We start from the raw sequence: 72,089 nt of genomic DNA, 5'->3' as shown, positions 1-72,089 counted from the left end.
TGATTCAACGTTCATTACTACTTGACCGGAACATGCACCTTACTCTGTAACTAACTTTCCTTATGTACATGTCATAGCTTATTTCAAACTAGATAAAACACACTAAGAACTTGTGAGGAGGATTGATACTACATATGGGACAACTAAAAACTAGGAAGACAATTTGTGCAATTAAGTTTATTAAGCGTATTTAATGGTTTCTAAAAAACACAAAATTGGATACCCTGATCATCCATACGTTCTACTCCTGCACACCTTGACGAAGTCCAACGTTAAGAACAAACTCCTTGCAAGATTTATATTTAATATTATGTTTTTATCACACTTGTCTTACAATATATATGATTGTTGCTTTCTTACACTACTTTAATTGTAACAAAAACTGCCAAAACATGTCATGCCTAACCTGATAGATGAAGTAGGTTTTGTCGGGTTAATTCTGCATGTCTTCTGTAGATGATCACATAATCATCAATGGCGGGCCACAAGTACTCAATAAGACCAATTTCAATTACAAACTACAAATACCTCAATTACGAATCCTCAAATCCATACAAGTACATGCAACATGAACCTAATCTTGAACGGAGCTCGCCCAGCTCTGCCGTGTCCAAGTACGGTAGTTGTGTGCGTCCCTCACAGTGTTGGTGTGGTCGCCGTCGAGGTAGAGTAGGACATGGAACACACACGGGCTCACGGGACTCGAGGCACCGCCGTCTCCAATGCTCTACTTTTTCTCGTTGGAGCCGGTGACCTGCACGTCATCGGTCGATGTGAGGTTAACAATGGATCCATCATGGTTGGAGCCCGACACACGTCCACCATGATGTGGTTGTGGCGCGAGAGGATAGAGGCCACCCGTACCGGCGCCGGGGAGTGTGATTCCGCCTCGCTGACGTCTACTGCGAGGGTTGCCGCGGCCTCCCACCCCCCCTCTTCCTTGCACGACGGGCATGCCAAGCCATAGCCTTAGCGAATGAATCATGGAGGGCATCTGATTCGGCGTGCCAACGAAGGTGCTTCATGTTCGCCACATCGTTTGGACGCTAGACGGACCACATCGCCCGTCCTCCTCATGGTCCGGTTTCCCGCCAGACTCCTCGAGGGCGCCGCGGAGCGCAATGCGGACGGCCACCTCCTCCTCCGGCCAGGGATGAGGTCCTAGTTACTAGATCAGGTAACAGAGAACTCGGATCCACTGCTTGTGATGCCGAAGAGGCCCAGAGATCGCCAAAAGAGAGTTTGAGGACAGAGCAAAGTGGAATGGAGTGATTAGGGTTTGGTCCAGGATGTGACTGGGGACAAATATATATGAGGTCGGGGTGAGCCAGATGGGTTGGATCCGATGTGACAGTCGTGCTCGGGCCTCCTCATATTTACCCCAGATTTAAGCTGCATATGAGGGCCGCCGGTCCGTCCGGGAATTTAGAGCCAATATGAGCCCGTCAGGGTCATAACTTTTTCACCGGGCTGTATGCCAGGGCATATAGGAAATCGTTCAAGGAGTCGAGCTATAAATATTTTTTATAAAATTAGAGAAAGCAGCAACACGGCAGGGCGCGCGTGTCCAGCTATCGTTATCGGCAAAGGAGCGAGATTAGGATTCCGGAGTGCTGAAACGATTAACAATTCAGCTCGTGGCTCATGTGTGCATGCATGTGCCTTAGCTAAGCCAAGAAGGGCATGAACTTTAATTATCATACGTGATCGTTGCCACACACGTCCACATCTGCGTTCACAAATAGCAAGTAAGCTACTTTAACTTTATTAACTAGCACCTACTAGAGTTCCCGGACGAGGATTTACGGCACGCAAGTGCGGGACACTCAGGTCTCTGGTGCCATTTTTTTCTTCCAATTTTTAAAGTTCCATATTTTTTAAATGAAAATTTTAAATTAAATTTTGTTTTCATATTCATGTTTCTCGTGACCAGTGCTTTCAAATAAGATTTATTTTAGATACATTTTGATGACTTTTGAAAAAATGTTAAGTTCTAATATATGAAACTTAGTATGAGCGATCGATAAAAATCATTTTGTGTGTATGATCGACACAAAAAGTTACTTCAAATTAAACCTCTGAAACTTGTTGAAACTAAGCATTTTTTATGCAAAAACGGGAAGTTTCATCGCTGAAACTTAAAGCTTTTTGAGAGATTTTTGTTTTTACTATGCCCTCGTGCGGGATTCAACTAGTTCGTGAATCACGAGGCAAATCGAGCAAACAACATGGCCTGGCAGGTGACTGGCCCCGCACTAACATGCCCCTGCGAATTTCTGACTAGTTCCGACCATCTCTTTGGGTAGTCAGGTTAGAAATTTTCTTGCCGTGTCGTGCGCGACAACAAGATTTGATGTCAGTTGCTCTACATCTATTCAAGGGTTCAGTGTCGATGATTATGACTTCGAGTTTAGAGCATTGGTCCTTTGGGATATGTGCACAAAGACTTCTCGGCAGTCATTGACAAGGTCTAGCCGGCTTCGGTAGGTGAGCTGCGACATCGGCACGTCGGCAGCTTATTCTGACGGCGGTAGTGGTTGTTCAATAGTCTAGAGACCTCGATGTGGTGCTTTGTAAACTTATAGTATATCCGGATCTTTTTGAGAAACAAAAACATTTTCTTGTGATAAAAAAAGTATCAAGAATCTCTTGGGAACGAGTAGGAGCATGCAAGAAGTTGCTAGCGTGCTGCACACAAGCATGCATGTACCACGGCTTTGCGGCGGTGCGGAAGGGTCTAACAGGCTTGTTGAAACTCGTCATGAAACAAGAGTCAACATACCACCCGGTCGAGCTAAAGCCGTCGGGAAGTGCCTGCTTGACGTCGACGTAAACACTAGACTTGGACCCGATCTCGTCAAGGGCCGCGCAGTCGTCCAGCCGCCCGCCGATCAATGGATGACTGCTGTAGGGAAAACTTTTTCCACCTTATCTCCTCGCTTTCCCAGAGTAGTGTGTCTGGCGTGTGTGTGCAGTACAGACCTAGGTGGAAAGAAGAAAAAACACGATCCTATGATAGACACAACCCGAAGGCATTATATTGTAAGATCGAAAAAAGGCATCGAACTCCACTTAGCTGGCGCAACATAAATATATACAGTGAACACGCCAGCTTGCACAACATGAGTATATGTAGCGAGGGGACTTTATTTTTTTGTGAGAACCAGGCTTCAATTTTGGTCGGTAGACCCACACCATGAGGTCTTTACCACGGTGCTAGACACAGGTTCTCAGTACAGACCTAGATACATGCAATAATGATGACGGTTGAGGGGCCGCATAGCACGCAAAGCTCTTTTGCAGCAATGTATATCGATTTATTTATTTGTGCAGGACAACAATATTAATGTAGTCGATTACTCCACGGTGTTTTGATTGCTGAGGAGCATCAAGGGCAAAAAGTGCCAGAGGAACAGGGGGTGCAGAAAAGGAGGAAACAGAAAAACTGGGGCCCTGTGCAAGCTGCCAGAAAAAGTGCCAGGGTGGTTGGAAAACAAAACACCATCGAAAAAGCCCAGATGCTGAAAATGAAGCAAAATCTTGAGATCCCTGCAATGAGAGGTATTGCTTCAAAAAATCCTTTCTATGTTCTCCCTGTTGATGAATTAGTAGATATGTCTAGTAATGTTGGCATTAGAATTGGTGAAAAAATGTCTTTAAATGCTAGTAGTAGTTTGAGTGAGTCTACTATGAGTTCTGGTAGTCTTGGTCAGAATAATAGTATAGGCAATGGCCCCACTGAAGATGACGGGATTATGTGGACTCCAGTTAGACATAAATGGGCAAGCACCCCAGAGAGAAGTGTCAATGAGATACATCTTCTGGAATGCTAGGGGCATTATGGCTCCTGGGAGAAAGAAGTATATTGAAGATCTGATTCTTCCTCTAAACCCTGTTTATGTTGGTTTTCAAGAAACTAAACAAAGTAGTTTTACTAGGAATTATCTCAAGAACCTGTTGGGTAATAAGAATTTTGAGTGGAATCTTCTACCCTCTAATGGCTCTACTGGAGGCATTTTAGTAGGGATAGATTTAGATTACTTTGATGTAATTAGTTGGGATATCAAGCAATTTTCTATTAGTGTTCTAGTTAAGGAGAAAAGTAAAGGTTTGATATCTAGAATCACCACAGCCTATGGGCCTGCCTATGAAGAGGACAAGGCTGCTTTTCTCTCTGAGTTACATAGTTTGTTTCTAGATTGGGAAGGTGCTGCCATTATTGGTGGTGACTTTAACCTAGTTAGGTACACAGAAGACAAAAATAATGGCAATATCAATTTTAGATGGGCTGATAAGTTCAATGTGTGGGTGGATATGTGGTCTCTGCTGGAGATCAACATGTCTGGTAGATTATACACTTTGGGTAATAACCAGGAGAATTTGATTATGTCTAAGATTGATAGAATCTTTTGCACCACTGAGTTTGATGCTGCATATCCTCTGGATAGTGCTAGAGTTTTACCTAGGGTGGGTAGTGATCACACCCCTGTAGTTTGGGAGTCTGGGGTCAATTTGATTCCCAAAAAAAGTAGTTTCAAGTTTGAGAAACGGTGGTTGACTAGGCCTGACTTTAAAGATATAGTAGAAAAAGCTTGGGCCAGTAGGTGTAATAGTAATAACCCTATAGATATTTGGCAACATAAGGTTAGAACCTTTAGGAAACTAGCAAAAGGGTGGAGTAGGAATATAGAAGCGGCCCTGAGAAAAGATAAAAAAGAACTTATGGAGGAATATGATTCTCTAGACATCAAGGCTGAATCTGGTGTAGTTATTGAGGAGGATAAGGAGAGAATGTGTTGCATCCTGAAGGAGTTGCAACATGTGTGGGAGGTAGAGGAGATCAAGGCTAGACAAAGGTCTAGGGATAGAGACATCCTAGAGGGAGATAGGAATACTGCTTATTTTCAAGCAGTAGCCAATCAGAGGAGGAGAAAGAAGATGATTCATGTTTTAGGAGGGGATGATGGCCCTGTTAGTGACAACGTAGGTATGAAGAAAATAGCTATTGATTACTATAAGAATTTGTTTGGTTGGGAGCCTAAACCTGACATACATCTGCAGGATGATTTTTTTAGTGATCAGGACAAGGTCTCTCCTGAGGAGAATGCTAGGTTAGAGGCCAAGTTCTCAGAAGATGAGATTAAGAATGCTGTGTTTGGCTCATATTCTGATGGAGCCCCTGGGCCTGATGGGCTCCCTTTTATGTTTTACCAAAACTTCTGGGAATTGGTGAAAGGTGATCTAATTGAGATGTTTAATGCTTGGTTTGAAGGTAATCTGGACCTTTTTAGACTTAATTTTGCCATGATTACCTTGATTCCTAAGGAAAATGAGGCTAGGACTATGAGCAAATTTAGGCCTATTAGTCTCCTCAATTGTGTGTTCAAATTTTTTACTAAGGTTCTCACTAATAGGCTTGCTGTAGTTATTGGGAGACTAATTTCTGACTTCCAATCTGCCTTTATAAGGGGGAGATATATCTTAGAGAGTGTGGTGTCTGCCCATGAAGTTGTGCATGCAGTGCACTCTACTGGTAGAGAAGGGTTAGTGTTTAAAATAGATTATGAGAAAGCCTATGATAAAGTAAACCTTGAATTCCTTTATGAGATGTTGGATCTGAGAGGGTTTGGGTCTAGATGGATTGGGTGGATTAAGAGAATCACCCAAAGAGGCTCTGTGGGAGTCAAATTAAATGGAGAGGAAAGTGAATTTTTCCTAACTGGCAAAGGTTTGAGAGAGGGAGACCCTGTTGCTCCTTTGCTTTTTAATTTGGTGGTAGATGTTTTCTCTAGGATGCTAGTTAAAGGATCTCACCCCGGGCTGATTAGAGGGCTCTGTCCTAAATTGGTGCCTGGAGGGGTTATGTGTTTGCAATATGCTGATGATATACCCTATTATTTTTGGAAAAAAGATAGTAGAGTGGCTTTGAACCTTAAATGGATTCTTACCTGTTTTGAACAGGTGTCTGGTATGAGGATCAACTATCATAAGAGTGCTTTAATCCCTATTAATGTTGCTCCTGAAGAGTTAGATGAGTTTGTAGATATTTTTCAATGTGTAGTGGGAGCTTTCCCAATTAAATATTTAGGTATTCCCTTGTATTTTGATAAATTGAGTAGGGAGGACCTGCAGTTCCTGATAGATAAGATCTTGGCCAGAATAGCTGGTTGGAGAGGGAAGTTGCTGTCCTACCTAGGGAAAATTATTCTTATTAAAACATGTTTAGCCAGCATTCCTCTTTACTTGCTGTCTTTTTTTAAATTTCCAAAGTGGGCACTTAATTTGATTAATTCTCACATGGCTAATTGTTTGTGGAGTGACACTGATGGTGCTCACAAAATCCATTTAGCTAACTGGCCTTCCATTTGTATGAAGAAAGAGTTTGGAGGGATGGGGGTCCCAAACCTCCAGGATATGAACCTTTGCCTAATTGGTTCCTGGGTTAAGAGATACATAGCTGGAGAGGGATCTTTGTGGAGAAAGATTGTAGATAGTAAATATAATACTAAAAATCCTAATATTCTGTGCTGTAGGGACCCACATCCTTCCCGGTTCTGGAAGAGTTTTATGTGGGCCCTGCAGGCAGTGAAGATGGGATATAAATGGCAAATAGGTGATGGTAGATTGGTTAGATTATGGGAAGATACCCGGTATGGTAACACTCCCCTAGCCACACAGTACTGGGACCTATATGTTTTGGTTAATGAGAAGAATAAAACCATTGCAGATCTCTGGGATGGGCAGGAGCTCAAATGCACCTTTAGAAGGACCTTCTCGGATGAACTGATGTTACAATGGTTTGAATTGATTGAAATTCTTTCCCTGACTGACTTTACTCAGGGAACAGATTCTTTGATTTGGAAGTATGAGTCTAAAGGAGTTTATTCTTCTAAATCTCTATATGCTATTGTTAATTTCAGGGGGGTGCAGCCTATTTACCTCCTTGCTGTTTGGAGTGTGAAAGTACCACCTAGAGTTCAAGGTTTTTTGTGGCTTTTTTCTCAGAATAAAATCATGACTTGTGATAATCTAAGGAAAAGAGGCATAGCAAAACCACTAGAGTGTGTTTTTTGCAAAGAGATTGAGCCTGTCCATCATTTGCTCTTTGAATGTGTAGTAGCTAAGCTGGTCTGGACTGAGGTGGAATCTATCTTTAACATCTCGGTCATTGACTTTGTTTCTGTTGCGAAAAACTGGTTATGTGCCAAGAAATGCAAGCAACTGAATGTTGTGAGCTCCGCTGTCCTGTGGGGACTTTGGAATTTTAGGAATTCTGTAGTCTTTAATAGATGCTCTTGGATTTCTTTGAAACAGGTCTTGGGAAGAGTCTATCGTTATCTAAGGGACTGGACCAAGCTGTTCCAAGATCTCCAGGGAGGGAAAATGCAAGAGTTTCAGGAACTGATCTGGGAGCGACTGAGAAAACCATTGATGCTGGAGCCGGGCTGATCTATCGCAATTGGTTTGAAGATCAAAACGCTGGAGAGGGGCTCTGGAAGAATGTAGTGGGAAAGGCTGCTCATGGTGGGAGGACCACTCTGGAGTACCAACTACAGCACCCCGAGGAAGCTGACAGCATTCACGTGGTCAACATCGGGTGGGGGCCTCTGCCAGTTTAGTGCAGTTTGGCATATATGTTGTTGAGCTTGGTGCGTGTTAGCTTAAGGATGGTGACCTGAGTTTTGTAGTTCCAGGTGGCTAGTTACTTTGGTGGTTCTGTTGTTTCAAGTGTTGGCGTTGTGGGAGGAGGCATGATGCTTCTCCTCTCTGAGTCCGTTTTTTATTTTGTTCTTTTGAGTCCTGGATTTGTAAGACTTGCCATGTTGTGGTTTCTTTATATATGAAATGGAACCGGGGGATGATCCCCTGTTTATCGAAAAAAATACTGGCCTTATTTTCTCTTCTAAACAGGGATAAAATTGAGAAAGAAGAGTTTTACAATTTATGGTCATCACTTACACAAAAAGCCCCCTCTCGTGATATTAGAGCATCTCCAGCCGTTGGCCCCCAGGGGGCGCCTAAAATCGCCGCCTGGGGGTGAGCCAGCGCAAAAAATCGGCCTGGGAACGAGTTGGTCCCCAGCCGCCCGCCCTCAGGCCGCCCCAGGCGCGTTCAAAAAAGGCAAAAATATAGCAAATTTCGGCAAAGTTCGGTGAAGTTCGGCATATATTACATAATAGTCATGGATTTTTATTACATAATATATCTAATTAAAAAGAAATTGGCTGAACGCCGAGTAGTCGCCGTCATCGCCGCCATCGTCGCCGTCGTCGTCGGGCTTCTCCTCCTTGACGCGGCCGTCCCTGGTGGACCCCTGACCGGCGTTGCCAATGCTGGCTGGTGGCGACGGCGCGTTGTCGTCGTCGCTGTCCTCGATGACAATGACGCATCCTTCGTCGCGGCCCCGGCGGCGCTGCGCGAATCGCTGCAGGGCGGCGCACTGGCGCTCCCTCGCCATCTTCAGGGAGTCCGCGCGCGCCCATTCCAGGGCCGCTTCGTCATCGAGTTCGACGTCACCGCCGTGCTCGTCTTCACCGCGGGGAGGAGGCCCGACTCCGTCTTGGGCTTGACGAAGCGCGGAGGAGGAGCCGATGAGGAGGCGCGCCGGCCGCCCTCGTTGATGACGATTCCGGCGCTGCGAGTGCGCCGGCCGAGCGGCGTCTCCGCCGCGGGCTCGGCCTTGATGCCGAGCAATGTCGGAGAGCCGAAGGAGTGCGAATAAGAGCGTGATGAGGAGGAAGAAGAGGAGGCGCCGAACCTCCTGGGCAACCATTGCCCGTCACGTCGGCGGTGAGCCGTGGCCGTGGCGGCCGCCCTCTCCGGGGGGTACGCCAACGGCGGGTTGTTGCCGCCCTTGAGGTGCGTCAGCACGCCCTCGAGTGTGCGGCCGGGGACACCCCACCACAGGCGGCGCCCCTCGCTATTCTTCATGCCGCCGACGACCGCCGTGCCGTTGGTGGACGCCAGCCGCTGCTGCTGACGGTGTTGGAAGTTCGCCCCCCAAGCCGTGTGGTTTTCGGCGGCGTACTGGGGGAGGGAGAGCTGGGCGTCGGTGAGGGAGGCGCGCACGACCTCGACCTCGTTGGCGAAGTACCCGGGTTTGGCCATGACGTCGGGCAACGGGGGAATGGGCACTCCCCCGTTACTGAGCTTCCATCTCGTCGGTTCGACACGCATGTCCGGCGGCGCCGGGATGTTCGCCTGGAACAGGAGCCAAGACTCCTGTTCGCGGAGCGAGCGGCGGCCGAAGCCGTTGGCCGCCGCCTAATCTTCGGGGAAACGCTCGACCATCGGGAGAGGGAGGGAGAGCGAGGGCTCGACGGCGGTGCTCGGGAGAGAGGGGCTCGGCGGCGGCTCTCGGGAGAGGCAGAGCTCGGCGGCTAGGGCTAGGGCTGGTGTGGCCAGAGGCGAGGGAGGCCGCCGGCTTCATATAGCTGTGTCGCGCCCGTGTGTACGCGTGCAAGGGAGGGGAGGCGTCAGCGCGCCGTCCCGTGACGCGCCGCCCGTGAGGAATCAATGGTAAGGCTGACCGGCGGCAGCCTTGCCATTGATTCCCTGTGGGAAATCGAGGCGTGTTGGGAAGACGACGCGCCGTGTCGCTGACGCGGCGGGCCCGTGGCTCTTTCGCGCCAAAACCTCCCGCCCCAGCGTCCCCGAGCGCCCCCTAGAGCGCCGGATTTGGCCTGGGTCCGTCGGCGCTAATTTCAGCCCAGGCCGGCGAAAATCGGGCTCCTGGGGCGCGACTGAGCCAATTTTTCTGCGCCGGCGCGAAAAAATCATTTGGGAAGGCCTTTCTGGGGGCGCGGCTAGAGATGCTATTAGGGTGCTCAATTCTTTAGCCCAACACGTGTGGAAATGACCATCTCAAACTTTTTTCTTTGAAAATGATTTTTTTAGGGACAATTCCATTTCTCCCCCTAACTTGAACCCACACCTGGCATTTACCCCTAAATTTTGAGTATGCTCAAAAATACCCCTCCGCCGTTAGGTGGTGTTATAGAAATACCCCTGAGCGCCGTTTCTGTTAGGTCAAAGGGGTTTGACCATTTGCTTTGTCCAAAATGCCCCTGGATGGTACTAGTCCACATTTCGGTAAAGAAAAAAAAACTAAGTCAAAGTTGGACTAGTCAATAGAGACTGGTCAAATTTGGTTTTGGAGGCCCACATGTCATTCTCTCTTTAAAGTTTTTATAATTGTTTTATAGTTAGTAAAGGGCCCATGAGTCAGTGGAACACTTAACTGGAGGGTTAGCCTAAATCGCTTTTTAACGACAGCGGCTAAACACCGGCGCCCGGCGACGTACGGGAGGATGCCGGAGAGGTCTGTGGGCTTCAGAGCGGTCCTGCGAGGCTGCAGGCATGAAGACGAACTGGACTGAGTTGGTCGGAGACCGTGCGGTGGCTGTGAGGATGGGAAATAGTGAGCTCGAGCGGTGACGATGGGCGGCGCTCATGGGGAGGGGTTCTCGGTGATGCAGGGAAGCTCGAGGGCGCACCAGGATATTCGAGAGGTTGCCTTGGAGCTGAGTAACAAGGGGGAATCCTCCTAGATTCATGGCTAGAGGAGATCGGGCAGCGGCCGCAATCCACCAGAGTTGGGAAAGACGATGAGTGAGCCGTCGATTTCGGGTGCCTCGGTCTGATTTATCCTGCTAGAAAATAGATCGGGAAGTGCTCGATCTAATCAGCCGCAAACCACGCCTGCGAGCCTAAAGCTGGCCACCGTAGTCACATGTTGGCCGCCGCCGGAGGTGAGCGAGAGAGAGACATAGAGAGGTAAGAGAGAATACAGCTTTTTACTTTTTTGGTGGGTCCACCTGTAAGTGACAGAGGGGGTGAGGGAGAGAGTGAGAGAGTTTTTTCTTTTCTTTTCCCTAGGGCAGGTCCCACCTATAAGTGTCATATGCGTATAGGGGCAAAACTGGCCAGAAAATGTCCCGTAGCTAGTCAAACGCCCTTGACCACACGGAAATGGTACGGAAGGGTATATCTATAAGAAGCTTTGACGGAAGAGGGGCATTTTTGAGCATACTCAAAATTTAGGGGTAAATGCCAGGTGTGGGTTCAAGTTAGGGGAGAAACAGAATTGTCCCATTTTTTTAACACAGTACAGATGCAGACACTCATACACTTATTCCTATGAACATACACATATCATCTTGGGATTGCCGAAGTAACCACAGACGCCTCCGTATTCGACGGGAACGCCTCTTCCCACCGAACAATTGAAATAAATCCAAGAAAATGTGTGTATCAATGTCAAGTCTAGGACTTGAACCATGATGGATTGGGTCAACCACAAATAACCTAACCATCTAAGCTAGCCTCAGTTCGCTAGAAAAAGCCATTTTTATTACCTCATAATGTCAAGGGCACAAAACACAGTGACCATCGTACACTCAGTCTTGACAACAACTATATACCAGGCTAGGGCGAAACATACTGACAAATACGAGAGTAATTATATCAATTCACGGTGTTCTAGATATACTGTTATAATTAGATCTTCCAAAATAAATCTTAATAAATTATGCAAACTCTTCATACTTCAGTTATACACACACAAAATTCTCCATAAGTCAATTAATAAATTTAGCCAACTTCTTATTTCTGGTTAAATGAAAACAAAAAATTTCTGCATCTTAGAGCTTATCCCATCGCACTATCGATCACCACAAGCTAGCCTGGCCTGCTGATCGCTTTAGCCACAAACCAACGCATGGATGATGGATCATCCACGCAGACCGACAAGATAGTAGATGTAAGATCATGTTTTTTTTCTCCAGGTTTATGGACACCTTCGTCACGGCAATTCTTGTGATTGTGTCCACCAGAGATTCCTTGGTGCTATGGCCGTCATATATTGTACTACTCCACAACGGAGACACAGTGGAATTTGATTTTTTTTTTTTGCAAATTGGATTCAAATATAAATCCAGTCAATATAATATTTGGTGACATGCATTAACATTTTGCTAGTCAAATTTTGATAAAAAATATGATGGGGACTAAAAATCCTAGACGGAGAGGTAGTGACTAATACATCCAAACATGACACTTCAACATTTAATTATGCATGAAAAAGGGCACATCTCAACATGTAATCATGCATGTGAAAGTTTTTCCTTCTTTTATGCTACTTAAATCGTAGTTATAAAAACTTAATCCAGATCACACAAATGTATACATAAATTTTAGATTTTAATTATTTCCACACTTGGCACTATCTTTAAAATTTGAAATCATATTATTTATGTTGACATCATAGTGTAGAAGCTAGCTATATGAGATCAAATTTTGTAGACCTCAGCGGAGTCATTTGAATTTGCTTTCCGTGTTACATTCTTGTTGCAGGAAACATTTAGTTGAGTACTTGGATGACTTGAGCAATGCTTTGTGATAGAGAGATCAAAACACTGTAATTGCTATTGATCTACCTTAATTGTTTCAATTGCAGGATTTGCGAGAAGATAATAAATGCAAACTTTTTAAGACCTAAATTATTTTTGTTTGAAGTACAAGATCACAGTTCTTGAAATAGATGGATTATACAAGCCAGTTCAAATATCTCCAAAGATTTTTTTGCGGGGGAAAAGATCTTCAAAGTTTTTCAAGAAAACAAAGTATCTCCACCATTTCTCCATGTTGATATGTTTTTAAATCTTATTGATATACAACTTCAAGAATTTAATGACATGTTGGATGAGGCAAGATAGATTTATATTTATTAGCATGAAATCATTAGCCCCAACGATTGATTATTTCCTTCAAATGACAATTCAATTTCGATCTGTATTTATCAAGCGCCGACTTGGTGCGTCTTTTCAATCGACACAAACATTTGGTAGTGATAATATGCATAGAAAAGGTTCAAAAAAGTGAAAGGGGTTTCCATTGTGCTTGCTGAAACAACCTGTATTGGCCTTCTTTTTTTAACTCTGTACCCCTGGTATTTGAAATCTATGTCGCAAGCGTACATGGAATTGAACACAAGTAAGGTCAAATTTCAAACGGTACACACATGTAGTGTACTAAATGTAGTACATATAAGTAGTATAACAAGTACTACTCCCTCCATCCCATAATATAAGAGCTTATATTATGGGATGGAGGGAGTAGTACATGCCTCCCATTAAAGCGGAGGGAACATGTATATTGACCATACAAATTACAAGTAACTCAGCTAGCAATATTACATGGAACTGAACTCAAGTAAGTTCATGCTACAAACCAATCTCAAACCATACAACGCTACAAGCACTGAAATTTAAACATGCATGTGTACACACATATGTGTAATACCATTCCTTTGCAAAAGAAAAATATGAGTACTACTAATGTGTCTGTATACTCGTACTTGCCAATGCATGCGTCACCTCACATGAAGCAAAACCAACACAATATATGCCACTATATATAAACGCTAAGCATGCATGCATGGTACGATTATATTACGTAATTAGGCTGGATCAATATACTTAATCATGCAGGTAAGTGTTGAGCCGACCATGCCAAAGTAAGTACCCGATCGATATCGACGATCATCCACCGTTGTTGCGGTTGTTCGAACCTTTGGAATGATCAGCGCCTGTCAGTACCCTGAACTTGTCAGCATCCCTCCTGGTCGTCGACCATGGCGACACCACGAGCTGCCGGCCGGCGTGTTCACCGAGCAATGCCTCCGTGCCTGCACCCGGGAGTCGCACCGGCCTCACCGCCACAGCCGCAAGGAAATCTCCGCTCGACATGATCACAAGAATCGCCACGACGAAGGTGAACAGAAACTTAAGCAACGCCATGATGACCTTAACCACAGCTGATTCTGGTCTTCGATATCTCTATATGGTGGACAGTAGTATGTGTAGTGCTTGCGTTTGTGTGTAGCTTGTGGTTAGATCAAGATGGTGCAAATATATATAGCACGATGGAGCAACCACACGCCCCTGCCCCTACACGTGTATCAGTGCGTATAGACAAGTACTAATGGGAAATGGTGAGGAGAAGGTCTTCGTCGCTACAGAGCAATCGGTGAGACAGCCGGTGACGTGAGCCTTGATGAGATCGGGCCCAGGTCCTGTGATTACGTCATTGACACACGTTCAACTGGTTTTGTTCCAAATCTTCTGTTGTTTCATCATGAGCTTCGGTAAGGTTATTAATTTGACGTTCCATCATGCAAGGTAGCTTTGCAAGCCGGGACACCTTGTGTTGCAGCAGCCTCGCAACTTCTTGCATCGCATGCTGGTACATTTTCCGAGTAAATAACATAAAACTACTACAACTCGGGTTAGAGTTCCCAAAAACTACAATTTTTTTCACTAATAACTACCGACTCAGGGCCGGCTGTTTCAAAAAATACAAAACGCTCGGTGCTTTACAACTGATCATGATTATGACAGCAGCCTCGCAACTTCTTGCTTTGCATGCTAGTACATTTTCCCCAGAGATTCCTGATACATTGAACACTTAGTTAGTCCATGCATGCACACGTGAGGCGCGAGCTGAGTTGTTAATAATTTATATTAGCATATTGGGATGGAATCCCGAGTCATTCTGTGCTAGTCTACCGGCCGACTAGCTCTTACGCTGATACACTGCTAGCTAACTGGTACCACAAAAATGCATGAAAAAAGATAGCACCGAAGGTTTTGACTACTTGCTGATTCTTCATCTCTGCCCCTTCACCGCCTTTTCAAAAGCTATCGAATTCTCACATTCTTTCCAGGGCGGATGCAGGAGGTTGGTCAGCAGGGGCAGGGCCAGCCCCAATGTGATGATTTTACGCTTATTATGCATGTGAACAGTAATTGTTTTCCAGTTTTTCATTAAGCCAGTCCTTTCCAACATCAGAATTTAGACGATCCTTTCCTCCACCACTGATTGTTTCATCAATATGGGAATGTAAATATCTAAGGAACACGGGCTTTCATTGTACTTCCCCACTGCAAAACCATGTTTTGTAAGGAGAATTGCAGTAATTTGCACTCAAATTGTGCTATAGTACTCACCTCCTATAAGGCCATACGCAATCTGCGCAGTCTTTCTGAAGTCTAAAGTCACACGAATATAGACGAACGAAGACTAGATCCGAGTGGATCCATCAAAAACAACCACCTGATCGAATCCCATGAGATCCGCTGAAGACACACCTCGACACGTCCTCTGACAATGCTAGATGCATCACCGGAACTGAGGCTAAGTGGAGAGAATGTTATTCCGTCATCAGAAACCTGTCACCGTCTTGCCTTCCTGAGCCGGACATAAACCATGACTAAACTCAAAAAACATTTAAAAACAGAGTTATGCCGCTAATAAGGGCCGGGATCCACCACGCCTTCATGACCCTAGGGCCATCGAAGACGAGGCAGGTCAGCGGCGACGCCGGCGGAAGACAGAGGAACCCTAGGCCCTTTTTTTTGAGATGTAACGGCAGTTGGGTGTCGAGGCAAGGGCGTAGGTGCTCTAGTACAGTTGTTCATTATTACTTGTGACCTGATAGTGCACACATATTAACGACGTCTTATATGCATGACCCAACGACTACACGAAGTTAATGCTGTTGCACATGGATTAGATAAGCTGGCTAGGGATCCTTTTGTAGGGAGAGTATCAGATGGACCGAGCTCTAGGCAAATTATGCTGGATTTTTCTTTTTTGTTTCTCAATGTATATTTCAAGCTTGGATCTGAAATTTTTAGAGATTGTACATTCATGTGATGTGAACATCCACAATTTTTTGAAACATTTAAAATTTGATTCTTTAAAATGGTATGATGATATCACCTAAGGGGTGTCATGTGATATTCTCCCCCCTTTTGTAATAGCTTCCTCGATGAGCCTCCTGATGACCTCATCTCTCTCTTGTTAAACAAGTATTGATCGCAGGGTAATATAAGAGAGGAGCACGTTATTGTCAAACAAAAAGGTGAGAAAGGTCGGAGCCGAGAGGCGGTGGACGAGCGTGCAGAGGTGAAGAATTAGCAAAAGCAGCAACATGGCAGGGCGCGTAACCAGCAATCGCTATCGGCAACAAAAGAGCTACTCCAAGCATCGTGAGGTTAGGGATTCCAGAAGTGGATTAACAATTCAGCTCGTGGCCCATGTGTGCATGCATGCCTTAGTTAAGCCAAAAAACGCATGGACTAACCCGTTGCGGAAGGAGCTCAGATGCCACACACGTACAGACCTGTGTTTACAAATAGCAAGCTACTTTAACTAGCCAAGTGATCAGCAAAGTATCAATGGAATCTCTTGGAAACGAGTACGTGCTTATAGCATGCAAGAAGTTGCCAGCCTGCTGCACACAGGGTGTACCACAGCTTTGCAAGAATGGTCAAACAAGCTTTGCTGAAACTCATCATGAAACAACAGACCACACCCAAGCTAAAGCACGTTGGGACAGACATGTGTGCTTGATGTAAACACGAGACTTGGACCTGCCCGATCTCGTTCACGTCAAGGGTCACGCCATTGTCCAGCCACCCGCCGATCCATGGCTTCTACCGATAGGCCGAAAACTTTGTCCACCTTATCTCCTGGCCATCCCCGTGAGTAGTCAGTTAATAGTCACTAGTGTGTGTGAGACAGAACATTCAACAGACCAAGAGATCCCCATAAAATAATAAGAGCCTCTCTGATTCACATAATTCTAAAAATGTGAAATAGATAGAAGAAAAAAACATAGGATTGAAATGTCATGGTCATCTCAACCATACAGGATTTTGATTGTTTGATTGCATCATAGAAAAAACAAAGGATTCTTCCAAGTAGGTTTGAGTGGATGCTATAAATTTTATAGGAAGTACTTCCTCCATTTTTATATACAAGGCCACAAACTCAAAATTAAAGGTATGTACCAATCTAAAATTTAATGTCTGCTTTGCAAGTCAGTTTTTCTTTTTGTTTACTGGGAACATTAATGCGCCGCATGCATGCAAGAAAACTAAGTGGAGGAGGTAGCTGATTGTCATTATGACTGCATGCATCCAAGTATTAAACAGATTACAAGTACGAGAAAATTATTAGACATGTAACGTGTTGGGTATTGATGTTCGGTATTGTTAGAGTCATGTACGTAGAAGATTGAGTTTGTTAGGAGTCCTCTCTTATCTCTCTATCTCTCTATCTCATGTAACCTCCCATGTAATCCTCTCTATGGTTAGCCAGAGGCTGCCGCACCCTGTACCGAACTCCACCCAATCAATATATACATCGCGGGTCTCCCTGTATGGAGATTGAGACGCTTCATCATTGTTGACATGGTATCAGGGCCAAGAGGTCTTGAGTTCAAGACCCTGCCAACACAGTATTAAATAAAAACGATTCTGAGGCCTACATCGATCCCACGTCTAAGGACTAAAATATCCTAGATGTGAGGGGAAGTGTTGAAATATATTGACCACCTTCCTCCATAGACAAACCAACTCATGTCTGCAGGCTTGACAAATCGCTTTATGGTTTGAAACAGACTCCCCGAGCATGGTATTCTCGCTTGAGTTCCAAGTTGCAAACACTTGGCTTTGTTTCCTCTAAATCTGGCACCTCATTGTTTATTTACAATAAGTGCAACACAGTCCTCTTTGTGCTCATTTATGTTGATGATATTATTGTCACAAGCTCATCTGGTGAGGCAGTTACAGCTCTCCTCAAAGACTTGAACTCTGAGTTTGCTCTGAAAGATCTTGGATATTTGCATTATTTTCATGGCATTGAGGTCAAACGCAACAAAGAAGGTGGTCTTCATCTTTCTCAAGAAAAATATGCAACCGATCTTCTGAGCAAGGTAGGGCTCCAAGGTTGTAAACCATCCACAACTCCATTATCTAGTTATGATAAATTATCACTTGTGGAGGGTACACCTTTGAGTCATGAAGATGGCACAAAATAAAGGAGTTTGGTAGGTGCACTTCAGTATTTGACACTTACTAAGCCTGACATCTCCTTTGCAGCAAATAAAGTGTGTCAGTTTCTTCATGCACCCACTTCCAGTCATTGGACTGCTGCTAAATGTATACGGAGATATATCAAGCATACCCTAAGTGTTGGTATCACTTTCACTCAGTCATCATCTACTCTAGTCAGTGCTTTTTCTGACTCTGATTGGGCAGTCTGCTTGGATGATAGAAGATCAACAGGTGGTTTTGCAGTGTTTTATGGACCTAATCTAATCTCATGGTGTGCAAAGAAGCAGGCAACAGTGTCACGATCAAGTACTGAGGCAGAGTATAAGCCATTACAGCAGAAATTATATGTTTTAAGTCTATCCTCAAGGAACTTGGCATATATCATACACAGACTCCATGTCTTTGGTGCGATAATTTGGGTGCTACATATCTCTCTGCAAATCCTGTCTTTCATGCTCGTACCAAGCACATTGAGATTGACTATCATTTTGTCAGAGAAAGAGTTGCTAGGAAAGAATTGGAAGTACGGTTTGTGCCATCCAGAGACCAAGTTGCCGATGGCTTTACAAAGGCCTTGTCCACAGGACCATTTGAAGAATTCAAACGTAATCTAAACTTGCGGAGTTCAGATTAAGGGGGAGTGTTAGACATGTAACGTGTTGGGTATTGATGTTCGGTATTGTTAGAGTCATGTATGTAGAAGATTGAGTTTGTTAGGAGTCCTCTCTTATCTCTCTATCTCTCTATCTCATGTAACCTCCCATGTAATCCTCTCTATGGTTAGCCAGAGGCTGCGGCACCCTGTACCGAACTCCACCCAATCAATATATACATCGCGGGTCTCCCTGTATGGTGATTGAGACGCTTCATCATTGTTGACAAAAATACCATTAATTTTGCCTTGAATACTGTTGGTGGCCTTGTATAGATGCAATATTTATATTTTATAGTGGCCTTGCATAAGTAAATGGAGGGAGTAGTACAAAGAAATCCTTAAAAAAATCTTATAGGATTCGGTCCTATGAATCAAACTTCCAACATAGAATAAAAAAAAATATAAGGATTCTAACTTCTAAAATTCCAATGAAAATCCTTTAAATCAAAGGAGCCCTTAGGGCAAGACACGTGCAACGGTGACGCTTCAAGTGTGTGCTGCATCGCATGGGTGCAAGCCGCGTCTGTTTCATCCCCAAATTCATCACTTAGCTCGTAATTTTCTTATCAGCCTAAAATTAATACTATATTTGTACTATGATATTGTCCGTAACCCAATCTTGCATGCTCTTTTGCAACAAATGTGTGTTACGCTTGTGTGAGTGTGATTAATCTCAGTTTTTTATAATACATTGCGGATATCTGCATGATTTAGTTCATACATTCAGTTATTTTTTTCAAAAAGGTTAAGGTCATAATTAAGTAACACATGTTCTTACAAACACATGTTTCATGAAAAAAAAAGAGAAAGGTCGGAGCGGAGAGGCGGTGGACGGCCGTGCAGAGGTGGAGAATTAGCAAAAGCAGCAACAGGACAGGGCACCAACAGGGCCGCATAACCAGCTATCGTTATCGGCAACAAAAGAGCTACTAAAAAATCGTGAGATTAGGGATTCCAGAATATGCTGTATGATTAACAATTCAGCTCGTGGCTCATGTGTGCATGCATGCCTTAGTTAAGCAAAAAAGCCCATGGACTAATCCGTCGTGAAAGTGCCAGTCTGATCCTGAGCTGAAATAACACACACATACAGACCTATGTTCACAAATAGCAAGCTACTTTAACTAGCCCAGTGATCAACAAAGTATCAATGGAATCTCTTGAAGACGACGTGCGTATAGCATGCAAGAAGTTGCACGCAGCATGTACCACGGCTTTGCAAGAAGGGTGAAAACAAGCTTTGCTGAAACTCATCATGAAACGACATGCCACCCAGGCTAAAGCGTTGCTGACGTAAACGCTAAACTTGGACCGGCCCGATCTCGTCAACGTCGAAGGGTCGCGCCATTTTCCAGCCGCCCGCCGATCGATGGCTTCTATCAATAGGCTGCTGCAACGAAAACATTGCCCGGCTTATCTCCTCGCCTTCCCACGAGTAGTCAGTCTAGTGTATGTGAGTACATTCAACAGACCAAGAGGTCCCCTAAAATAATAAGTACAACCATGCAACCACGTTTCAAGGGGGCTGCGTCGCATCAACAGTACTCCCTCCCTAAAGAAAGAAATATAAGAACATTTAGATCATAAAAGTAGTGATCTAAACGATTTTATATTTTTTTTATAGAAGAAGTAGTTCATAATTTGTTTATCACTTGCCTAAATTAATACTTCCGTAGTCCAAAACCTGTACAAAAATTATGAAACAAAGCAAGAATTATGGAACGGAGCGGTACTATATTAGCACTATGATATTGTTCGTAAACCCGTCCCATTTGCTCTTTTGCTGCAAACATATGTTTCGCTTATGTGAGTGAGATTAATCTCGGTTTTCCATAATAAAGCATGGATATCTGTACGCCGTTCATAAATTTAGTTTTGTTTTTCTTTCGGAAAGACTAAGGTCAGATATTAACTATCACATGTTCCTACAAACACATCTTTACAAGAAAAAGAAAATTACTCTAGATCTTTTTGGGTGCCAAAGTCTTATTCCTAATGCATCCATCAGCGGCGCGTTGTGGATATAGCTTGTTGACGCCTTTGGATCTCAGTAGGGCTGGACCAAAAGCTCGTAACTCGCGAGCTTAATGAGCGCTTGATAGTTCAGCTCGTTAAGCTCGTAGCTTGCTTCTTAATGAACAGAGCCAATCATTGATTTCAGCTCGTTAAGCTTAACGGGCTTAACGAGCGAGCTAACGAGTTTCACGAATAGCTTGTTAAGCTTGTTAGTAACAACACAACACATATTTTCATTTTACGTGACAAACTTTTATAGCACCTCAGCCTATCTATTCAATCTAATCGACCTATGAGACAACAAACTACTGCATTTCTTTTTATAGTCATCATATTTCATCTTGAAAACTACACCTACACATTCATCCTGTATATGGTAAAACATTATAATCTGTTAACGAGCGCTCACGAGCTTAATGAGCTTCAAACGAGCCGAGCCAAGCAGGGTTTTCTGCTCGTTAATCTTAACGAGCTTAACGAGCCGAGCCTTAACGAGCACGAGCTTAACGAGTACGAGCTTAACGAGCCGAGCTGCTCGTTAGTCCACCCCTAGATCTCAGTCTCGGTGAAACAAACTTGTTTAAATCCAGAAGCAAGGTAGTCAGAATTGTTATCCTATCGTATGATTATACGACTTTACAATGCAAGCTAACCTCTCTGATTTTACGATTTTGGCTGTACAACCTATGTTTCTACGATTGTAATAGTAAACATTATATGATATGTAATCGTACCATCGGAGTTGCAATCTTAAGAATCGCGATTCTGACTACCTTGCCCAGGAGCTTGCAGAAGCAATGGTCGGGAATTTGGAGATGTAGACTTATTCATTCCGATTAAATAAGGGTATATATTTGCCTCCTTGGAGCTCAGTTATCCCATCATATTCTAGATCACCAGAAGCTAACCATGTACTTTAACACAAGCGCATGCACACGTCATGCAGTAAGATCGATGACCAGAGTTAGCTGTAATTGCGGTCATGATTTTGCTCAAGTTTATGAGGACCTGCTTCGTGTCAATTCTTGTGAAATAGCTGTAGGTTGCATCAACTCTTGTTGTATTTTGTTTTGCATTTTCATTTTTATGCTCGTGTGCATCCTCCATGTCTCATTTTTTGCTTGATATTCTATCATCGCAGAGGCCGAGTGTAATTAATATCATCTTGATGATACTAATGTGTTACATTTTTGTCGGAAAAATTGTTGATTGGTGGTTCACTTGATGTTGTGGCGGCGATGCCATGTACTCCTCAAATCAAACAATTATCATGGTAACGGTTGAGACAGCTCATCACCCAAATAGTCAAACAAAATGTACATTCGTGATCGATGTATATCACACAAAGTTTCTTACAGCAAATCATACTATAATGTGTCCGATAGTTGTACTTGCCCATGCATGCGTGAGCGTGACCTTACGTGAAGCAAAAGCAACACAATATATGCCACTATATATAAACTCTAAGCATGCACGCATAGTACGATTATATACGTAATTAGGTTGGATCAATATACTTAATCATGCAGGTAAGTGTTGAGCCGACCGCGCCAAAGTACGTAGACGATCTATATCGACGAGAGGTGGTCTTCGGTACACCCCCCCCCCCCCCAAACGTATAAAGGGCAGGGGCGGACATTTTCACACGCCGTATAATAATACCCGCCACTACAAGAAATATGTCAACTTATGACCTTCTGTCAGTGACCCTCGAAGAATTGGTCGTAAATTTATGACCATTTTAGACCAGTTGGTCAAAAGCTGTTCAGGGGGCTCCAAACCCTAAACCATTGCGACCATTTTGGTGAGAAATGTCGTAATTTTCTTACACAAAATGGTCACAAAGCAAACAGTGCTAGTCCGTTGCCATATTTCTAGTTGTTAATGACCAATATAGATGGTCATAGCCTTGTAGATTATGGTGGGTTTGTGATGACTAGGCGCCATCTCATCAGTTTTGCCTATGTGTCATGTCTATGTGGTAGTTTTTGCCCTAGGTTGTGAAACAACCTATATTTATATCATTCCCAAAATTCCCAAAAAAATCTCATAAATTCTTTGGGGCATATCTTCATCAAATATGTAAAAACCCTTCCTTGCCTAGTTCAAAACTAATTCAACAATATTCATTTTCCTATTTTGTTCACAACAACACTTTATGAAGGAAGTGCTATTTATATATTCTTGATTGCCCTCGGAATTTTTGGGCACTCTTTCCTATCGAAATCATTACCGCATGACAAAATTCAGCTCCATTTGCCAAGCAAATCTTCCTCGGCAAATATCCAAAGTTTTTGTCCACCTAGAAGCATTGTGAAGGAAGTACCTTTTTTATATCTCTAAATGACATGAAATTTATACAGTTCCTTCATATGCCCAAATTATCACCCTCCTCCAAATTGCAGCTTAGTCAAATCATCTATGTGAGCCCAGGTTCAATTTATATTTTATGGCCAAATTGGCATGTTGCAAAGCAAGTGTTATATAGACCCCTCCTATTACCCTCAAACTTTTCGGGCACTCTTCCATACCCAAATCATTGACACATGATAATATTCAGCTCAATTTTCCTAGTAAATCTTTCTCAGGAAATTTCCAAAGTTTCTACCTCGAGAGAGCTTTGTGAAGTAAGTACTAGCTAGGCTTACCCAAATGATCTGAAAATTTACCAGCGCATGACCATACCTATGTAACTTACCTACACCAATTTTAGCTCATTTCATTCATCCAATCTCTCTCACTAGTTTTCCCAAGTTTTTGTCCATAGAAGAGCATTGTGAAGGAAGTACTACTTTGACATGTCAAAATGATATCAATTTTCTACAATGCTTTCCTATGCCCAAATAACCATCCTCCACCAAATTTCAGCTCAATCCATTCATTATTTTGAGCCCAGTTTCAACATTCATATTTTTGTCCAGTGTGGTAGTTTGCAAAGAAAGTACCACCTAGGCTCCTTCTTTTAAGCTGAAAATTTGTGAAGATGGTCTTCTTAGTAACTGATCATCCTCAGCCAAAACTCACGCCCATTATCCATGTACATTTCCTGTACCGCTAATCAAATACTTGGCTGCTAATTCATGTTTGAGCATCGATCGGTCTCCTCGTGAGAATCTTATGTTGTAATTTTCTTCCTAGCACCTACCTGGGAAGTGCCCAACCCACTAGATATGCCTAGGCTGCCCAGAACACATGACAATGCCACGGTCACACGGTGACCACGCGGCGGGCATGCGAGTTTACGCGCTCTAGAGTTGGGGGCCTCGGCCACCGCCCAAACCTCGACGTATCGCCACCATATGATTAAATAGGTACTTATGTAACTATAAGTGATTTTTGGAAAAAATAAATAGTAAACTATGAGGCAGCTGCAGTTCAAATTTGACCCGCTTCCAACTGAATCGGCGGGAATTTGTCTTTTTCACCAGAGGTGGATCAAAACTTTTGACACCCAACCATTTTGTCAATTATGCATTAAATATGTCCTAGTATTTTATAAAATTGATTTGGTCCAATTTTGCAACAAATATATGATAGGTCCTTCACAAAAAAAACTCATTTCGGGCACTCGGAAAATGGAAAATGTATTTTCCGTGCAAAGAAATGAAAACTCCCTTAGGCAACATTGTTTGGAATTTCAAGATGCACCCTTGTGCACAATATGAGATGATTTGAACAAACTATGCCAAGAATGTGGCTATAAGATTGACTATTTGGCTTGAAAGCCATGAATCTTCACGTCTGATAGCTTATTTCTGAGAACACTTTTTTAAAATAATTGCCGTATTACAAGTTTATTATTTTTCTTGGAAACATGGTCACATATAATGACACAATGCGAAGGATTTCCAATTTTTTGATTTTTTTGAATTTTTTATGCCCGTTTCAAAATGCGGTCAAAACGGCGGGCTTGACCGTTCCTAGCTAGTGGTTGAATCTTGAAATTTTTATTAGTGTTTCTCTGATTAAATAGATACTTATGTACCTAGAAAATATTTTTAGAAAAAATAAAGAGCAAACTACGAGGCAGCTACAGTTCAAATTTGACCCGCTTCCAGCTGAATCGGCGAGAATTTGTCTTTTTCAATAGAGGTGGATAAAAACTTTTTACACCTAACCATTTGGTCAATTGTGCATTAAATATGGCCTAGTATTTTAGAAAAATGATTTGGTCCAATTTTGCAACAATTATTTGGTAGGTCCTTCACAAAAAAACCTCATTTGGGGCAATCGAAAAATGGAAAATGGTTTTTCCGTGCACAGAAAATGAAAACTTCCTTAGGAAACATTGTTTGCCATTCCAAGATGCACCCTTTTGCACAATATGAGATTATTTGAACAAACTATGCCAAGAATGTGGCCATAAGATTGATCGTTTGGCCTGATAGCCATGAATCTTCACATGTGATAGCTCGTTTCTGAGAACAATTTTTAAAAATAATTGCCGGATTGCAAGTTTGTTATTTTTCCAGGGAACTTGGCCACATATAATGACACACGAAGGTTTCCCAATTTTTTGATTTTTTTTGAATTTTTTTGCCAGTTTCAAAATGGGGTCAAAACGGCGGGAATGACCGTTCCTAGCTAGTGGTTGAATCTTGAAATTTGTTTAGTGTTTCTCTGATTAAATAGATACTTATGTACCTAGAAATGATTTTTGGAAAAAATAAAGAGCAAACTACGAGGTAGCTATAGTTCAAATTTGACCCGCTTCCTGCTGAATCGGCGGGAATTTGTCTTTTTCACCAGAGGTGGATCAAAACTTTTGACATCCAACCATTTTGTCAATTGTGCATTAAATATGGCCTAGTATTTTAGAAAATTGATTAGGTCCAATTTTGAAACAAATATATGGTAGGTCTTTCAAAAAAAACTCATTTTGGGCACTCAAAAAAAATGGAAAATGAATTTTCCGTGCTAAGAAAATGAAAACTTCCTTAGGCAACATTGCTTGTCATTCCAAGATGCACCCTTGTGCACGATATGAGGTCATTTGAACAAACTATGCCATGAATGTGGCCATAAGATTGATCATTTGGCTTGAAAGCCATGAATCTTCACACATGATATCTCATTTCTGAGAACACTTTTTAAAAATAATTAACGTATTACAAGTTTATTATTTTTTCGGGAAACTTGGTCACATATAATGACACAATGCGGAGGTTTTCCAATTTTTTGATTTTTTTGAATTTTTTATGCACGTTTCAAAATGCGGTCAAAATGGCTGGAATGGCCGTTCATAGCTAGTTGTTGAATCTTATAACTTTTTTTGGTGTTTCTCTGATTAAATAGATACTTATGTACCTATAAATAATTTTTTGAAAAAATAAATAGCAAACTACAAGGTAGCTACAGTTCTAATTTGACCCGCTTCCAGTTGAATCGGCGGAAATTTGACTTTTTCACCAGAGGTGGATCAAATTTTTTGACACCCAACCATTTTGTCAATTGTGCATTAAATATGGCCTAGTATTTTATAAAGTTGATTAGGTCCAATTTTGCAACAAATATATGGTCGGTCCTTCACAAAAGAAACTCATTTCGGGCCCCCGGAAAATGGAAAATGAATTTTCCGTGAAAAGAAAATGAAAACTCTCTTAGACAACATTGTTTGGAATTCCAAGATGCACCTTGTGTAAATATTTGATAGCTTCTTCACAAAAAAAATCATTCTGGACACTCAAAACATAAAAAAATAAAATGCTGACATGATTTTACACTTTATTTTTATTTGACCACGACCAATTTTGTATGGTCATAACATCTAATACTAAATGGTCATAACGTCATACACGCGCGTTGCGTTCTGATTGGGCCATAACCATCTCATGCGGATCATGCATCAAGCACCGTTGGATGCTCCTGGATCCAACGGTAGTCCTTGCCCCCTCACCCTCTCACCCACCTAGCCCTAACACAACCCCCCACGCCCCCACGCCCCCACTTCCCCACCGCAACCTTCTCCACCTTCTCTCCCGCACCCTTAGCCGCCGCCGTCCCCTTTGGCCAAAACCCTAGCTGCCCCTGCCCCCGCACCATGGCCGACCTCCACCCCTGCGTCGACGGCGAGGAGCCCGAGTCTCCACGCCTCCCCCCTCAAGTGGCTAGAAACCCACCAGAGGCGAGGAGAGCGCCGCTCCTCCTCTGTCTCTCTCGATTCCCAGCCCACCCACCCACCCAACCCACCGCCGCCGACCTCAATCCTCTCCGCCAACCCCGGCCACCCGCGACCACTCCCCTTCCCTCCTCTCCCACGGCCGCGGTCGGACCCTCCTCGCTCGCGCCCTAAACATAGCCGCACCGCACAGCCATGGCGAGATCCAGCAGCGGCCAGATCCAGCACCAGCGGCCAGATCCAGCACTAGGTGGGTGCGCGTGGAGGACACCATTTGCCGCCATGGGAGCGCTCGAGGAGGCCCACCTCGCCACTGTCGCCGCGTGCGTGTGCGACGACAAGGAGGAGGAGGATCTTTTGGTGGAGCTCGGCGGCGGGAAGGCGCCGGGGGACACCATGGAGCTGACGGTGCGCGCGCTGCTGGTGGGGATCAGCGATGTCGACCGCCGAGAGGGGCTACGCAGGACGCCCAAGAGCGTCGCCCGCCATTGCTGCGCCGTCAACGGCTGCTGCCGTTACGTGCTCCGCCTCCTCTTCTCCTCTCTCCCCACCATGGCCTCATCCGCGCGTGCGGGGGCTCTCATTCGGGTCAGATGGGGTTCGGTTTCTGTTGCTCTGGAGATTCGATTTGATTCGATTCTCCCCTCCTGCGCACATGTGCTTACACCGTTTATCCTCCGTTTTCCTCATTGCAGGTCGGAGGCACTCCACACCTTCACGATCCGTAAGTGCATGGTGAACATCATGCTTAATTTTGTGTTTTCTCGGTTCCTGGTCGATGTGAATTCCTCACTGGTGTGGTTCGATTTCTGCTGATGTAACAGACGGGCTGTGTCTGGACTACAATGACGGGACCTGGCTGTCGTGCTGCCTCCACACCAGCTTCGACATGGACAAGGTGCTAGCGGCAGAGACCTTACTGATATGTGCGGCCCAAGTTCTTCCTCCGCCCACCGTTCGTCCTCCCTCCTCCCTCGTCCCCCTTCCTCCTGCATCCTCTATTAGTTCAATTTTTGTTTTCCCGATTCCTGTGTCGAATGAGCGCCTGCTATAGTAGATTGGATGTTGTGAGGATGTATGCAACGATGGCTGCTTGTTGACAAGTAGTAGTTGTTGTGTGATTTTCCGAGTGCGTGTTCGACTTCACACGTGGAAGGGATTTTGCCTGGTAGGTGTTTGTGATAATGCTTGCAGGTCCAATTCCAAATACGTAATAGGTAGTGTTAATGAGCTATGGAAGCAATTAGTTGACAAAGTTTAGTATTAACCAGTCAAATAAGAAAGATTTATTAAGTAGACAGAGATCGATGCATGGTACTTACAAAGGTAGTCAGCGAGTGAGAGCAATTTAGAAATTGTTTAGTCTGATTAAAAAATCGGTCATGCCCACGATCAGTATATATGCACTTGCTCGGTTCATTGTTATCAGTTCTGCTACACAAACTGACAGACATTGCACAATAAAATGTAGCAGATTTGCAGCCCACTAGCACAAATTAATTATGCTGGTAACTTGGTGAAGGAACAAGTATAGGCATATGATTAAGTACACCGAATCGAATGATTGTCATCATCATCTGATCTGAATGCTAATAAACTGCTTTCATTTCATCTCTGCAGCTTGTGTTCTCTTCATCAACCACTGTCTACGGGTGGCCCAAGGAAGTGCCCTACACCGAGGAGTTCCCACTCTCCGCGACCAACCCTTACAGCCGAACAAAGGTACCACCCAGAGCCAGTAGTCGCGCTTGTTTTATTTCGCCTCTCAATGATATTTCTCTTGCGTGGCTGCTCACTAAGTACATTGAGAGAATCTGATCTGGTGCCTGTCGATGATTTTGCTTTTGCAGCTTGTCATTGAAGACATCTGCCATGACCTACAGTGCTCGGACCCTGACTGGAAGATCATACTGCTGAGGTACTTCAACGCGGTCGACGCTCACCCGAGTGGCTACATCGGGGACGACCCACTTGGAGTCCCCAACAACCTGATGCCCTATGTGCAGCAAGTCGCTGTTGGGAGGCGGCCTGCGCTGACGGTTTATGGGACCGACTACAACACGAAGGATGGAACAGGGGTATGTGCAGCAGTTTTCATAACCGACCACACATTATCAGGGGCAGAATGCACTTAATTTTAATCAGTTCCACTGACACCTAGCAATCCCTTAGCAATCCCTTCTTCTTTTCAAGTCTGGAATGCATTTTTTACTTGAATTCAGTAGACCACATGTGCACACTTTTGCTGGCGTATGTACTGCTATCTATCTCATTTGGCTATCAAAATGTGCATGTCTTCATAGAAAAGAGATAACTATGTACTATGTCTTGCTGCAAACTGAGGTTGATATCTCCCATTCGCAAACAAAAGAGAGGTTGATGTTTCCCATTAGTGTTCACTGTTGTTTGGTACTACATCTTAAGACTGTTCGCTTATTGCCTTCCTCTAAGCTTAATTTAATTGGAGCTGCGCCAATTTAGAAAGGCTTCCGCATCTCTGTCTACCACATCTGTGAAAGTGTGAATCATGTCTTTATGCAATACCTGATATGATAACATGACCTGAATTAGGACTATTGGCTCCTTTACTTGCTTTGGTTTGGTTAAGACTGATGATGCCATGGATAATCACATTACTATTAAATTTAAAAGTTCTGTTAAAACAAGGTGGAAGCATGTTCTTTCTAGCAAATGTTCTAGGCACTGCCACACTTATATTTTAATTTTCTGTTATTTTCATTGCTGCTGCTTTGTATAACAAATGTACTGCTATCTATCTCATGGTGATCACTAAACTAAGGAGGCTTAACCTGATAATAACTTATTTTATGTTAATAGCCTACAATGTTGTCTTGGAGCTTATTGTCCAAAATAATACCTCTAATTTTTGTGTCCTTCAGGAATGCGTATCCTTCAGGACAACTCAAGCCCCTCCTCCTCTCCTGTATATGAATGTGAGATGCTGCGCATGCAAGATCTAAGCCAAATGGCATATTGTAGTCTTTTTATTGCTGGTTTTTATGTACGATGTCATGAAGATGTACGTTTGAAATGTTGCTTTGGTAGCAAAATTGTATTCCTCTGTACATGCTACTTTGACAGCAAAATTATGAAAATTTCTCAACAATATATATGGGCAAAATTGTATTCCTTTGTACTGCGCCTGAAAAGGCTACAGCCAACTAATGATGTTATTAGAACCTGACAACTGGGACCCATCTGACTAGTGGACCCATTCTATTGGGAAAAAAAGAAAAACTAAATTCCTTTAGACAAAAAGGCCACAACCCAACAATAAAAAAGGCTGCAATGTTGGGCTTGGCCCATGAAGCTGATCAAAAATTGATAGAAAAAATGCATTAAAAAGGCCGAATTGTTGGGCTAGGCCCATGTAGAAAATCGAATTGGACTGGGCTGAATCTTGTGCCACGTCAGATTGCCACGCTGGATGCCTACGTGGCCTGGGGATGTTGCTAGTGACCAAAACGCCACAATAGACATATTTTGGTCATAAACGTCTTCGACCATTCTAGAAGAAAGGTCGCTATAGTCAGTTTATGACTGCCAGCTTTTGACCTTATGTTTTTGGTCACAAAAAGGTCACAAATGGAAATTTGTGACCATTCAGTGACCAATAGTGGTGGTCACAAGTTGACATATTTCTTGTAGTGCGCCCGCCGTAGGCACGCCCGCGTCGCCGTACGGCGCTGTCGCGTACGGCCGCCCGTACGTGCCCACGTCCGCATGCACGGCCACCCGTAGGCGCCCACGTCCCGCATGCACGCCCACCCGCGCCCGCTGCGTACGCCTGAGTGATTAAAAAAAACTATCGGCGAACCCTATCTTCAAGACGCCTCACCTGCCTCCTCTCGCGCCGCCGCCGCCATCTCCCACAGTACCTGGCCGACGAAAAATAAACGTACGTGTTGTGTGCTACGTCGACAACCGCCTCGGTCGGGCAGACGCCTCCGCCGCCGGTGGCTCATATCCGGCGACAGCCGCCTCATGTCTGACGAAGGCAACGAGGTACGCGAGGCGCTGCCATAGTAATTTAAGAACGGATTTTCATTGACAAGATGTTACGTGATGTTTGAATGGATATTTGATTATATATGAACGTGTATAGATTGAGGCTGAAATAGGATATGACGGTGATGATGGCGGTAGCGAGGACGGATCATTGTCATTGGATGAAGACGAACATGACGGCGAAAATTATCTGAGTTTGGATGAGTCTTACAGTGGCAATGTAAGTGGTCTGCATGTTCTCGACCATATTAAATACAAGCATCCGCGATGACAATAACATGTTTGACTGTGAACAGATAGGAGGGGATGATGACAATGAGGATATGGATGTAGATGATTCATATGCTGGAAGCGGAAGCCATGTAGGTTTAGAATTATGTACGTTATTTTAAAGTGAAATTAAATAGGCATCAAGTCTTACATATCATATTTACAATTTGCGTAGATGGAAGTGGAAGGGTACTATCAGTGGAATTTTTTCGATGATGCCAATGACGAAAACGATATCGATGCATCCTATAATGACAGCTCGAGCAAAGTAAGTAGTGGAAAGTGAATACATATGATAGTCCTTATACAACTGCTTACTGACATATACCGTTGTTTGTATTTTTTTCAGGAAGAGGATGGTGATGTGTGCGAAAACGATGATGATGCCGATGGTGATGAGTGCAATTTTGATACTGGGTACGATGAATACCAGCAAGAATCACTGGACAAGCATTGGACGGTGATGTCCACGACGTTCAGGACAGACGAGGAGGCATATGATTTCTATAACGACTATGCGAAAAAGCGTCGCTTCAGCATTAGGAGGGACAACTTGAAATATAGTAAGGGTATCGACGCACGTAGGCAGTTGAGGAGGTTTCTCTGTTCAAGGTCTGGGAAACGACAGGCCAAGTTTTGTACCATGGAAGGGAAGAAGCGCAGGCTGAGAGCGGAGACTTGGTGCTATTGCGAGGCCCATCTAACTGTGAAGGTTGACAGAGAGCGCTCCATTTGGTATGTCAGCAGTTTCAGCGATGATCATAGTCACACTCTTGCTAGACCAGATGAAGTTATATATCTTCGATCTCATAATCAGATAAAGGAATACCAGAAGCTCGAGATCTTAGCAATGGCAGGTGCTGGGCTCAAAAAACATTGGATTTATGACAACTTCGTTAGTAGGTATGGATCATATGCACTGGCTGGTTTCGGGAGGAGGAAGCTTTATAACATGTGTTATAGGGAGAAAATGAAGTTGCTAGCAAAGGGTGATGCGGACACTGCAATTGGTATCATGATGACGAGAAAGACAAGGGATCCAGACTTTTTCTTTGAGCACACTGTCGACGCAGAAGGAAAGCTGAAGAACATATTCTGGTGTGATTCTCAGTCACGCCGGGATTACCTTGACTTTGGTGATGTAATCGTCTTCGACAACACTTACAAGATGAATAGGTACGGAATGCCATTCATACCTTTTGTTGGTCTAAACAATCATCGTTGCACCACTGTGTTCGGTTGTGCAGTTGTGTCAGATGAGACGGAGGATACATACGTTTGGGTGTGGCATACCTTCTTAAGAGCTCATTGTCAAAAGAAGCCGAGGTCTGTAATTACTGACGGAGACGCAGCCATGATAAGGGCCATCAGGAAGGTCCTTACTGACGTGTGGCATCGACTATGTTCGTGGCATATTGAGAAAAACATGCAGAAACACCTCCACCACAAGTCCCTTAAGGAGTTCAGGTCTCTTATTTATTATGCGACTACACATGATGAGTTTGAGGCGAGATGGGCAGCTTTTAGAGCTAAATGGGAGTCGGAGAAAACTGAAACATGGTTGCGTAGGATGTACCGGAAGAAAAGGCTTTGGGCTGCGTCATATCTCACCGGTGGGTTCTTCCTTGGTATGCGGAGTAACCAGAGGAGCGAGAGTCTGAACTCTTGCCTTCATATGCATCTTGACTCTGGCATGACAATTGTTGATATGGTTGTGCATTATGAGAACTGCATTGTTCGGCTCCGTGAGAACGAGTCACACGACGACTGCCTGTCCACACAGACACTCCCTGTAGCAGTACTCGACGACTTCAAATGCATTGAAAAAGCCGCTGCCCGTGACTTCACTGCGGTGAACTTTTACCTCTTGCAGAAAGAAATGAAGAAGGCAGCGGATCTTGAGACCATAGATAGACTGAGTGGAGCCGCCAGTAGGAGATTCATAGTGGCATGGAAAAATAACAGGCAACTGAGATTCAAAGTGGACTATACACCTAGTAATTCAGAAGAAACAGTGAAGTGCAGTTGTGATAGTATGAAACGTAAAGGTCTTCCATGCAAGCATGTTCTTTATGTTTTAGCCAGGTTGAACGTGCAGGACTTACCTAGGTGCTTAGTGTTGCGAACATTCAGCAAGAATGCTAGAGGTGGACTGCCCGTGAAACGCACTAGCGATCTCTTCGCATGGGGATGGGCAGGTACTGAGGAGAGAACTAAGTACAGTCAATTGACTATTTTGTCTGCGGAAGCAAATCATGCGGCATGTAATAAACCATTTCTATTTGATAAACTAAAGGCTGCTCTGGAGGATGTGATAGCAAATAAGGATGTTGAGGTGGAAGATGATGTGAGACAGCATACAGTTGCACATGATGATGCTTTTGTGCCGAATCAAAATCATGTTTTTGTTGGTGATCCAGAAAAAATCAATACAAAAGGAGCACCGAAAGGGCAGAATAACAAAAGCCGTGGTAAGGAACCTGGCGTGACTACAAACGGTAGACCCAAAGGTTTTGATGAGAAACCTATACGTCTATGCGGTTTATGCAGAGGAAATGGTCATTTCAAAAACAATTGTCCTCAGAATCCAAAGTATGTGCACATTTTTTCATTACCGTTCTTTTCTTGTTTAGTTAATACTTTACAAATTTTTGACGTATATTGCAATCTTTCTATGCAGGAACATGGCAGGATGATCATAGCAAAAAAATGTTTGAATGAAAAGAACAACTTTTGATTACAGTTGACGATTTATTTGGTTGTCTTAAAGAATAGTACTTATATATTTGTTTCGTTACATTGATACGGAAGACTTGTAATCGGTGTTTACTTATGTCATATTTGTTGGCACTATACTCGTTGTTCTTAATATGATATGCGACATACAAATTTTACTTTATAATATGATATGCGTTATACAAATTTAACATGATATGTATTATATATATTTTTTCGTATATATATATATATATATATATATAGTTTTGTATATAAATCATGCATGTTGGGCGATCAGAGGCGCTGCACAGCCGCCGGTTGCTTTAATTTAAAAAAATTACGTTAACAGGCGCGAGTAGGCGCCGCGGACGGCGATTCCGAGGCGCTGCATAGCCGCCAGTAGGCGCCGCAGAGGGCGATCCCGAGGCTGACCCCGCCCTCGGGCGCAGAGGGGCGCACGCGGGACAATGTAGGATCAGCCTCGGTGCCGGCAACGGCCAACTCTGGGGCGACGCGCGGCGCGGGCCCGCTGGCCAGACGACGCGGCCCACGTGCGCCATGTAGCGGCGAACGTGCGGCGCGGGCGGCGCTCGCCTCTGAGATATCGTCATCATATATCATCGGAGTATTTTAAAACCCAAATCATATATTCGCCAGAACACTCATTGAACATAAATTATAAATTAAATAGTAAAATAAGAGATGATAAAATGTATTTTTAATAAATTTGCCAGGGTACATAAACTTGACATGCTAAAAATATTTGAAACTCACATAAAAAAATAAAGCATCCACACACAATTCTCTGAACAAATAATATTTCGACAATCACGTAGAATTGTCGTATGATATTTTTATTTTTGTTTCCTCTTCGCAAGTCGAATTACTTTGTTCTTCACTTCTGTAAGCTTATTTTCAGGGGACATAATAATTCCAGCTATCATTCATTCTCTCAAACTATCAATAGATTCCTGAAAAGTAATAAAAATAATATTATTTTCATCACTTATATATGATATAATGTACACATTTTTATACTTAAAATGTACCCACCTGAGAAATAGGAGTAATAAATTTTTCTCCATCCCAGTATTGAAAACAGCGAAGGACGAACAGTCCACATGAGTTTCTGTGTTAAAAAAAATAAGTGCAATTTTGAAAGCACGTTAAGTAAGATAACACTTGACCAATTAATGTATTTCAAAAGCACGTGACCTCACCCATCTTCTTGTTGAGGCATGTCGTAGGGGACTAGAGGCCATGCAGACACATCCAGGAACGACATAATTGTTGGGGAACGTTGCAGAAAACAAAAATTTTCCTACGGTTTCACCAAGTTCCATCTATGAGTTCATCTAGCAACGAGTGATCGGATTGCATCTACATACCTTTGTAGATCACGCGCGGAAGCGTTCAAAGAACGGGGATGAGGAAGGCGTACTCGACGTGATCCAAATCACCGGAGATCCTAGCGCCGAACGGACGGCACCTCCGCGTTCAACACACGTACGGTCAGCGTAACGTCTCCTCCTTCTTGATCTAGCAAGGGGGAAGGAGAGGTTGAGGAAGATGGCTCCAATAGCAGCACGGCGGCGTGGTGGTGGTGGAGCTGCAGTACTCCGGCAGGGCTTCGCCAAGCACTATGGAGGAAGAGGATGTGTTGGAGAGGGAGAGGGAGGCACCAAAGATGTGTTATGAGAGGCCCTCCTTCCCCCACTATATATAGGGAGTCCAAGGGGGGGGGGGCGCCGGCCCTAGGAGATCCAATCTCCTAGGGGGGTGCGGCCAAGGGAGGAATCCCTCCTCCCCAAGGCACCTAGGAGGTGCCTTCCCCCTTCGGGACTCTTCCCCTCTTGAACCCTAGGCGCATGGGCCTCTTGGGGCTGGTGCCCTTGGCCCATATAGGCCAAGGCGCACCCCCTACAGCCCATGTGGCCCCCGGGGGAGGTGGCCCCACCCGGTGGACCCCCGGGACCCTTCCGGTGGTCCCGGTACAATACCGGTGACCCCGAAACTTGTCCCGATGCCCAAAATAGCACTTTCTATATATAATTCTTTACCTCCGGACCATTCCGGAACTCCTCGTGACGTCTGGGATCTCATCCAGGACTCCGAACAACATTCGGGTTACTACACATACATATCCCTACAACCCTAGCGTCACCTAACCTTAAGTGTGTAGACCCTACGGGTTCGGGAGACATGTAGACATGACCGAGACGACTCTCCGGTCAATAACCAACAGCGAGATCTGGATACCCATATTGGCTCCCACATGCTCCTCGATGATCTCATCGGATGAACCACGATGTCGAGGATTCAAGCAACCCCGTATACAATTCCCTTTGTCAATCGGTATGTTACTTGCCCGAGATCCGATCGTCGGTATCCCAATACCTCGTTCAATCTCGTTACCGGCAAGTCACTTTACTCGTACCTTAATGCATGATCCCGTGACCAGACACTTGGTCACTTTGAGCTCATTATGATGATGCATTACCGAGTGGGCCCATTGATACCTCTCCGTCATACGGAGTGACAAATCCCAGTCTTGATCCGTGTCAACCCAACAGACACTTTCGGAGATACCCGTAGTATACCTTTATAGTCACCCAGTTACGTTGTGACGTTTGGTATACCCAAAGCACTCCTACGGTATCCAGGAGTTACACGATCTCATGGTCTAAGGAAAGGATACTTTACATTGGAAAACTCTAGCAAACGAACTATACGATCTTGTGCTATGTTTAGGATTGGGTCTTGTCCATCACATCATTCTCCTAATGATGTGATCTCGTCATCAATGACATCCAATGTCCATAGTCAGGAAACCATGACTATCTGTTGATCAACGAGCTAGTCAACTAGAGGCTTACTAGGGACATGTTGGTGTCTATTATTCACACATGTATTACGATTTCCGGATAACACAATTATAGCATGAATAAAAGATAATTATCATGAACAAGGAAATATAATAATACTTTTATTATTGCCTCTAGGGCATATTTCCAACAGTCTCCCACTTGCACTAGAGTCAATAATCTAGTTACATTGTGATGAATCGAACACCCATGGAATTCTGGTGTTGATCATGTTTTGGTCTAGGGAGAGGTTTAGTCAACGGATCTGCTACATTCAGTTCCGTATGTACTTTAGAAATATCTATGTCTCCATCTTGAACATTTTAACGAATGGAGTTGAAGCGACGCTTGATGTGCCTTGTCTTCTTGTGAAACCTGGGCTCCTTGGCAAGTGCAATAGCTCTAGTGTTGTCACAGAAGAGCTTGATCGGCCCCGACGCATTGGGTATGACTCCTAGGTCGGTGATGAACTCCTTCACCCAAATTGCTTCATGCGCTGCCTCCGAGGCTGCCATGTACTCCGCTTCACATGTAGATCCTGCCATGACGCTCTGCTTGCAACTGCACCAGCTTACTGCCCCACCATTCAAAATATACACGTATCCGGTTTGTGACTTTGAGTCATCCAGATCTGTGTCGAAGCTAGCGTCGACGTAACCTTTTACGACGAGCTCTTCGTCACCTCCATAAACGAGAAACATTTCCTTAGTCCTTTTCAGGTACTTCAGGATATTCTTGACTGCTGTCTAGTGTTCCTTGCCGGGATTACTTTGGTACCTTCCTACCAAACTTACGGCAAGGTTTACATCAGGTCTGGTACACAACATGGCATACATAATAGAACTTATGGCTGAGGCATAGGGAATGACACTCATCTCTTCTATATCTTCTGCCGTGGTCGGACATTGAGCTGAGCTCAATTTCACACCTTGCAATACAGGCAAGAACACCTTCTTAGACTGATCCATATTGAACTTCTTCAATATCTTATCAAGGTATGTGCTTTGTGAAAGACCTATGAGGCGTCTTGATCTATCTCTGTAGATCTTGATGCCTAATATATAAGGAGCTTCTCCAAGGTCCTTCATTGAAAAACTCTTATTCAAGTAGGCCTTAATGCTGTCCAAGAGTTCTATATAATTTCCCATCAAAAGTATGTCATCTACATATAATATGAGAAATGCTACAGAGCTCCCACTCATTTTCTTGTAAACGCAGGCTTCTCCATAAGTCTGCGTAAACCCAAACGCTTTGATCATCTCATCAAAGCGAATGTTCCAACTCCGAGATGCTTGCACCAGCCCATAAATAGAGCGTTGGAGCTTTCATACCTTGTTAGCATTCTTAGGATCGACAAAACCTTCCGGCTGCATCATATACAATTCTTCCTTAAGGAAACCATTAAGGAATGCCGTTTTGACGTCCATTTGCCATATCTCATAATCGTAGAATGCGGCAATTGCTAACATGATTCGGACGGACTTTAGCTTCGCTACCGGTGAGAAAGTCTCATCGTAGTCAACCCCTTGAACTTGTCGATAACCCTTAGCGACAAGCCGAGCTTTATAGATGGTCACATTACCATCCGCGTCTGTCTTCTTCTTAAAGATCCATTTATTTTCTATGGCTCGCCGCTCAACGGGCAAGTCAGTCAAAGTCCATACTTCGTTTTCATACATGGATCCTATGTCGGATTTCATGGCTTCGAGCCATTTGTCGGAATCCGGGCCCGCCATCGCTTCTTCATAGTTCGAAGGTTCACCGTTGTCTAACAACATGATTTCCAAGACAGGGTTGCCGTACCACTCTGGTGCGGAACGTGTCCTTGTGGACCTACGAATTTTAGTAGGAGCTTGATCAGAAGTATCTTGATCATCATTAACTTCCTCTCTAGTCGGTGCAGGCACCTCAGGAACATTTTCTTGAGTTGCGCCATTTTCCTGTTCAAGAGGTAATACTTCATCAAGTTCTACTTTCCTCCCACTTCTTCCGAGAGAAACTCCTTCTCTAGAAAGGATCCATTCTTGGCAACAAAGATCTTGCCCTCGGATCTGAGGTAGAAGGTATACCCAATAGTTTCTTTAGGGTATCCTATGAAGACGCATTTTTCCGACTTGGGTTCGAGCTTTTCAGGTTGAAGTTTCTTGACATAAGCATCACATCCCCAAACTTTTAGAAATGACAGCTTAGGTTTCTTCCCAAACCATAATTCATACGGTGTCGTCTCAACGGATTTCGACGGAGCCCTATTTAAAGTGAATGCGACAGTCTCTAAAGCATAGCCCCAAAAAGATAGCGGTAAATCGGTAAGAGACATCATAGATTGCACCATATCTAATAGAGTGCGATTACGACGTTCGAACACACCATTACGCTAAGGTGTTCCAGGCGGCGTGAGTTGTGAAACTATTCCACATTTTCTTAAGTGTGTGCCAAACTCATGACTCAAGTATTCTCCTCCACGATCTGATCGCAGGAACTTGATTTTCCTATCACGTTGATTCTCAACCTCACTCTGAAATTCCTTGAACTTTTCAAAGGTCTCAGACTTGTGTTTCGTTAAGTAGACATACCCATATCTACTCAAGTCATCAGTGAGGGTGAGAACATAACGATAGCCACCGCGAGCCTCAACACTCATTGGACCGCACACATCAGTATGTATGATTTCCAATAAGTTGGTTGCTCGCTCCATTGTTCCTGAGAACGGAGTCTTGGTCATTTTACCCATGAGGCATGGTTCGCACGTGTCAAATGATTCGTAATCAAGAGACTCTAAAAGTCCATCAGCATGGATCTTGTTCATGCGTTTGACACCTATGTGACCAAGGCGGCAGTGCCACAAGTATGTGGGACTATCATTATCAATCTTACATCTTTTGGTACTCACTATGAACATGTGTAGCATTACGCTCGAGATTCATTAAGAATAAACCATTTACCATCGGAGCATGACCATAAAACATATCTCTCATATAAATAGAACAACCATTATTCTCGGATTTAAATGAGTAGCCATCTCGAATTAAACGAGATCCTGATACAATGTTCATGCTCAAACTTGGCACTAAATAACAATTATTGAGGTTCAAAACTAATCCCGTAGGTAAATGTAGAGGTAGCGTGCCGACGGCGATCACATCGACCTTGGAACCATTCCCGACGCGCATCGTCACCTCGTCCTTCGCCAGTCTCCGCTTATTCCGCAGCTCCTGCTTTGAGATACAAATGTGAGCAACTGCACCGGCATCAAATACCCAGGAGCTACTACGAGTACTGGTAAGGTACACATCAATTACATGTATATCACATATACCTTTCGTTTTGCCGGCCTTCTTGTCTGCTAAGTATTTGGGGCAGTTCCGCTTCCAGTGACCACTTTCCTTGCAATAAAAGCACTCAGTCTCGGGCTTGGGTCCATTCTTTGGCTTCTTCCCGGCAGCTTGCTTGCCGGGCGCGGCAACTCCCTTGCCGTCCTTCTTGAAGTTCTTCTTACCCTTGCCCTTTTGAACTTAGTGGTTTTATTCACCATCAACACTTGATGTTCCTTTTTGACTTCTACCTCTGCTGATTTCAGCATTGCAAATACTTCAGGAATGGTCTTTTCCATCCCCTGCATATTGAAGTTCATCACAAAGCTCTTGTAGCTCGGTGGAAGCGACTGAAGGATTCTGTCAATGACCGCGTCATCCGGGAGATTAACTCCTAGCTGAGTCAAGCGGTTATGTAACCCAGACATAGTGAGTATGTGCTCACTGATAGAACTGCTTTCCTCCATCTTACAGCTGAAGAACTTGTCGGAGACTTGATATCTCTCGACCCGGGCATGAGCTTGGAAAACCATTTTCAGCTCTTCGAACATCTCATATGCTCCGTGTCTCATAAACGCTTTTGGAGCCCCGGCTCTAAGCTGTAAAGCATGCCGCACTGAATGAGGGAGTAGTCATCGGTACGTGCCTGCCAAGCGTTCATAACGTCTTGTTCTGCAGGGAGAATAGGTGCGTCACCTAGCGGTGCTTGTAGGACATAATCTTTCTTGGCAGCTATGAGGATGATCCTCAGGTTCCGGACCCAGTCTGTGTAGTTGCTGCCATCGTCTTTCAGCTTGGTTTTCTCTAGGAACGCGTTGAAGTTGAGGACTACGTTGGCCATTTGATCTACAAGACATATTGTAAATATTTTTAGACTAAGTTCATGATAATTAAGTTCAACTAATCAAATTATTCAATGAACTCCCACTTAGATAGACATCCCTCCTGTAATCTAAGTATAACATGATCCGAGTTAACTAGGCCGTGTCCGATCATCACGTGAGACGGACTAGTTAATGTCGGTGAACATCTTCATGTTGATCGTATCTTCTATACGACTCATGCTTGACCTTTCGGTCTTCTGTGTTCCGAGGCCATGTCTGTACATGCTAGGCTCGTCAAGTCAACCTAAGTGTTTGCATGTGTAAATCTGTCTTACACCCGTTGTATGTGAAAGTTAGAATCTATCACACCCGATCATCACGTGGTGCTTCGAAACAACGAACTGTCGCAACGGTGCACAGTTAGGGGTAACACTTTCTTGAAATTATTATGAGGGATCATCTTATTTACTACCATCGTTCTAAGCAAACAAGATGCAAAAACATGATAAACATCACATGCAATCAAATAATAATAGTGACATGATATGGCCATTATCACACAGCTCCTTTGATCTCCATCTTGGGGCTCCATGATCATCTTGTCACCGGCATGACACCATGATCTCCATCATCATGATCTCCATCATTGTGTCTCCATGAAGTTGCTCGCCAACTATTACTTCTACTATGGCTAACCCGTTTAGCAATAAAGTAAAGTAATTTACATGGCGTTTCTCAATGACACGCGGGTCATACAAAAAATAAAGACAACTCCTATGGCTCCTGCCGGTTGTCATACTCATCGACATGCAAGTCGTGATTCCTATTACAATAGCATGAACATCTCATACATCACATATAGATCATTCATCATTCATCACAACTTTGGCCATATCATATCACAAAGCACTTGCTGCAAAAACAAGTTAGATGTCCTCTAATTGTTGTTGCAAGTTTTACGTGGCTGAAATAGGGTTCTAGCAAGAACGTTTTCTTACCTACGTGAAAGCCACAACGTGATTTGTCAGCTTCTATTTACCCTTCATAAGGACCCTTTTCATTGAATCCGCTCCAACTAAAGTGGGAGAGACAAACACCCGCCAGCCACCTTATGCAACTAGTGCATGTTAGTCGGTGGAACCGGTCTCACGTAAGCGTACGTGTAAGGTTGGTCTGGGACGCTTCATCCCACAATACCATTGAAGCAAGATAAGACTAGTAGCGGCAAGAAAGTTGACAACATCAACGCCCACAACAAATTGTGTTCTACTCGTGCAAGAGAACTACGCATAGACCTAGCTCATGATGCCACTGTTGGGGAACGTTGCAGTAAACAAAAATTTTCCTACGGTTTCACCAAGATCCATCTATGAGTTCATCTAGCAACGACTGATCGGATTGCATCTACATACCTTTGTAGATCACGCGCGGAAGCGTTCAAAGAACGGGGATGAGGAAGGCGTACTCGACGTGATCCAAATCACCGGAGATCCTAGCGCCGAACGGACGGCACCTCCGCGTTCAACACACGTACAGTCAGCGTAACCTCTCCTCCTTCTTGATCCAGCAAGGGGGAAGGAGAGGTTGAGGAAGATGGCTCCAATAGCAGCACGACGGCGTGGTGGTGGTGGAGCTGCAGTACTCCGGCAGGGCTTCGCCAAGCACTATGGAGTAGGAGGATGTCTTGGAGAGGGAGAGGGAGGCTCCAAAGATGTGTTATGAGAGGCCCTCCTTCCCCCACTATATATAGGGAGTCCAAGGGGGGGGGGCGCCGGCCCTAGGAGATCCAATCTCCTAGGGGGGTGCGGCCAAGGGAGGAATCCCTCCTCCCCAAGGCACCTAGGAGGTGCCTTCCCCCTTCGGGACTCTTCCCCTCTTGAACCCTAGGCTCATGGGCCTCTTGGGGCTGGTGCCCTTGGCCCATATAGGCCAAGGCGCACCCCCTACAGCCCATGTGGCCCCCGGGGCAGGTGGCCCCACCCGGTGGACCCTCGGGACCCTTCCGGTGGTCCCGGTACAATACCGGTGACCCCGAAACATGTAGACATGACCGAGATGGCTCTCCGGTCAATAACCAACAGCGGGATCTGGATACCCATGTTGGCTCCCACATGCTCCTCGTTGATCTCATCGGATGAACCACGATGTCGAGGATTCAAGCAACCCCGTATGCAATTCCCTTTGTCAATCGGTATGTTACTTGCCCGAGATTCGATCGTCGGTATCCCAATACCTCGTTCAATCTCGTTACCGGCAAGTCACTTTACTCGTACCGTAATGCATGATCCCGTGACCAGACACTTGGTCACTTTGAGCTCATTATGATGATGCATTACCGAGTGGGCCCAGTGATACCTCCGTCATACGGAGTGACAAATCCCAGTCTTGATCCGTGTCAACCCAACAGACACTTTCGGAGATACCCGTAGTATACCTTTATAGTCACCCAGTTACGTTGTGACGTTTGGTATACCCAAAGCACTCCTACGGTATCCGGGAGTTACACGATCTCATGGTCTAAGGAAAGGATACTTGACATTGGAAAACTCTAGCAAACGAACTATACGATCTTGTGCTATGTTTAGGATTGGGTCTTGTCCATCACATCATTCTCCTAATGATGTGATCTCGTCATCAATGACATCCAATGTCCATAGTCAGGAAACCATGACTATCTGTTGATCAACGAGCTAGTCAACTGGAGGCTTACTAGGGACATGTTGGTGTCTATTATTCACACATGTATTACGATTTCCGGATAACACAATTATAGCATGAATAAAAGACAATTATCACCAACAAGGAAATATAATAATACTTTTATTATTGCCTCTAGGTCATATTTCCAACAATAATAGCACTGTCATTTGCATCTTGAATATCTCCTGCAAGTTGCTCTCTCTGACAAAAAAATATGAACACGTTGACTACATACGGTAAACAAATTATATGGTTAATTGTACACACATGAATACGAAACTTACAAAATTTTCAATGAATTTCCTGGTAGCTTCAGAGATATTTACTTCCCCCCTCAAAGAATCAAGAATTTGAAACTCTTTCTTTCTAGTGTGCAAAACACATGTAATCCAATGGTTTTTATCCTTATTTAACGCAAAATAAGCCTATTTCATAACTTAAATATTGTTAGTAAGCTCGGCTTTCACATAAGATAGTAATGAAAATACAATTCTGTAATAGAAACGTTACCTTCGGTTTTGCAAAATATTCTGTCATGCATCTGTTGAGAGGTTCATTTGCATGTGCTAAGCCTTCTGGATCGTCTACCGACTTCCCTCGTCTTACTGACTTTGACCGAGTGTTCAATAACCAGTAAGATTTATATGTGGGTGCAATATACCTGTCTTTGACGATACTTGAATCCGATATGTACGTCGCATAAGCATCAATTACCTGAAATAAATGAGTAAATTTAAGATGGATGCAACATACTTAACGCATGACATAAGCATGACAATAAAAATACATACCTCACCGGATATCCATGCATGGTTAAGTATCTGGCAAACTCGGTCCGCAGAAAGTCCTTCATCTTTACCGTTGTTGAATATTTCATGGTTCTTATGTTTTGGTGAGTGCTCGTACGCTTTCACGTACTGCACAGCGGCACGCACCATATCATCCACAGAATGATCAAATTGAGGGGTTGTTTCATTAAACAGTTCTACAACACAAGTCAATAAAATTAAAGTACAAATTTATACTACATAATTTTCAATAATATATTCATAGCATGTTTAACTTACTCGTTTTCGCGGAACGATTCGCACGTTTTCTCGGAGTCTTTTTAACATAAGGAGATTTAGTGTACTTTGACGCACACCGCTTTCGCTTCGCTGGAATCACCACCTTCTTATGTTCTACCTCGCTATTACCATCTGACAAGGCCTGTGACACTTCTTGCTCATTTTGAGGGACTTGCCATCTTGTAGCTTCTATTTCATCGGTTTTTAGAGATGATGCTTCTTTTTTTCTGACTGCTCCGGAACATCTATAGGATCCTCCTTCTCATCTTTAAAGCTACTCAAGTGACCAATACTGAATTTGAATGAATCCCCTTCTTCAGAATCCAAATCATGATGCCCACTGCCATTTCGGCCGTTAGGTGTGTGCTTGTCATCATACTAAAATTCTTTTTCAGGATACTTGTTTTCATACCTGGACTCACTAGTCTGTCCATACAGATTTTCTTCCTCCTCTGCCATTGTGCCCGATTTGTACCGTACACTTGTTTTATTCATTTTCTCTAACACTTTCTGCAAAAGTAAGCTCAGTCACATGTTATATCTTTTTATTAATTTATCGAGTTTAATAAAGTGCATACCAGAGTTGTTACATTTTTACCTGTGCGCATAACTCCGGCATACGAAACAATTCCTTACGAATTTCCTTCATATCATTCATAACCCGGTCCATAAAAGGCATTAGATTAGCAGGGACCTCGGACACGTTGTCCACTTTTTCCTTTCCCGTAATGGATGACTTTCGGCTACTATGTTTCTTACTGCTTTCAGCTTGTTCATCTGCAAGTTTTTTCATTCTATACTCCTTCATAATGCAGTCATCAATCTACAAAGTGAGTATGCAATGACAACATGAGTACATAACATTCTCAATGCATAATCAATGTACAACTAAATAAACATTATAATATTACCAATCCATTGCCACGACCATTTTCCAGGTCGTACTTGTCTCGTTTCTCCGCTTTAGATTCAGTCCAATTTTTCATTAGGGGAACTTGCAACGACAACGGGTCATTTTTCGGGCCGGTGGTTGGCTGCACCTTCTCCCAATATAAGTACTACAAAAAATGACAAAATAAGTTACGAAAACATAAATTAAAGGAATATGAAATAGCATTAATTAATAGCATACCTGGAGTAGGGCTAGGTTGCCACATGGCCATTGCCTCACACGGCCGTCCTGCTTTAGTTTACCAATCTCCGTCAAACAAGTTCGCAAAGTGAACACGTTAAAATCAACGTGCTTATCCGCTTCACGTCATGCACCAACGCGTAGTACTCCTTTGGTATGGAGACAGCCGACATGGGTGCAATAATGGTCCCCAGCAAAACAAGAACAACCATCCGAAGAAATTCATCGTCGGCGGATTTATTACTCACAATTTTTTGAATCAAGTCATCTATCATTATGTGACCATTTGTTTGTGAACGTACTGAATAGAAATTTTCTTTATTAACTCTTTTCCTTCCGTCGCAAGAATGCCAAAAACATCCTCACCTTCATTCTTAAACCCAAATGTTGAAAACACATCGTCCGGTCTAAGTGAAATAAGGCCTTTACTGCCACTATGTTCTTGTATCATGAATTTTTTGCTGTTTGGATTATAACCTAACAACATAAAATGTAGCAAAAAATCTCTCATTTGTACTGACGGAATGATCAACATCTCTTCCAAGCCTGTTTCGTAGAACCTAAATCGCTAAGCGGTGGTAAATTTTTCAACGAGACTTATCCACTTCTCTATGGAACATGGAATCACACCATCGATGTCCATACTGCATGTTAATTTTTTTTCCTATTAATACATATGATTACGCAATAGCATCGACAGAAATAGTTTGAGCTAGGAAACATGACCTTAATCCGGGCGACAGCCGCCGAACAACGGCTGTGGCGGAGCCGAAAGCGGGCGGCCCAGCGTCGGCGATCTGCGCCGGGCGTGGGGCAGTCTGTGCCAACGAGCGCCGTTGACTGTGGACGGTGATGGACGGCGCTGCACGTGCGGCGAGGTCGTTGCGCGCCTGAGGGCGATCGTGGTAGGGTGATCGTGGTAGGGCGACTAGGGGCACGGGGCGGCGTACGCGGGGCGAATGGTGTGGATAGGGTTCCGCCGTGCGTGGCGGTATACGGCGATGGAAAAGAAAAAACAATTATTCGTTCGCCGTCTAGGCCCAGGCACGATACCGCCGAACCTATAGTGCCCAACCTATAGCGACGGTGGGCACCGCCGAACATGCTAATATTTAGTCCCACATTGCTTTTCGTCGTGCTAATTCACCTGTTTAAATGCCGTAGTTTGCTTGTAATGTTAAGTCCTCTAGTATGGCGGTATCACTTAAGGAGGTTAACGTAAATTATGCTCTGGCACTCCATAATCATAGAGTGTCACAGCAATAATTCACTTTAATCTTCTTAAATGAGTCCGTCCGCAATATGGGACTTTTTATATTTTTGTTTATTTTGTTTATTTTTTTCATTAAACGCCGCCATGTTTTCTGACACACCTGCAAAATTTGGATGTGTTTCGACACTCGATGCATTTACTACAATTTTCTCCGTGAAAATACCCAGAAAATGTCTTCCGACGTGACGCGACTTCCGTTCGTACTCCGATTCCGTCGTAATCTGACGTGCGAGATCGTGGGGGTCACTCACACGCGCATGCAAAAGTTGGGTGTGTTTCGACACTCGATGCATTTACTACGATTTTCTCCGTGAAAATACTCAGAAAACATCTCCCGACGTGACGCGATTTCCATTCGTACTCCGATTCCGTCGTAGTCTGACGTGCGAGATCGTGGGGGTCACTCACACATGCATGCAAAAGTTGGGTCCGTTCCGTCCATGTTGACATGTACTCACAGTAGAAACCTGAGGTGTCGGTCTGGGGTGTGACATGCATTCAGTATGTGTTTCCTTTCGCAAAGCCATGAAACGTCGGGATTTTTTTCACACGCTACAGTGTGGCACACAAGCACGCCTGCAAAATTTGGCTATGTTTCGACACTCGATGCATTTACTATGATTTTCTCCGTGAAAATACCTAGAAAACATCTCCCGACGTGACGCGACTTCCGTCCGTACTCCGGTTCTGTCGTAATCTGACGTGCGAGATCGTGGAGGCCACTCACACCCGCATGCAAAAGTTGGGTGCGTTCCGTCCATGTTGACATGTACTCACAGTACAAACCTGAGGTGTCGGTCTGGGGTGTGACATGCATTCAGTACATGTTCCCTTTCGCAAAGCCATGAAACGTCGAGATTTTTTTTTCACACGCTACAGTGTGGCACACAAGCACCCCTTCAAAATTTGGGTGTGTTTCGACACTCGATGCATTTACTACGATTTTCTCCGTGAAAATACCCAGAAAACGTCTCCCGATGTGACGTGACTTCCGTTCATACTCCGATTTCGTCATAATCTGACGTGCGAGATCGTGGGGGTCACTCACACGCGCATGCAAAAGTTGGGTGCGTTCCGTCCATGTTGACATGTAATTACAGTACAAACCTGAGGTGTCGGTCTGGGGTGTGTCATGTATTCAGTATGTGTTTCCTTTCGCAAAGCCATGAAACGTCGGGATTTTTTTTCACACGCTACAGTGTGGCACACAAGCACGCCTGCAAAATTTGGGTGTGTTTCGACACTCGATGCATTTACTACGATTTTCTTCGTGAAAATACTGAGAAAACGTCTCCCGACGTGACGCGACTTCCGTTCGTACTCCGATTCCGTCGTAATCTGACGTGCGAGATCGTGGGGGTCACTCACACGCGCATGCAAAAGTTGGGTGCGTTCCATCCATGTTGACATGTACTCACAGTACAAACCTGAGGTGTCCGGACGTGACGCAACGTGCTCTTCGTATCGAAACACTTAAAATGCTGACCGGACGTGACGCAACGTGCTCTTCGTATCGAAACACTTAAAATGCTGACCGGACGTGACGCAACGTGCTCTTCGTATCGAAATACCATAAATTTTAGGATTATGTGTGGGAGTGGGCATACTAACTCACATACAAAATTTCAGGCCATTCTGAAGATGTCAAAAAATTGACCTTCTTAATATGATGCATGAATTTGAAACAACTAAAACGCTGATCGGACAAAAATATTACAAAACTTTATGTATTAATAAACAAACTTTGCATAAAATGCTAAACTATCAAAAATAAGATATGTAATAATGATGTGATCTGAATTTACAATGCACTAGTAGGACTACCGCAGCTGCCCGGACAGTGTTCTGTCCGAGCAGCTGCGGCAGAGCTGCCCGGGCAATACCAAGTCAAATCACATTATTACTATTTATCTTATCTGCTAGGGTGCATAAATCTGCCTATATAAGCCGGTCTGGGCGTCCTTCTGCGGGTGAGGTGGGACTAAACGAAACCATCCACCCCGCCCCTGCGCCCTCGACTGCTCGCAGGCGCGCCTCCAGTGGCCCACTAGGCAGCACGCAGCGCCGCGACAGGCCGCTCGCACGCGCGCCTTACGGCGGCCCACAGAAATCGGCCCACCTAGGCGGTCCACGCGCAGCGCCGTGACAGGCGAGCGCTATCTTTAGTCCCACCTCGCCTACCGGAGCTCGCCCGCACTAGTTTAAATAGCGCGCCCCGCCCTACACCAACGTGATCCGAAGTAATAGACCGCCTACTTTCACAACGCCGCATGGTTGGGCCCGTGGGCCTTGCGGGGCCGAAAAGCGTTCCCTTTCGCCGATTGGCTTGATCGGGAGCGACTTACTAAGCCTCGTTCGGCTCCGTGGCGGCGTTCTTTAAAAAAAATCTCTTAACTTGTTTTGCGAATATTATGTCAATTTTTTATTGTTTGGTTTTATATTTACTTTTCTAGTTTTCATAGGTTTTTTTCAATTCAAGTTTAATTTTTATCTTATTTTTTTTACAATACAACTCTTTTTAAAACTAAAAATAATAGTATCGATTTAAACACTTGATTGTTCAACAACATTTAAAAACCATCCATTCAAACACTCGATATTTCATTATAGTTTTCATAGATATTTTACATAGTACTAGATATAAAACTTAACTAAAGAACATTACGAAAATAATTAAACATTACTAAACAACATTTTCAAATAAACCCTAAACTACTCGTCCTCCACGCGGCCGAAGTCTGCCTCGTCATAGAGGCCGTCGCCGTGGTCGCTGTCGTCGCTGCTGATGCTGCTGTCGTCGAGGGGCACCACGGGCACGGCCGGCGCAACCATCGAGTCCTCGAGCGCGGCGTGATATCCGGGAAAGTCCTTCGGGTCCTCCGGGTGGACGGCGCCCGGGGCGACCTGAAGGTACTCCTGAACGAGCGGCGGCGGCTGCGGCATGTTCTCCGACTCCCGGAGCGCCGTCAGGTAGCCTGGCATGTCGTTCGGGTCGCCGGCCTCCGCCGCCAGCCGCCTGTACTCCACCACCAATGCCGGCTCTGGCGGCTGCTGCGGCTCGGCCGGAGGGGCGCGGCTGGACCCTGCGCCGTTCCTGCCCGCGGTACGACTGGACCCGGCGCCGTTTCTGCCCGCCGTACGGCGATCGCCGGGACCGAGGCTGACAATGCCGCGGTCACCACCTGGGCCTCCGCGGGGCGCGGGCGGGTGCATGGCGAGGTGGGCGCGGGTCGAGCGCGCCTCGCCGCGGCGGTACAGCTCAAAGCCGTACCCCGTCGGAGCTGGCACGACGCCGGCGACCGCCTGCGCGCGGTACGGCGCGACCACCTCCTCGAAGGTGCGGCCGTCCCAGAGCTGATGCCGCCGCGCGCGGTTGTGCTTCATGGGCGGGCGCGGGCCGGCTTTGGCGTGGAGGCGCCGCAGGTGATCGTCGGCGAGGCGGTCCGCCCAGTCGGGGTTGTTGGGGGCGTACTGGGGGTCGGCGAGCTCCTCCGGCGACAGGCGAGCCCTGTACAGGCCGACGGCGCGGGCGAAGAGGTGGGTGCCGACCTCGGGTACCGGCGCAACGGGAACGCCGTCGACGCTCAGGCGCCACCTCGCCGGCAGGCGCACGTCGGGCGCGGCGGGGATGCCGAAGTGGGAGAGCTCCTCCGCCTCCTCGATCATCAAGTTGGGGCGGGCCATCGTCGGCGAGGGGAGAGGCACGGCGCGCGAGGTGGTGAAGGGCGCAAGAGGACGACGCCGGCGAGAAGGGGAGAAGGAGAGGCGAGGCGAGGGTGGTGTGCGAGCCGACGGAGGGCGCGAGGCGCTTTTTATAGGGCGTAGTGGTGGGTGGGGCGGGGGTGCCAACGATCAATGTCGGTGGGCAGCCGAGCGGTCAAGGGCGCAGAAGGGCAGGCGGCGGCGTGTGAATCGGCGCCGGCGATTAATGGCTGGTACGCGAGGGCGGCGTGCGCGGGCGGTCAAGCGGTGGCGTGCGCAGGCGCGCGGCAGGCGGTGGCGTGTGAATCCGCGCCGCCCGCGGACCGACGCCGGCGACGGGACGGCTCACTGCGCCGGCGTTAATGGTTCGCCTAATCGGCGCCGAATTAATGGATTAGGTTTAGTACGCGTGGGCCCGCCCTCCTCCTCACGCGGCGTACATCGCCCACGTACGGGCGTACAGCGGGCCGTACGGACACGCGCCTCGCTACGCCGTGGTACGCCTCTCCCACCTTAATTTTTCATCCTACCCCTACTCACTTATTCTCACGAAAGAGTATCTTTTAATCTGGACCGTTGATGTGTCTAAGGAGGGTTGTATCGAAGAAGTGTATCGACGATCATCCACTCTTGTTGGGGTCGTGCGAACCTTTGGAATGACCAGCGCCTGCCAATACCCTGAGCTTGTCAGTATCCCTCCTGGTCGTCGACCTTGGCGACACCACGAGCCGGCGGCCAGCGCGTTCACCGAGCAATGCCTCCCTGCCTGCACCGCGGAGTGGCAACGGCCTCGCCACCACAGAAGCAAGGGAATGTCCGCTCGACATGATCACAAGAATCGCCACGACGAAGGTGCACAGAAACTTGAGCAACGCCATGATGACCTTATTAACTACACCTGATTCTGGTCTTCGATCTCTCTACGACGGACAGTAGTATGTTTAGTGCTTGCGTTTGTGTGTAGCTTCTGGTTAGATCAAGCTTGGTGGAATGGCAGAACTAAGCATGCAAATATATATAGTGCGATGGAGCAACCGCGCCCCTGCCTCTACACGTACGCGCGTGTATGTGCGTACAGACACGTACTCATGGGAAACGGCAAGGAGACGGTCTTCGTCGCTACAGCAATCGGTGAGACTGCCGGCTTTGTTCGCATCTTCTGTTATTTCCATGAGCTTTGCAAGCTGGGACACGTTGTGTTGCAGTACCCTTGCAACTTTTGCATTGCATGCTGGTACATTTTCCCAAGACATTCTTGAGACTTTGTTCACCTAGTTAGGCTGGTCACAATGGGAAGAAACTTAGGAGTAACATCACACACTCCAATACAACTTTGCTTATGTGTCACATATTTAATGAAGAGAGAGGTGCTTGTGGTAACTAGCTAAGTTACCGGAACATCACACACTCCAAGAAACAATGAATCTATAACCTAATAAATACATTGTTGCATGACACTACATAGATGTTTTTACCCATTGTGGAGGTAGTAACATAGTCTAGAGAAGTGTGTAAGTTACTAGACTATGTTCTTGCCCATTGTGACCAGCCTTAGTCCATGCATGCACACGTGAGGCGCGAGCTCAATTGTTAATAATTTATAAAGGCATCTTGGAATGGAATCTCTAGTCTTTCTAGTCCATTGCCCGACTAGCTCTTGCGCCGATACACTGCTAGCTAACTGGCAACGCGCCTGTGCATACATTTCGGTACGTGCCCGTTGAAATGCATGAGAAAAGATAGCACCGAAGGTTTTGACTGCTTTTTGCTAATTCTACATATCTGCACGCTCCTTCACCGCCTTTCCAAAAGCCATCAAATTCTTTCATCACTGAGAATGTGAATTTCATGGGAACACGGGCTTTGATTTTTTTTCCCGCTGCAAAACCATGTGTTGTAAGAAAAAAATGCAGTAATTTGCATTCAAATCATGCTATAGTTATTTACCTCCTATAAGGCTATAACGAATCTGAGCAATCTCACTTAAGTCTAAGTTCAGAAAAAACCTTTCTCGTTATCTCAGCGTGTGATGCATGATTTGCTAACTATGAGTTCTCAAGGAAAAACAATGGCTAAACTTCCATAATGTCAAATTTTAGAGTACATATTTCATCCGACCATGCTTTCCTACCGACATAAATTAATCCGAACATATTGTATTTTCTTAAAATTTAAACACAGTTATATACGACAAAAAAAGCATAGATGATCAATAGTACGAGAGTACTATTTGTGATACAATGGCTCATGACACATATTAACACCATCTTATATGCATGCACCCAAAGACTACATGAAGTTATATGCATCCACCTCTGTAACCATCTCCAATAATCAAGTACTAGAAGGCTTGGGCGCGCTTTGCTGCGCCATTGGTGTTGTTGGGTTTCTTAATAAAAATCACTATGTTTCATAATATAAGGTGTATCACTCTTTTGCAAAGGCAAACCTTTTTAGTTTGATCAAATTTGTAGACAAATATATCAAAATCCATCATATCGGTATTTTTAGATTCATCATGAAATGAATTTTCATATTTTTTTGTTTAATATTGTTGGTGTCGAAATTTTTGCTTTGGACTTGGTCAAAGTTAAAGAAATTTGACTTCCTAAAAAACTAATACCCCTTATATTTTCGAACTGATGGAATATTTCGTTTGGCGGGTGGGGAGATGAAAGAGTGTGTTTTATTTTTATTTATAACGCATTGATTTGGTGGGCGTTTGATTCTATGTTATACGCTAGCCAAACTATATTTATAGGGAGAAAATTTTGTGTCGGTGCTTACATATACTACTCCCTCCATTCCACAATATAGTGCTTCCTCTATCCTCGTGCTTCAACTTTGACCATAAATTTAACTATCAAGACCGATTGCGGCGGGAGCAAAAATTATGTCAGCGAATTCGTATTCGAAAGAAGTTTTCAATTATATAATTTTTTCTCCGCCGCAGTTGGTCTCATTGATTAAATTTATGATCAAAGTTGGATCTCGGAAAGCGCGGGCGCACTATATTTTGAAATGGAGGGAGTATATTGATGCTATAATATCACAAGGCGGCGCTTCTTTTTTCTAGGTGGTTAGAGGGTGTGTGGTATTGATATGTTTTTATAGGTCCGTTGCTGCTGATTGATTTGAAAAATTATTGGCCTAGTTAAAATCATAAATCAAATCCAAAATTGAGTGCCTCAATTGAATAAAAGAGCTTTAGAATTAGGAACATGGTGAATTAAAATAATTGAATGGGAGAGCTTAAGAAATTGTTGACCCGGTCAAAATCAGATGAGACAATTTTAAATTGAATACCTCAATTAACTGTAAGGCCTTAAAATTAGAAAGCATAGTGTGTAGTATAAAACAATTGAACGAGAGAGCTTTGCGAAATTGTTAACCCGGTCAAAATCGAATGACCCAATTTTAATTGGAGACTTCAATTGGATGTGGGGTCTTTAAAACTAGGGAGCTTAGTGTTATGGAGGATTAGAGGCAGTCTCTCGTACAAAATCACCTCCTATATTTCTTCAATAGCTAAATTACATTATGTTTGCAGCCAGCCCTGCAATTCAATTTTCATTGTAACTACATAACATGTATCAAAGATCACAATAAAACAAAGACATCTCAAATTCATCCCATCAATTGCATAAACTATTCTCACAAAGTGAATTCAATGTCACTGTTACATCGGAAAAGACATTGCGTTTTGAGACACCATTTACTTAGATCAGATAACAACTTCTGAGATTGCTAATTATAGTTCAAGTATACTATTGAAAATACTAGAGGTAGTGTGAAACAATGTTCTACCGATATGGTCATGGCTTTCTTGCTCATCGCAAGATCCTTCGGCGAGCGGCCGTATACCCACCAGAACCATTATAATTGGGCTCTCCACCTCACTTCTTTGATATAGTTGTGGTGGCCACTACATGGGCCTCCTTGGGGTTGGCGGCAAGGATCAGTGGTGGTGTTAACGGAATACCCCCCCCCTACCCACCAACACACACACACATGAAGGTGAGAATTGCAAAGAAGACTTTCGCTACATCCTCCCGAGAGTGACCGCATACCCGACAGACATTGTAAAATGGGTAGCTCCACCTCATTTTCTTGTTGTGATTGTGGCGGCTATGCAACGGTCTTGAGGTTGGTGTCAAGATTTGGCAGCAGAGGGAGTGGTGGTCCCAGGAGGAGGAATCATCCTCCCTGGGCGACGGTATCCCACACGCTGCAGCCATGCCCTCAACCTCATGGATCAGGGAACCGCACCATGACCATTTGGTGATTGACGATATTCCCCTCCCCCAGGGTAGCCCCATGATAAGGATTCGTCCCAACAGGATCATGGGACAATTTTTTGTCATCTTTTTGTACTAGATGGCAATTTTTGCTTTAGAGCATGACAATCCCTTATAACGGCATGACAATTTTATCTGTTTTTGTATGGCAATTCTGGACCTGTACTGAAAAACCGTTAAATCCAATGTCAGTTTTTTTTACATTTTCTTACAATTAGCAAAAGTAAAAATTGTTGGGCTATGTCCCTTCATATGGAAGTGTGTTGGTAGCCCAACATCAGCCCACACATATGCAACACATGTGAATCGTTAATGTATTTTGCAAGCAGTGGTTGTGAGTGTTCCCTGGTGAAGGGAGCAAGGAGAAAACCCTACTGATAACCCACAAGTATAGGAGATCACAACCGTTTTTTAGGGTAGAGTACTCAACCCAAATTTATTGATTCGACACAAGGGGAGCCAAAGAATATTGTCAAGTATTAGCAGCTCATTTGTCAATTCAACCACACCTGAAAACTTAATATCTGCAGCAAGGTATTTAGTAGCAAAGTAATATGATAATAGTGGTAATGGTAGCAAAAGTAACGGTAGCAAAAGTAATATTTTTGGTGTTTTATAGTGATTGTAACAATAGCAATAGAAAAGTAAATAAGCGAAGAACAATATATGGAAAGCTCGTAGGCAATGGATCAGTGATGGAGAATTATGCCGGATGCGATCGATCATGTAACAGTCATAACCTAGGGTGACACAGAACTAGCTCCAGTTCATCAATGTAATGTAGGCATGTATTTCGAATATAGCCATACGTGCTTATGGAAAAGAACTTGCATGACATCTTTTGTCCTACCCTCCTGTAGCGACCTGACCCGAATGGATCACGTCTACTGTGCTACGGTGTCATCCCTGGATCAGTAATGCTGACACCACACAGTACATCGAGGTTTTATAGCAGAGTTGCAATCACGCACTTATTACATCAATGGCTCAAAAAAGAACTTATTACAATGAATATGGCTTAAGGCCATATAATAATGATAACAGCGGAAGACTCGGAAGATAAATGGGTCCATCAACTCCAGCGGCATCACTGAGTATAGGGCCACGACCTAAACGCACCTCAATCGTCGTCTGAAAAGTCTGCAACATTAACGTTGCAGCCCGAAAACGGGTCAGCACATGGAATATGCTGGCAATGTAACACATAGAGAGTAATGGAATGAAACAGCTATACTACATGCATATATGGCTGGTGGAAAGCTCTATGGTTACAGTTTTGCGTAAAGCCAGTTTTTCCCTACTGCAAAGGAATAAATTTATTTAACTATCATGGTGGTTGTGAAACATTGAGAATGGTTGACAGCATTCTCAATCCCAATTAAAAGTATAGTTAAAACCCATCAATGTTAATTAGAAGTAACATGTTGAGATTCACAATGATATTCAAGTACTAGATACTCAAGATGTCCATAACCGGGGACACGGCTAATCATGATTAGTTTGTACACTCTGCAGAGGTTTGCGCACTTTTCCCCACAAGACTCGATCGCCTCCGTTTGGTTTCTCGCACTACATGGTGTTTGAGAAGACGGATGACCGAGACAAAGTCTTTCAGAAGCGCTAGCACCTTACATGTGGGGTAGACCGTACCACCTACAACCCCTACATCTGCTAGTCCACCCCGTAAGAGTTCGCACAACTTAGTCAACTATGCCAGAGCCCATAATGGCTTGTGGCTGCACACGGAAGTTTCTAGCATGAAAGATCTTATGATCCCTTTGAGCCTGGGTGGCGGTCCGAAAAAAACAGGCAAGTCCTGATAGACATCAGGTGCCTCAATCCACCCAGATGTGTGTTTAAGTTGCCACCTTAGATAAACCATTAAAATTATCAACTCACATCTGTAATGGATATCACTCACCCAATCCACGTCTACTAGCATAGCATGGCATAATAATAAGCAAACGTAGAAGTAACTCCCAAAGGTTTCATAGTAATACAGGTAATAGGTACTACCTCATCTACTTCCCATCCCACAATTCAATTAGATCCTAATCATGCAATGTTTGAGGATTGATCTAATGCAATAAAACATGGGTTGTAGAAAAGGTATGATCAAAGTGTTACTTGCCTTGCTGATGATCCGCGAGTCCTAGGGTTTCGAAGTAACAGGCGGCGTAATCCGGGTAATCTATCGCAGACAAACAACAAGCACACAATAAGTACTCATCTAATGCACAGGTAAAACTCGAACAAGAGAACGAACCAAGTAGTTCAACTTAAGAACTCCGGTTGCAAGGAAAGAACGAAAAACAAACGGCGGAAGAAAACAACTCGGTTCTAGCAAGTTGAAACTAGGTCAAATTTTACTGTAGCAAAAGCTTGTTCAAGTTGATTAAACGGAACGGCGGTTTCGAGACGAAACTCCAGGCGCTTGAATCACCTGATTCCGATAAACGAGCGAAAAGAAAGACTAGAAACAAGACCGGATCTGAGATCGCGATCGGAGAGAACGCGAAATAAATCCGACAGAAAGAAAAAGAAGAACGGTTAAACGAACGGACGTTCGCTAACCTAGAAGAATCCGGTGATCATGTTCGTTAGGACGAACGGTCCGGCGAACGGTCCAAGGCAACTAAATCGGAGAAGAAAACGAATCCGATCTAGGGTTTCGGAGAAGAAAAACCGAACGAAAAACCGATCTAGAAAACCGGAACGGTTTAGAGAAGAAAAGAATCGAAATGATTAGAAGAAAACGATCCGAGAAAAAGAGACGCGGGGCAACCTCGGCGAGGTCTCCGGTGAGGGGCTCCGGCGGCGTGGGCGTGGGGCGGCGGCGGCAAGGTGCGGCGGCGGCGGTGGCGTAGGCAAGGCGCGGCGGCGGCTAGGTGCGACGGCGGCGGCTAGGTGTGGCGGCGACGGCGGCTAAGGCGGCGGCGTTGGGCGGCGGCGGCGTAGGGCGCGGGGTGCGGTGTAGTGCTTGGGGTTGAGAGAGGCTTGGGATTTGATGTGTTTAGAGGGGGGGTGCTTGGGTATTTATATTGGGGAGGGGAGGGGTTTACTTGGGGTAGAGGGTAAGGAATTAGACTAGGAATAGAAATCCTAGATGAAAAAGAAAAACGGAAAGAGGAAAAAAGCTAGCCTAGAGTCCATCTAGGACTCGGCTAAAGAAGCAAGAGGCGAGGCGGCGGCCTCCTGCGCCAGCGCTAGGCGCGCGCGGCTCCCTGGGGCGGTGGCCTTTGGCCCGGCTGGGCCTTGGTCCAGTTTTTTTTTTTTATAAATAGTTTCCGCGTGCAGAAAAAAAAACAAAAGGAGATCTAAACGAACTCCGAAAAATCTAAAGTAAATTTTCTCCAACTCCTAAAAATGAGCTGAACAAAATGAACTTTTCTCCGGACCTAAAATGCAATTTTCGAAAACGCGCATTTTTCCCTATCCAAATAAAATGCAAATAAAACTCCGGCAAACAAAAATTGATCTATTTATTAAATCTTCATTTTCCTAAATTTTGGGAAAGTCATATTATTCCCTCTCTCATATTTTGACACCGGAAAATTTATTAAAGATAAAACAAATAAATCAAACGATCCTCTTTTCAAAATTTGAGAAACTCTCAAATATGAAAATAACGAAATCTCCAACTCTCTCCGGAGGTCCTTGAGTTGCGTGAAATTTCTAGGATCGGCCAAGATGCAAGAAAATATGTTATGCATGATGATCTAGTGTATAACATTCCAAATTGAAAATTTGGGATGTTACAAACCTACCCCCCTTAAGATGAATCTCGCCCTCGAGATTCGGGTTGGCTAGAAAATAGGTGAGGGTGATCCTTGAGCAAATCTTCTTCTCTTTCCCAGGTGGCTACATCCTCTGAATGGTGGTTCCACTGAACTTTGCAAAACTTGATAACCTTGCTGCGGGTAACTCTGCTGGCAAAATCGAGAATCTTAACTGGCTTCTCCTCATATGTTAAGTCGTCCTTCAACTGAATCGCTTCAAGCGGCACGGTATCTCTTAGCGGTACCTCCGCCATCTCGGCATGACATTTCTTCAACTGAGAAACATGAAATACATCATGAACTCCTGACAGTCCCTCTGGTAATTCCAACATATACGCGACTTCTCCCATACGTTTCAAGATCTTAAACGGTCCAACGAAACGCGGTGCTAACTTTCCCTTAACTCCAAAGCGCTTAACTCCTCGAAGTGGGGATACTCGAAGATAAACTCTGTCTCCGGTTTCGTAAACTATCTCCTTGCGTTTAGAATCTGCGTAGCTCTTCAGCCTGGATTGGGCTACCTTGAGCCTATCGCGAATCAACTTAACTTTCCGTTCAGACTCCTTAATCAAATCTGGTCCAAAGAATTGTCGGTATCCAACTTCGTAACTGTTGTCATGGAACGAAACTGTTATCTGATACGATACTCCTCGGAACTCCATGCAAACAAATGATTCTAGTCATATATATCTTTGCCAACTTAGCACTGGTGTAAGTGGTCTTAACTGGAATGAAATGTGCTACCTTCGTCAAACGATCAACTACTACCCATATCGAGTCATACCCTGCTTTCGTCCTGGGTAGTCCTGTGATAAAATCCATGCCTATCTTATCCCACTTCCATTCGGGTATCGGCAATGGTTGTAACAATCCTGCTGGCTTCTGATGCTCCGCCTTTACTCTCTCACATACGTCACAAACTGCTACATATGCTGCAATATCCTTCTTCATTCCGGTCCACCAGAATGTTTCCTTCAAATCCAAATACATCTTGGTATTCCTTCGGTGAATCGAATACGGTGAATCATGTGCCTCCTGCAAAATCAACTTCCTGATCTCTGGGTCATTGGGCACATAAACACGGTCCTCAAACCATAAGGTATCGTGCTCATCCTCACGAAATCTCTTAGATTTTCCTTTGCTAAGTTTCTCCTTTATAGCGGCAATCTCCTTGTCAGATTTCTGAGCTTCTCTGATTTTATCCATCAATGTTGACTGAATCTCCAATGCTGCTACATAGCCTCTCGGAACAATTTCCAAACTTAGTTCACGAAGGTTTTCTGCTAACTCCTTGGGTATACTTCCCGTCATTATCGTATTGACATGGCTCTTACGGCTCAATGCCTCAGCTACTACATTAGCTTTTCCGGGATGGTAATGCAATCTCATGTCATAATCCTTGATGAGTTCCAACCATCTCCTTTGTCGGAGGTTCAACTCCTTTTGAGTGAAAATGTACTTCAAACTCTTATGATCCGTATACACCTCACAATGATTTCCAATGAGGAAATGTCTCCACGTCTTCAATGCATGCACTATGGCTGCTAACTCCAAATCATGCGTGGCATAATTCAACTCATGAGGCTTCAGTTGTCGTGAAGCATACAAAACAACTCTTCCTTCCTGCATAAGCACTGCTCCAAGTCCTCGACGTGAAGCGTCGCAATACACCTCATAATCCTTGGTCTGATCTGGCAATATCAACACTGGTGAGGTAACCAATCGTTTCTTCAACTCCTGAAAACTAGCCTCACACTTCTCAGTCCATTTGAACCTAGTATCCTTCTTCAACAACTCCGTCATAGGCTTCGCAATCTTTGAAAAATTCTCAATAAATCTCCGATAGTATCCTGCGAGTCCAAGAAAACTCTGGATCACTCCAACTGTCGTTGGTGCTTCCCATTCGGTTACGGTCTCAACCTTTGTGGGGTCAACTTCTATACCTTCTCCGGATATAACGTGTCCAAGGAATCCTACTTCCTTCAACCAAAACTCACATTTGCTGAATTTGGCGTATAACTGATGTTCCCTTAGTTTCTCCAAAACCAAACGTAAATGTTCCATATGCTCTTCTTCATTCTTTGAATAAACCAGGATGTCATCAATGAACACTACGACGAACTTATCCAAAAACTCCATAAACACTTTGTTCATCAGGTTCATAAAATAGGCAGGCGCGTTAGTCAATCCAAATGACATAACGGTATACTCATACAATCCATATCTTGTGGTAAAAGCTGTCTTAGGTATGTCTTGCTCTCGAATCTTCAACTGATGGTACCCTGATCGCAAATCGATCTTGGAAAACACTTTAGCTCCTTGCAATCGATCAAATAGATCATTAATCATCGGCAGTGGGTACTTGTTCTTGATGGTTACTTCATTCAATCCCCGATAATCTACAACCATCCTTAATGATCCATCCTTCTTTTCCACTAGAAGTACGGGTGATCCCCAAGGCGAAGAACTTGGGCGAATGTAACCTTTATCCAATAACTCCTTAATCTGATTCTTAATTTCCACCAAACCCTTTGCTGGCATCCTATATGGTCGCTTCGATATTGGGCCTGTACCTGGCAATAACTCAATCAAAAACTCAATGTCTCTATCCGGTGGCATGCCTGGCAATTCCTCAGGAAATACATCAGGAAAATCCTTTACCACTGGTACTTCTTCTTGCACAACTCCTGCTAGGCAATTCACTTGTGTCCTTTTTGGTACATGCCGGGATACATACTTGATCCTTCTCCCTTCTGGTGTAGTAAGCAAAATTGACTTACTAGCACACTCAATATTCCCTTCATACTTTGATAACCAATCCATGCCTAATATCATATCCAATCCTTGAGATTCCAATACTATTAGGTCTGAGGGAAACACATAGTTACCAATCCTTAATGGTAACCGATCACACCATCGTCTAGCCATAAACTCCGCTCCTGGTGAGCTTACTAACATGGGTGACCTAAGGGCTTGGGTTGGCAGGTTATACTTATCCACAAATCCCCTTGATATGTATGAATGCGATGCACCAGTGTCAAAAAGAACGATTGCAGTAAATGACTTAACCAAAAACTTACCTATTACTGCATCAGGCTGATCTTCAACCTCCTCCACATTAACGTGGTTCACTTGTCCCCTATTGAAAGGGTTCGTCTTCTTCCCAGAGCTTCCATTGCCATTTCCATTCTGGCCTTCAGGACATTCATTGGCATAATGTCCAGTCTTGGAACACTTGAAACAGGTGACTTGACTCAGGTCTCTCTTGGTTGGGGTCGATGGGGTGGTACGGTTCTGGCCGTTGCTTCCTCCATTCCCATTACCATTCTTGTGGCCATTATGGTTGTGCGAGCTACCTCCTCCATGGGTGTGCTGAAACTTAAATCCCGGTTTAGGGGTAAAACGGGGCTTCTGCTGGGATCCAGAGTTATACTTCCCCTGTCCATACTTCCTCTTACGGTTCTCCATCTGCTGTTGCTTCCCTTCAATCATGATGGCACGATCTACCAACTCCTGGTAGTTGTTGAAACTTGCTACCATCAACTTCATGCTTAGTTCATCATTCAGTCCTTCCAGAAACTTCTCCTGCTTAGCTGCATCTGTAGCAACGTCATCTGGGGCATAACGTGCTAACTTGCTAAAGTCGTCAACGTACTGGCCAACTATCCTTCCTCCTTGGCGTAAGTTGCGAAACTCACGCTTATTCATGGCCATAGCTCCTACTGAAACATGGGCAGTGCGAAAAGCTTGCTGGAACTGATCCCATGTGACAGTGTCAACTGGGTAAGTGGCTGTGAAATTCTCCCACCATGCTGCCGCGGGTCCGTCAAGCTGGTGAGCGGCAAACTTCACTTTCTCACCATCCGTGCATCCTGCAGTGGTCAACTCCATTCCTATCTTACGGAGCCAATCGTCTGCTACTATCGGCTCGGTGCTACTAGAAAACACCGGCGGGTTCAGCCTAAGGAAACGGGCTAAGTGGTCAACAGGTGGTGGTGGTGGTGGGTTGTTGTTGTTGTTCTGTTGGTTCTGGACTAACATCTGCATCAATTGATTCTGCTGCTGAATCAACTGAGTGAGCTCCGGTGGAAATCCATTGTCACGTCTCGGAGGCATCTGAGGGTTTTAGAAAAGACGAGAATTAAGAATAAAGGAGTCTAAAGGGAAAACACTACCCATATGCACATGAGGCAAAAGCACACAATTCACTTCAATCAATCAAACAAGGGCTTACAAATGGTCTAACTATCGCAAAAGTGCTCGACTATACTATGCTTACATGGGGGAATACTACTACTATCTGGCGGTCATCTAGAAATTTGAACCGGTGGAAGACTCCATGATATCTGCTCCAGCTTCGTCTTCAAAGTCGGGTTCACTTGGACCCGAATCGGTGTCGTCGATGATGATGTAGTTGTCCGGACATGCGACGTACTCGTCTTCCTCCTGGGATGCTAACTTCCTCTTGAGTTCTTCAATCTCCAGCTTAAGATCGTTATTGTGCCTTGCTAGAGCTACGATCTCGTCCATGTAGTCCTTGCGTGTAGACTTCAGTTCTCCTTCTAGCTCGATGATCCTTGACTTCGCATTCTTCAACTCTATCATGTCATTGCACATCTGGTTCTCGTGGCGTCGAATGTGCTGGTTTAACTCCTGGATGAATGCTGCAATGGATCTATCCTTCTTGGTGCTGACTAACTTCCATTGTTCATCTCGGCGTCCGCAAATCTGGTAGATAGTGTCCTTGAGGTCTTCTTGATAAATTTCTCCAGTGCATCCTATGGTGATATGGGCTGCCATGCTCCTCCCCAGACTCTAGGTTGGTGCATTGAAAACACTATCTATAGGCTTCGTGATTGGCGCGAATGTTCTTCCCGGAACGTGAGCTTGAATCTTCCAGCGCTCCTCTTCAGGCAGAGTGGCGTTGAAGGTTCCCGTGAAGCTTGGTAATCCAATGTTCAGGTACTTGGTGACTTCCTTCAGGTGAAATCCAAATGGTGTGCCTTCATCCGGTTGAGCGTACTTAATCTTCACGTTCGTCATCCTAATAGAGTAGAAAAGACGAGGAGTTAGAAAATGAGGAGAGAATAGTGATCTATGGCTTTAACTTAGTGGTCGTGTCCTATAGTCAGCGTGTGCTCTGATACCATCTCTGTAGCGACCTGACCCGAATGGATCACGTCTACTGTGCTACGGTGTCATCCCTGGATCAGTAATGCTGACACCACACAGTACATCGAGGTTTTATAGCAGAGTTGCAATTACACACTTATTACATCGATGGCTCAAAAAAGAACTTATTACAATGAATATGGCTTAAGGCCATATAATAATGATAACAGCGGAAGACTCGGAAGATAAATGGGTCCATCAACTCCAGCGGCATCACTGAGTATAGGGCCACGACCTAAACGCACCTCAATCATCGTCTGAAAAGTCTGCAACATTAACGTTGCAGCCCGAAAACGGGTCAGCACATGGAATATGCTGGCAATGTAACACATAGAGAGTAATGGAATGAAACAGCTATACTACATGCATATATGGCTGGTGGAAAGCTCTATGGTTACAGTTTTGCGTAAAGCCAGTTTTTCCCTACTGCAAAGGAATAAATTTATTTAACTATCATGGTGGTTGTGAAACATTGAGAATGCTTGACAGCATTCTCAATCCCAATTAAAAGTATAGTTAAAACCCATCAATGTTAATTAGAAGTAACATGTTGAGATTCACAATGATATTCAAGTACTAGATACTCAAGATGTCCATAACCGGGGACACGGCTAATCATGATTAGTTTGTACACTCTGCAGAGGTTTGCGCACTTTTCCCCACAAGACTCGATCGCCTCCGTTTGGTTTCTCGCACTACATGGTGTTTGAGAAGACGGATGACCGAGACACAGTCTTTCAGAAGCGCTAGCACCTTACATGTGGGGTAGACCGTACCACCTACAACCCCTACATCTGCTAGTCCACCCCGTAAGAGTTCGCACAACTTAGTCAACTATGCCAGAGCCCATAATGGCTTGTGGCTGCACACGGAAGTTTCTAGCATGAAAGATCTTACGATCCCTTTGAGCCTGGGTGGCGGTCCGAAAAAAAATAGGCAAGTCCTGATAGACATCAGGTGCCTCAATCCACCCAGATGTGTGTTTAAGTTGCCACCTTAGATAAACCATTAAAATTATCAACTCACATCTGTAATGGATATCACTCACCCAATCCACGTCTACTAGCATGGCATGGCATAATAATAAGCAAACGTAGAAGTAACTCCCAAAGGTTTCATAGTAATACAGGTAATAGGTACTACCTCATCTACTTCCCATCCCACAATTCAATTAGATCCTAATCATCCAATGTTTGAGGATTGATCTAATGCAATAAAACATGGGTTGTAGAAAAGGTATGATCAAAGTGTTACTTGCCTTGCTGATGATCCGCGAGTCCTATGGTTTCGAAGTAACAGGCGGCGTAATCCGGGTAATCTATCGCAGACAAACAACAAGCACACAATAAGTACTCATCTAATGCACAGGTAAAACTCGAACAAGAGAATGAACCAAGTAGTTCAACTTAAGAACTCCGGTTGCAAGGAAAGAACGAAAAACAAACGGCGGAAGAAAACAACTCGGTTCTAGCAAGTTGAAACTAGGTCAAATTTTACTGTAGCAAAAGCTTGTTCAAGTTGATTAAACGGAACGGCGGTTTCGAGACGAAACTCCAGGCGCTTGAATCACCTGATTCCGATAAACGAGCGAAAAGAAAGACTAGAAAGAAGATCGGATCTGAGATCGCGATCGGAGAGAACGCGAAATAAATCCGACAGAAAGAAAAAGAAGAACGGTTAAACGAATGGACGTTCGCTAACCTAGAAGAATCCGGTGATCACGTTCGTTAGGACGAACGGTCCGGCGAACGGTCCAAGGCAACTAAATCGGAGAAGAAAACGAATCCGATCTAGGGTTTCGGAGAAGAAAAACCGAACGAAAAACCGATCTAGAAAACCGGAACGGTTTAGAGAAGAAAAGAATCGGAACGATTAGAAGAAAACAATCCGAGAAAAAGAGACGCGGGGCAACCTCGGCGAGGTCTCCGGTGAGGGGCTCCGGCGGCGTGGGCGTGGGGCGGCGGCGGCAAGGTGCGGCGGCGGCGGTGTCGTAGGCAAGGCGCGGTGGCGGCTAGGTGCGGCGGCGGCTAGGTGCGGCGGCGGCGGCTAAGGCGGCGGCGTTGGGCGGCGGCGGCGTAGGGCGCGGGGTGCGGTGGAGTGCTTGGGGTTGAGAGACGCTTGGGATTTGATGTGTTTAGAGGGGGGGTGCTTGGGTATTTATATTGGTGAGGGGAGGGGTTTACTTGGGCTAGAGGGCAAGGAATTAGACTAGGAATAGGAATCCTAGATGAAAAAGAAAAACGGAAAGAGGAAAAAAGCTAGCCTAGAGTCCATCTAGGACTCGGCTAAACAAGCAAGAGGCGAGGCGGCGGCCTCCTGCGCCAGCGCTAGGCGCGCGCGGCTCCCTGGGGCGGTGGCCTTTGGCCCGGCTGGGCCTTGGCCTGGCCGGCCTTGGTCCAGTTTTTTTTTTATAAATAGTTTCCGCGCGCAGAAAAAAAAACAAAAGGAGATCTAAACGAACTCCGAAAAATCTAAAGTAAATTTTCTCCGACTCCTAAAAATGAGCCGAACAAAATGAACTTTTCTCCGGACCTAAAATGCAATTTTCGAAAACGCGCATTTTTCCCTATCCAAGTAAAATGCAAATAAAACTCCGGCAAACAAAAATTGATCTATTTATTAAATCTTCATTTTCCTAAATTTTGGGAAAGTCATATTATTCCCTCTCTCATATTTTGACACCGGAAAATTTGTTGAAGATAAAACAAATAAATCAAACGATCCTCTTTTCAAAATTTGAGAAACTCTCAAATATGAAAATAACGAAATCTCCAACTCTCTCCGGAGGTCCTTGAATTGCGTGAAATTTCTAGGATCGGCCAAGATGCAAGATAATATGTTATGCATGATGATCTAGTGTATAACATTCCAAATTGAAAATTTGGGATGTTACACCTCCTGTGGCAGCAGGGTCCTATTGGAAACTAAGGGATATTAAGGCCTCCTTTTAATAGAGTACCCGACCAAAGCATTAACACATTGTGAATACATGAACTCCTCAAACTACGGTCATCACCGGTAGTGGTCCCGATTATTGTCACTTCGGGGTTAACGGATAATAACACATAATAGGTGACTATAGACTTGCAAGATAGGATCAAGAACTCTCATATATTGATGAAAACATAATAGGTTCAGATTTGAAATCATGGCACTCGGGCCCTAGTGACATGCATTAAGCATAGCAAAGTCATAGCAACATCAATCTCAGAACATAATGGATACTAGGGATCAAACCCTAACAAAACTAACTCGATTACATGATAAATCTCATCCAACCCATCACCGTCCAGCAAGCCTACGATGGAATTACTCACGCGCGGCGGTGAGCATCATGATATTGATGATGGAGGAAGGTTGATGATGACGACGGCGATGAATTCCCCTCTCCGGAGCCCCAAACGGACTCCAGATCAGCCCTCCGCTTGGCGGCGGCTCCGTATCGTAAAACGCGATGAATCCTTCTCTCTGATTTTTTTCTCCCCGAAAGTGAATATATGGAGTTGGAGTTGAGGTCGGTGGAGCGTCAGGGGGCCCATGAGGTAGGGGGGTCTCACCCAGGGGGGGCAGGCGCCCCCCCACCCTCGTGGACAGGTGGAGGCCCACCTGACGTGGATTCTTCTTCTAGTATTTTTTATATATTCCAAAATAATTCTCCATTGATTTTCAGGTCATTCCGAGAACTTCTATTTCTGCACAAAATAACACCATGGCAATTCTTCTGAAAACAACGCCAGTTCGGGTTAGTTCCATTCAAATCATGCAAGTTAGAGTCCAAAACAAGGGCAAAAGTGTTTGGAAAAGTAGATACGACGGAGACGTATCAACTCTCTCAAGCTTAAACCTTTGCTTGTCCTCAAGCAATTCAGTTGATAAACTGAAAGTGATAAACAAAAACTTTTACGAACTCTGTTTGCTCTTGTTGTTGCAAATATGTAAAGCCAGCATTCAAGTTTTCAGCAAAGATTATGAACTAACCATATTCACAATAACACTTAGGTCTCATGTTTACTCATATCAATAGAATAATCAACTAGCGAGCAATAATAATAAATATCGGATGACAACACTTTTTCAAAACAATCATGATATGATATAACAAGATGGTATCTCGTTAGCCCTTTCTGAGACCGCAAAACATAAATGCAGAGCACCTTTAAAGATCAAGGACTGACTAGACATTGTAATTCATGGTAAAAGAGATCCAGTCAAGTCATACTCAATGTAAACTAACAGTAATGGATGCAAATGACAGAGATGCTCTCTAATTGGTGCTTTTTAATAAGAGGATGATGACTCAACATAAAAGTAAATAGATAGGCCCTTCGCAAAGGAAAGCAGGGATTTGAAGAGGTGCCAGAGCTCAGTTTTGAAATAGATATGAATAATATTTTGAGCGGTATACTTTCATTGTCAACATAACAACCGAGATATCTCGATATCTTCCATGCTACACACATTGTAGGCGGTAGCCCCGGGCGTTCGGTCTTTTCGGTTTGTTCGGTTCGGTCTTTTCGGTCTTCCAAGAATTCGGTCTTCCAGAATTAAAGACCGAAATAATTTCGGTCTTTTTGGTTCTTCACTATTCGGTCTTCGGTCTTTACTATTCGGTCTTCAGTCCCGACCAAACAGACCAAATTAATTTGCTACAACTAATATCAGTGTTACTTCCTACACCACTACATTCATATTACTTCCTCATGTTACTTCCTGTATGGCTGTACCAATACATGTTTACATTTGGCAGTAATTTACATTTGACAGCAAGTAACAAAGTACCAAAACTTGTTTATATTTGACAGCAAGTAAAAAAGATTCATACGACACAAAGTAAGAAGACATGATTCATGGTCCAGCAACAAGATTCATGCATGCATAATCATTTATATTTGACAGGAAGTAAGAAGATAACAAGCAGCAGCAAACAGGCAAGTAACACCACCACATAGTACTTGACAACATAGTACTTGGCATCATACAAATCAAGTTCAGTACATGATTTCAATGCAACATCAAACATCGAACATAAGATTCCACATAAGTTCAATACTTGACATAAGCAGCAAACCACATAGTACTTGACGTCAACAAACTACTCTCACTCTCAGTTCTCAATTCTCAAATCTGGTCACAAATTACAAGCACAAGATAACGAACATAGCACACATTCCACATGATTTCAGTTCAACCATGAGTGGATGTGGATCTCACTTTGTTGGTCGACTTGGCCATGGAAGAAGCAACAACACCACCATTGACCTTGCGCTTTCGCTTCACCTTGTCACCAAATTCTTCAATCAACTCTGCAATAAGTAGATTTAATCAAATTCATAATCTTAGTGTTGGTAAGTAATCTTCAATCTACTAAAGTTGACAAGTAATGCATATATATTAGTATGTCGTGCATATAAGTAATCTGCTAGTATGTGATTGGTTTGGTACAAGTAATCTGCTATCATGTATGGACAAGTTGGCTAATTGATCTACCTTTTTCTAGCACTTCTAATTCTTCCAGGTTCTCCTTGATGTCGACAGGATTTGTTGACCTTCTCAGCCAGTCTTGCGTATAAACTAAAGCATGTACCATAAATGGAGTTAGAGATGTCCTAAAGTCATCAAGTATGCATCCACTTGTGCTAAAGGCTGACTCGGAAGCCATCGTTGTAATGGGGATAGCAAGAATATCACGAGCCATATTTGCCAAGATTGGGAACCTAGATGAATTCTCTTTCCACCATCCTAGGATGTCAATTTTTTTGTCAGGGTCTTCAGAGTCTTCAGCAAGGTATTTTTCAAGCTGAGATTTACTACTTGCACTTCCTCCACTATTATTTTGCCTCAACCTGCTTGCAATTAGTTGCTTCATCATACTTGCTCCTCCTCCTTCTAGTGGTACTTGGCTATAGGCTGTTGTTATTGGTTCCGATGTAGTTAATCTTACTCGGTATTCTTCAAACAAATCACGAACACATTTGTTAACACCAAACCACACCTTCTCTCCACACTCAGCACCAAAAATTTCCAAAGTAGTCAGCCTAGTGAAATCAGATAGCTTATATCTTGGACCAAGAGCTGCAGCAACAAAAAATAGCATGTTGAGATTTTCCTTCTCCTTATCCTTCTCCTTATCCTTCCCTTTCCCTCTTTCATTCACAATAGGACCCTGCTCCTTCACCTTTTCATTCTCATGCCAAGACCCCCAATATTTATCAAACTTTTCTTTCATCCTCTCTGCCATAGCTTTTTGCAAAGGATCTGTACTACTCATCCAACTTTGAACCAAGATGTGTACATTGCCAACCTCGAAAAGAAAGTTGTTGGAAGTGACATGAAGTGAGGCTGACACACGAACGGTAAGATTATAAAAATGCCCAAGAAAGGCAGCCATTTTCCTAGCATTTTCCCAATCCATCTCATCTGGATACGCAAATCCTCCTTTATCTTCAGACAAGTCTAACGCATACAATGGGTCATCTTCACAATACCTTGTAAACACCTTTGCATAGATGATGGCAGCCTTCAACATTATGTAAGTTGAGTTCCAACGAGTGCATACATCTAGGTTCAAGAATGCCTTACTCTGAACCATCTCTTCCAATGCTAGCTCCTTGAATTTTACCAACCGGGAAGTCCCATTCTTGATGTATCGGACAGCAGCTCGGACACGTTTGATTGAAAGTTTAACTTCTTTTAGGCCATCTTGTACAATAAGGTTGACAATATGTGTCGCGCATCTCATATGCAGAAACTTTCCATCAGCTATGCTAGTTTTAGCCTCAACCAAACACTTTCTCAAGTGAACAATGCAGCCATCATTATTGCTCGCATTATCCACGGTGACTGTCATAACTCTCTCTAACCCCCATTCCATCAAACATCTCTGCAAGTTCTTCTCAAGATCCTTCCCCTTGTGGCCCTTCACCATGATGAAATTTATAATCTTCTCATGATATTCCAGTGTTCGTCAATAAAGTGTGCAGTCACTACCATATGGCCATCTTGCTGCTGAGAAGTCCAACAATCCATGGTTACACACACACTTCCACAATTCTCTTTGAAAAACTTTTTCAACTTGGACTTCTCATCTAGATAAATTTTCACAGTGTCCCTGGTACAAGTTCTTCTTGATGGTGGACTAAAGCGGGGGCAAGCAACTGAAATGAATTTGATGAATCCAGATTTTTCACCAAATGCAAAAGGTAGCTCATCCTCTATGACCATTACAGCAAATGCCTTCCTAACTGCATCTGCATCGTATCTCCAAGTGCTAATGGCATCTCCCGGAGTTGCTTGCAAAGTGGTCTGATTTGGATCCAATTTCCTATCCGGATTGCGCTTGCATATACCAAAGTGCCTGCACATTGCTATTGTCCCATTGCATGTTGTAGCAGCTTGAATTGGTCGGTCACAATACTTGCACATTCCTTCCTTCACTAACCCCTTATCATCAAAAACTTTGGTGAAATGCTCCCCGATTTCTGATCTTGACGCCATTTGCTTCCGTCCTTTTCGCTTGTCATCTTGAGTAGCTTCTAGATTGGCACCTTCGACAATATTTGGTTCGGCATCTTCATCTTCAATGATACTACGTAAGACGGACTCGTCACCTCCTGCTGCAGCAGCTGCTTCTACATCCGCCTCTGCCTCTATACTCATAAATGTGTCATCTTTCTCGTTCAACTCATCATGTTCAGATTCCGATATAGAAAACATCTACAAAAAAGAGGAGATTGGTTTGTCAAACAACATTGACATGAGCAAATCGGAACATAAAGTGCATATAATCAAGTCCTCCAAATCAGAACATTTTAAAGGTATTGAGCATTCCAAACAGCAACTACATCTACTTGAATTTAAACATCACAAAAGCTGAACATCATAGAACATGAACAATATATTGATGCACTTAAATAAACAACAATTTGTACATCACAGATGCACACAAGGAGAAGTAGTAGCTTGCTCACCTTCAGTTGCGAGGTTGAGCACCAGAAGAGGACAGAAGACGGCGAGCCAGCGACCGACGTGGAAGAGGATGTGTGGTGTGGTGGTGATGAATAGTAGCAGCCAGCTGCTACACTGGCGGTGGATGGACGTGCCTCGAAGAACGAGCATGAGGGTTAGGGTTGGCGGCCCGCCGCACAGCAGCACAGGGCACAGCGACACGCACAGGGCACCGGTCGTCACCTGTCCCTGCCCGGGCCATGGCTCAGGGTGTCGTTCTTCATCGGTCGGGGAGGCGCAGGTGATGTGCGCCT

General features: G+C 44.4%; 2 protein-coding genes and 1 pseudogene across 2 annotated transcripts; 2 read left to right on the top strand and 1 right to left on the bottom strand.

Moving 5' to 3' along the window:
* The first annotated feature begins 31,634 nt into the window (after positions 1-31,634).
* On the top strand, positions 31,635-33,712 carry LOC147974723 (protein FAR1-RELATED SEQUENCE 5-like). The gene is made up of 2 exons (XM_087520123.1): positions 31,635-33,462; positions 33,672-33,712. Exons 1-2 carry the CDS (start codon positions 31,635-31,637, stop codon positions 33,710-33,712), a joined length of 1,869 nt encoding a protein of 622 aa, XP_087376249.1.
* Positions 33,713-45,778: 12,066 nt separating this feature from the next.
* LOC147974722 (uncharacterized) lies at positions 45,779-50,712 on the top strand (annotated as a pseudogene).
* An 18,237-nt stretch (positions 50,713-68,949) lies between these two features.
* LOC147974721 (zinc finger BED domain-containing protein RICESLEEPER 2-like) lies at positions 68,950-71,544 on the bottom strand. Its single transcript, XM_087520122.1, has 3 exons — positions 69,319-71,544; positions 69,043-69,134; positions 68,950-68,955 (listed from the first exon to the last, which is right to left on the bottom strand). Exons 1-3 carry the CDS (start codon positions 70,754-70,756, stop codon positions 68,950-68,952), a joined length of 1,536 nt encoding a protein of 511 aa, XP_087376248.1. The 5' UTR covers positions 70,757-71,544.
* Between the last annotated feature and the right edge of the window lie 545 nt (positions 71,545-72,089).

This window comes from Triticum urartu, chromosome 4A (assembly GCF_056163025.1).
Source record: "Triticum urartu cultivar PI428250 chromosome 4A, HENAU_Tu73, whole genome shotgun sequence".
NCBI classification, from domain to species: domain Eukaryota; kingdom Viridiplantae; phylum Streptophyta; class Magnoliopsida; order Poales; family Poaceae; genus Triticum; species Triticum urartu.
Note: the sequence above shows the minus strand (reverse complement) of the source record. Positions and strands in the feature narration are given on the sequence as shown.

Excerpts from the sequence above, each read along its gene's own strand:
- LOC147974723 (XM_087520123.1), top strand. The coding sequence starts at position 31,635 with ATGGAAGGGAAGAAGCGCAGGCTGAGAGCGGAGACTTGGTGCTATTGC. Across the intron at positions 33,463-33,671 it reads GCAGAATAACAAAAGCCGTG|GAACATGGCAGGATGATCAT; the intron begins GTAAGGAACCTG and ends CTTTCTATGCAG.
- LOC147974721 (XM_087520122.1), bottom strand. The coding sequence starts at position 70,756 with ATGGTGAAGGGCCACAAGGGGAAGGATCTTGAGAAGAACTTGCAGAGA. Across the intron at positions 69,135-69,318 it reads ATTAGAAGTGCTAGAAAAAG|AGTTGATTGAAGAATTTGGT; the intron begins GTAGATCAATTA and ends TACTTATTGCAG.